General features: G+C 33.4%; 1 protein-coding gene across 1 annotated transcript; it reads right to left on the bottom strand.

Moving 5' to 3' along the window:
• Nucleotides 1–35,866: 35,866 nt before the first annotated feature.
• Nucleotides 35,867–58,223, bottom strand: LOC143256865 (uncharacterized). Its single transcript, XM_076514656.1, has 5 exons — nt 58,082–58,223; nt 48,017–48,695; nt 44,962–46,245; nt 39,484–39,611; nt 35,867–36,468 (listed from the first exon to the last, which is right to left on the bottom strand). The coding sequence occupies exons 1-5, from the start codon at nt 58,088–58,090 to the stop codon at nt 36,262–36,264; spliced, it is 2,307 nt and encodes a 768-aa protein (XP_076370771.1). The 5' UTR covers nt 58,091–58,223; the 3' UTR covers nt 35,867–36,261.
• Between the last annotated feature and the right edge of the window lie 13,866 nt (nt 58,224–72,089).

The raw sequence follows: 72,089 nt of genomic DNA on the forward strand, positions 1-72,089 counted from the left end.
AACCACATTGTTCAATAACTTTTAATTTTTCGTGAAACCGTTTATAACTCAAGGTTCTGTTATAAAAAATAAATAAAAGTAAAACTATTCAACATCCACCCGTTTTATTCATTTAAAAATTTATCCTCCCTACCAAACCCTGAATTTCAACGAAAAAAGATAACGTAGAAACCTAATCTATTCGTCAGTTCCTACTCCAGTTTTATATGGCCTTTAAAAAATAATTTAACGTAATGTATGAAACAACTGTTGCAAGAAATTAATTTACATAAGAAACGTATAGAAATGCGTACTTCAAAAATTTTATTTGGCTGATGAGCATCTTAAATAAAGCAGAATATGGAAGTAGTTTAATACGTTATTTTAAAAATACGGTGGACTCAGCAGATAGCCCGATGTGGCTTTGCTATAAAAAAACACATACACACATTTTAAAAATACTTTAGTTTAAAAAGAAGAAATTTGCGATTACATGAAACCATTATTTATATAAACGTCTCATATAAAAAAAAATCATAAAACCTATGTCAAATGTTATTGTTCAATCTTTTAAAGTAATATGTCTTTGGTGTGTAAAAAACCCCATTATGGACATCAAATACTTCACTCACTCCAGATTTCATAGCTTTTCTTCAGCCCCCCCCAGTGGCACAGTGGTATGTCTGTGGGCTTGTACTACGAGAAGCCAGGTTTTGATACCCGTGGTGGGCAGAGCACAGATAGCCCTGTATTTACGTAGTTTTATACTTAATAACAAAGCAACAGTGACAATCTTCTTCAGATAACATAAAACACAGTACCTTGTATTTTAAGTATTTTAATAGGTTAGTAAGCATTAAGTCCTAGACTATAAAGATTTAACCTAAATGTAAGATTAACGTCATTATATATATAATTCCGAACATGAATTGTTGTTGTTGTTTTAATGCTGCTTAAAAACGATACTTTGTACTTATTTAACTGATGTGAAGCAACTCTGTGGACTTGCGGACACAGCGTTTGCGTCCATGTCTATCTAAAAAAATCTTCCGCTTCGTACCTTGAAAGGGTGAGTGCGTTATAAGTGTAACGGTCAAATCCTGCCATCCTGCTAAACAGGAATAGCTCAGGAGTTGACTGTGGGTGCTGTTGAATAGCTGCATTCCACCAAGTTTATTAATTCGGTATTAGAAGCATCTAGCTCAGTAACTCGAGTAGGTTTGCGCGAAAATCCGAAAACAAACAAATCGCAGTGACACCTATGTAATATTTCTATTTCTATAGTTACACGTTATTATAAAGTCCACGAAGTTTGCTTTAAAGGTGTCAGCGCGCAGACGGTGTAAAACATATCACTGAAGCTTAGGAATATAACCGTAATACAGAGCAATACTCCTTATCTGAAATTTGTTGAGCAAAGAGTATGCTCGAAACGGTCTGAGATAAAAACAGTATGCTTCTCTGCCGGTCGCTGCAAACACATACGTTAACCAACACTACCCACAACAATACCACGGCTTTATTCAGTGTCGAAGCCTAAAACGTGTCTGGTCCTCGTTCATCCCATACATAAAACGTTTCTAGTCCTCGTTCATCCCATACATAAGACTTCTATTGAAAACTTTTCTTTCCCCTCTTTGATTACAACAAACTGTATACACTGACGTATTCTAAAGTTTGATTCTATTTTACACTAATATGAATTAACATACACAAGCATGCGCGCATATGTTTACATTTAATTCACCATAAGCAACACGATGGTTTTGCAGTCAGTAAAGCAATTATGCGACCCTTTGAAAACTTGTATATGTCAAGAATAACGTTTCGGATATATATAAAACAGTATCGAATTTCGAATCGTTGGCCTTCTTCATGTTTGTGTGCTTACATGCATATTTAACGTGCATGTGTTTAACATAATTTACTTATTTCTTTGTTTGTGTTAAGTTTGTTTTCACATTCGTATTATGTTTTAAGTAGTTAAAATGTGTTAGTGTACGTATGTATATAAATATATCTAAACCCATAAACGCAAATGCTTTGGACTGAATCCTCCTAAGCTTATGTAACTCAATTTACAGGAAACGTATTCTTTCTTCTCGGTCTCCTCGGAAAATACAAACTGTAAATTGAAACTATTTATGTATTTACTCAGTCCAACTTTGTTGAGTACATTTTAAAGTGATAGTTATGCAATGTACAGAATGTAGCTGGTACGTCAGCAAGACAGAGTTTTCTTTTTTTGTGATATGTCGAAACGTCAGTTGTTTTCTTGGCTAATACTATGATACAATAGCCTTTTTTGTTGTTGTTTTTTTTAATTTCGCACAAAGCAACTCGAGGGCCTTTAGACATTGTGGAGCGTTCTTTGACGTTACACATCTGGCGTTTTCATTGAAGCTAGAGGCAAAATTGAAATGAGTGTTTCTGACCGTCTTCTGAGCCACATATCATCTGACCTTCCTAGATCTAAATCCCGGTCAATATTCACTCATTTGGACTAGAATGTTTACATTGTCCTTTAAGGCTCAGATTTTCACTCCATTCTATAACATTTTTTCTCAGATCGAGGGAGAGTTTCGCGACGATAGCAAATTTCTTTACAGATATGTAACACACCAAAAACCAGCTGTATTTAATACAACATTATCCTATTTTGTTTTAATTTATTATTATCCATAACTAGTGGGAAAATATCCTTAAATTGATATCTATGCTGTTTGTGTTCGTGGCGCAATTATCTTCCACGGAGAACATTACAAAAGCATGTTACCCATTTTTAAAATGATAATATTTATCATTTATCATCGCGCGAACCCGCGACCCTCGGATTACGAGTCGCACGCCTTACGCGCTAGGCCATGCCAGGCCATCGTATTAAGAAAAAAATAAAATAAAAGTAAACACCACCAAATGAATGGTGTATGATAAGGTAAGGTTTGTTTTTTGAATTTCACACAAAGCTACTCGAGGGCTATCTGTGCTAGCCGTTCCTAATTTAGCAGTGTAAGACTAGAGGGAAGGCAGCTAGTCATCACAACTCACCGCCAACTCTTGAGCTAATCTCTTACCAACGAATAGTGGGATTGACCGTCCCATTATAATGCACCCACGGCTGAAAGGGCGAGCATGTTTGGCGCGACGGGGATGCGAACCCGCGACCCTCAGATTACGAGTCGCACACCTTAACACGCTTGGCCATGCCGGACCCAATAGTTTTTTTTCAATAAAAGGTGAAAACAAACAAACAATATTTCTCAATCAAACTGTCTCTAAAGGGTTAGTTAGCTTTATTTATGTTATATCCTAATAAAGAGGGTGCTGGGAAAGTATTATTTCAAGTGAGGCTAATCTGATTATAAGTAAATAAAGAGATAAGCCTTATCTGTGAAAACCTATCGGCCAGTTCATGTTGATTAGCTATAACATTCAAGTTCAAATTTATCAACAAGAAGCGGCGTAGCAGAGTTTTGTCACGGTTAATCTTGGCAACAAATAACCGCAACATGGTGAATTCAGGCCCGGACGTCAACAGATCAGCAATGGCAGGAAAAGTGTGGGGATTGACGCACGTGCTATGGGTCATCAACGCTGAGTTGGCGTACAAGCCATATATCAACGCCATGTCTGAAACCTTTTCATTATGAATTCATTGTGCACGAATCTGAATACGAACAGTGCACACTGATACTTCGAATTTTGTCGCACCGCCCACACAAAGGTAGTGTTTTTAGGGCTAGTCGTACTTTTATTTCAAAAACTAATCCTTATAGACCTGGGTGGTAGAAACTAAAAACAACGCCCATTCAGTGAAAAACACAAGTATCGGCTATTATTTAGCGAAGCTTTATGCGCGCATTGGAATTTATTTAAAGGGTTATAGTGTGTACCGATGTTAACAGTAGGTATCATCGTTGTACTAGATTAAGTCAAAGAAGCGTAAATTGCTAACAAAATCCAATAATTTTCAATCGTTTATAAACTTAACACAGTTTTCAGACTTAAACTGCAAAAACTGTTACTTTCATAAATACATTATGTACCACTACTATGTAGAGAAATGGTGATTTTATTCAAAATGCTAAATAGTTCACAACAAGCAAAGCAACTCATAATTTTGTCATTTAAAAGGTTCAAACGTGAAAATCTGCGTTTTAAGAATTCTGACACTTCCATAAACTTTTGTTACCTCGACACTTCTTTAAGACGTATTTTAAAGTAAATCTATAAATTCGTTTGTTGCCCAAACAAAGTAATTTTACCTTTCAACACCTGATTAGCATATGAAGAAAATAAATAAGTAATAATAGGTAATAATAGTTATATTTCATAGTTTTGTACTATATTATTTTATTACAATGACATGCTGTTAAAACGTTGTGTTTTTTGTTACAAAAATGAATAATTCATGCAAATCTATTGGTTAAACTATTTGAAACAGTGATTGTTTTCTATGTAACTGAGATTCAAAAGCTGTTTTGAATTATTATTATTATTTATTTATTATTTTAAGGGCAGAAATGTTAATGTTAACTTTAAGATGGCTTCTATAACATTTAGAATGTTAATGTTAACTTTAAGATGGCTTCTATAACATTTAGAATTTCAATGTTAACTTTAAACCAGCTTCTTTACCATTTAGAATCTTAATGTTAACTTTAAACCAGCTTCTTTGACATTTAGAATCTTAATGTTAACTTTAAACCAGCTTCTTTAACATTTAGAATCTTAATGTTATTGAAACCATCTTGATTGATTGATAGTTTACTGAAGTATAACTACTTACACTAAGCCTCACCCAAATAGTAGATTTAGTAACACTTCAAGGCTGTGGATAGTAAAAGAGGACAGTGGTAAGCTAATGACGTCCATCAATTAACCTCAATTTAGATTTATTTGAAACTTAATTTCTTTACATGTTACGAAAATCTGAACTCAATGCTCTTGCTTTTAAAATGTTAGTTTCTAAAACTCAAACCAACTTCGCCCATTTTTTAAAAATAATTTTAAATGCGGTACGTTATGTATTTCAGAACGCTAATTTTTATTATACAATTCAAACAAAAATATTATTATTTCCCCCCTCTCCATCTTCCAAAACAATATAAGTACTGTTGTCTTTCTATACTCAGCGCCCTCTACTGAATGTTGTATGAAACCTAATGAAATGTTCACTCAAATGAGTCTTTTTTTTTTGCTTCAATGAACTTGAAAACTTCGTATCATAACACACAGAATTGTATTTAATTATTAAAAAAAAGAATACATATGAAGGAAATATTGTGAATTAATATGTCTCAATTGAACTTTTTCCACAAACTACTATGGCAACTTTAAGAATTATACGCCCTTAAATCTTTAAAATTGGCGTACCCCTCTATTAAACGTTATCTATACGATAAATTTTATAATGGTTTGTACATACCTTGATACAATGGTGTATGTATAAATTAACAGTATGTTTGTACTGGTTGTCAATACTCTGTATCGGTACAAATTTTTCTTTCCCGTTTCTCCTTCCATGATAAATGTAGCTTAATTATATGCTATAAAAATAATTATTTAGCTGTATTGTCTTGTTTTATCAGTGTGCAATATGACTGAATGTTTTTAAAATCTGGCAATTTAATTATACCACAAATGCCGACGTCAATGGAGGTAACGACACCGAAAGAAATATATCACTTTGTTAATTTTAATGCTGTTCACTGCAAACAAGATCCATAGAACAGAAGTTCCAAGGTAAGCCATTTCCTGTGATTTTTATCGTTAGGTTGTTGTTTTGAATTAAGCACAAAGCTACACAATGGGCTATCTGTGCTCTGTCCACCACGGGCATCGAAACATGATTTTTAGCGTTGTAAGTTTGCAGACGTACCGCTGAGCCACTGGATGGGGGGGGGGGCTTTTATCGTTAAGAACTAACTGACCAATAAATGCCAGTGTTTGTAAAAACACAACAACAGAAGTTTGACTAATTTGTTTGCAGAGTGTGGTCGATGTTTCAAATTTTGATAAAAATAACTCTGACCCTCTAATTCTAATGAAAATTAATACAACATAAATATACTCTCTCTTTTGTACAACGTACAGATACATTGGTAATTATTATAGGTTAACTCTAAAGAAGGCTAGTAATAAAAGTTGAGAAAGGTTATAATATGAAGGTCAAAGGTCAAGAAAACTTTCTTAGCATAATGAAACAAGACAAGTTAGTACTGTGAATACGAAAGGTTAACTTGGACTACTTAAGAAATATTTTACTGTATATTACTTTGTTTTAATTTCGCTATACTTTGTGCAATTTACGAAGTAAATTTGATATATTTGGATCATAGATGTCGCTCAGAATTACGACTACATTATTGCACTTGTCTCAGTCTCTGCTTTGGTTGCTATTTGTTTGTTTTTAAATATTTTCATGATCGTATACAATGTAAAAGTAATTTACCTTTTATGGCTGAATAAGACAAACTTCATCCTGAATTTTAGCAGTTTAGGTTCGTAACTTTACAGCAGAACCGGGACCGCATAAATTGTGTTGTTTTTAGATTGCACACTCTTTTGGTTGTATTCACGCGTGCTTAAAAATAACAAGATTTTGTGTACTTAATTGATTATATTTATTGACTCTGTTTAGGTCAATAATAGAAAAATTATTATTATTATCCCTAAAAATAAAATAAAGCTAAATAATCGATTAGTACACCTAATAAAATATAAAATTAATAAATATATGATATGTCACAAATCATTGCACAAAAATGTGTTTAAATTTGTTAAAAACTAGTTTGTTTGTTTTTTTTTACTTTTCAATAGTGTTTTTGTTAGTTTTTCTAGAAATAATCGTGTGAAAGTCAAAATATTAAAATAGAACTATAATTTGAATGGAATTTTGTTATAATTAGAAGAGATAAACATGTAATAATGATTTTCATAACCATCTTACTTACATATGGAGAAACATTTATTATATGTGAGAGCCACCTCTGTGTTCAAAATGCAAATGTATGCCATTTTACTTTTGTTAACACTATTGACCTGAATTCGGTGTGATAGCAATCCTATTTCGTCTTCGTATTTCAGTGAAATATTGTAAGAATACTGAACTCTGATACTGACTTATGGTCACTGATTTTCCGGTCTTCCTTTCAATATAAAGTGTTTTCTGTCTTTATTCAAAGAAAGCTGAGAAAAGTGAGAATAACATTCTCATACTAGTACGACCGAAAGGTGAGTCTCTTTGATTTCCAATGTGTTTTATAGCAAAGATCGAACCTCCAATTTTACTATTATAATAGTTAAAGTTTGTCACTGAGCAAACAGAGAGATGGTCTTTAAGTCAACCGAAATAGTATCAATATCGGTATGTTAAAAATAAAAATGAAGACTAATCTATCATTAAACTCACCTTCTGCTGTAATACTGCACCAGGACAAATCGAAAAAACAAAACTGGCTGTCTTGCAGTAGTAGACTACGTGTTATAATATAGTGTTTTAGTTTTCTTTTCTTCACCTCAGCGAACCTATATTTACATAAGGCTCTGTGTGCATATTGCGTTATTGCTACATTACATAATTTAATTATACAATTCAAACTCAAGAGAACTTTATTAAACTACTTAAATAATTTAGTTTTAAAAATTAAAATTTTACTTTTGCAAGTAGCAATAGCTCACGGATATAATGAAAACTCACTAAACATTTAGCAATTACACTGCTGTAGTTCAGTGTGTTTTCTTATAGCAAAGCCACATCAGGCTATCTGCTGAACCCACCGAGGATACTCGAACCCCTGATTTTAGCGTTCTAAATCCAAAGACATACCGCTGTACCAGCGGAGGGTTGCTAGATTTCAAAGTAAAAACTACTGCAAAATGCTACTCCTGCCATCTATCGTTAGAAACGTAAATTATTATACAGGGAGATAAAATCACAATTGTGCCATTGTTGACATAAAGATATTACAAAAAGTAACATTTAACTAATATTAAGAAAGCATTTCTTATATTTAGAGTTCAGTGCGATGTTTAATGTAGTTTTGGAATTATATTTTATCACTGAATTATGATTTTTTTTTCAGTAAGACTATTAAGCCACTGAATTATAAAAACAACTTTAACATCTTATCAGGATAAGTCTTCCTTGCTTTTTAGATTCCTAAACCTCCTTGAAGATCGCATTTTCGTAAGTCAACATAACGAGTTTTCTGTATCACCTCTTCCAATGTTGGTTTTAATCTGAAATCAAAACTGAATAGACTTGTTTTGACCGAATATACACTTCAACACGAACAAATACTGTTCTATAGCGAGAAGCGGGTAAATTAACAAAATCAATTTTCTGACGTCCTTCTTGGAATGGTGAAAAACAAGGAATCTTACCCCGAGTCCAGTGTCTACATTTATAAAATGCACCAAAGATTGCTGTATCTTCTCTCTGCCCTATGTCTATCTAAAAACTTCCTTTTTATTATCTAAAACAAGCCACACTTGTAGGATGAAAAGAACCAGCTCACATAGCATGTGTGGCTTCTAAATGAATGAATTAAAGAACATGATGTCGATCCTTAGAGCACCATCTTCGTTCAGGCCCATTGTATCATCCAGCAAATTATAACGCATTTCTCTATGAATAATATAATATTTTAAAGAAACCATAGTTATTTACTTGTTACAAAATAGAGAAAGCAATTTCTGATAACAGAAATTTCATTTTACCTTCCAATGTTCATTCCTAATGACGATAGTTATAACAGGTAGCCGAAAGATAGGTTTGTTTGTTTTGAATTTCGTACAAAGCTACTCGAGGGTTATCTATGCTAGCCGTGTAAGACTAGAGGGAAGGCAGCTAGTCATCACCACCCACCGCCAACTCTTGGGCTACTCTTTTACCAACAAATAGTGGGATTAACCGTCACATTATAACGCCTATATCTGCTAGTCTTCTTCATTATTGGTGTTAATCTATCTTTTTAAGTAACCTATCTTTCGGCTGGCCCGGCATGGCCAAGCGTGTTAAGGCTTGTGACTCGTAATCTGAGGGTCGCGTGTTCGCATCCCCGTCGCGCCAAACATGCTCGCCCTTTCAGCCGTGAGGACGTTATAATGTGATGGTCAATCCCACTATTCGTTGGTAAAAAAGTAGCCCAAGAGTTGGCGGTGGGTGGTGATGACTAGCTGCCTTCCCTCTAGTCTTACACTGCTAAATTAGGAACGGCTAGCACAGATAGCCCTCGAGTAGCTTTATGCGAAATTTAAAAACAAACAAACAAACAGAGTGAGGTTATGCAAGTAATTGGTCGAAGGCACAGACGATTATACAGATTTTGAAAGTGAAACGAGTATAGGAATATGTTCCAGTTAAATGTCTTCATTAATAGCCAGGTTTTCAATGTCTCCAATCCTACCAACTACTCCAAAAACTGATTATCTTAAATTAGAGCAGGTAAACATGTTTTCAGTTTTGTTTATTCGGATGTCTATAATAAAACCACATCCAGCTCTTTGCTGTGTCCACCACGAGGGATCGAATTATGGGTTTTAACCTTGTAATCCGTAACTTACCGCTGTCTCAGCGAGGAACCATGATCTCCACATAGAACTGAACAAGGAATGACTAAAAATGTCCAATATGATCTGGTAAGTTACATTTCCATGATCACATGTATTGAGAGCAGAGGAGACAAAATATGAAGAAAAACCACAGGAAAACTTGTCCTTGGTTGAATTGTTGTAACAATATAGACTGCAGGACAAATAATACGTTTATAGAAAATGGTCTTATGGCAGAATTACTAAGATCTTTGATTCCTTTAAACTAGCACATGACATCCAAAAAAGTGTCTATGCAATGTTATAAATCACGTTTACTACATAATGCTGCATTTCTACGTTGATAGTTCAACAATAATGGGAAGTTTACTCATTATATAAAATTAAATTTGCTATTGTTTGTAATTTATATATGATGATGTTTAGTTACTTTTTCTTATCAACATAATCACCGTATCTCAATCCAATTGCACACTTTTGACATGAAGTTGGAACATTGCTCATAATTCTCCACGGACACTTGTTAACCAATAGCGGGTCATATTAATGTTTCTTTCTTTTTTATCTTAGCAGTAAAATAATTCAATATTCCATTTTTTTTGCATTCAGCATGTAATAAAATACATGGTAGATTTCTTTTCTATTACCTTGATTGGCTACAAGAGGGGAGGGTATATTTAAATAGCTTATTTTAGCCTTATAAGCGCGTTCCTCGCTGGGACAGTGGTAAGTCTACGGATTTACAACGCTAAAATCAAAGGTTTGATTCCCCTCTGTGGATACAGCAGGTAACCCGCCGTGGCTTTGCTATAAGAAAACACACACACCTTAGGAGTGCGTACATTCAATTTCCCCTCTATCGGTGACCCAGAGTAAGCTTATGTATTTATAACATTAAATGTAATGATTTCACACCCACTCGGTGGGCACAGTGCATATAGCCTATTGTGTGTGGCTTTGCACTTAAAACATAAAACAAGCAAAGTATGCAACTGTAAATAAAACCGATGTTGAGCTCTTTGTGAGCAGGAACTGATGTTTGAAATAAACCTGCATCATCTGTAAAATTATTCATGATGTCAATCGTCCACGGTATTTTAAGTTTAAAAATAACCGTACCTACTGTTTGATTACGTCAACAAATATTTAGGTTTAAAAAATACACGTGGTTAATGTTTTATTACATCTATGGGGGTGTAATGCCAAGATCAAGGCTACAAAGTAATTCTCTTTAAAAGTTTGTTTATTGTGGGTCTTTTTAAATTTCGCACAATGCTACTCGAGGGCTATCTGCTCTAGCCGTCCCTAATGTAGTAGTGTAAGACTAGAGGGAAGGTAGTTAATCATCACCACCCACTGCCAACTCTTGGGCTACTCTTTTACCAACGAATAGTGGGATTGACCGTCACATTATAACGCTCCCACATCTGAAGGACAAACATATTTGGTGTGACAAAGATTCGAACCCGCGAATCTCAAATTACGAGTCGAACGCCTTAACCCGCCTAGCCATGCCGGACCTCTCTTTGAAAGAAACATACTTATTTCTCTGTAGAGTAGTGTTTGGTTTTTCTGAACTGACAGAATAGGGAAGCAGCTCGTGAACAGTTCCCACCGCCAACTTGACTGACCTGTTAGTGAGGCTTGTGTATCGTCTTTTCAGTTTAAAGTCACGTTGATTTATTTATAAGTTTGTTGAGCGTGTTTAAAATCATATAAATTCTATCGAATAATTAGCATCTGTTTTAATATTTTATTATTTTTGATATATACATCATTTATTACCTTTTCATTAAACTTATTTATTAATTAGATACGTGTTATCAGGCTTGTTTCAGTTATGTTACCCTATTATAAATTACAAAATCCATTTAAACTACGCGATAACATATACATAAGTGCATTAGAGCTTGAATGTTGTAGCTATACATAAGAAAGTTTGATTACTGTATTTGTTCTTTTTGATTTTCAGGTAAAACTGGTGACATAAAAGGTCAACAGCATCTGTATATTCAGTAGTTAAAAGCTATTATGTTGATTACGTCCACCAATGGCTGAGAGGCAAGTCTCAGGGCTTATAACGTTCGTCTGGGCTTCGAACTTTGTTCATTAGTACGTTATGCATGTTTTACACTAAAGCAATGAAATCTTACTTATAGAGAGACATCTTTCATCTAAGCTGTTGACATGTTTCAAGTTTCTTTTGGTGTTACCAAAAATGATCTCATGAACGTTTCAATGATGTCTGTTATAGAAGTTACCATTGGACAGGTACATTCCTCCGGTGATTGTTATAGATGTTACCACTAGATAGATACGTTCCAGTGATGTTTGTTATGGATGTTACCACAGATATATTCCAGTGATGTTCTTTATAGTTGTTATCATTGAACAGGTATGTTCCAGTGATGTTTGTTATGGATGTTACCACAGGTATGTTCCAGTGATGTTTGTTATGGATGTTACCGCAGATATGTTCCAGTGGTGTTTGTTATGGATGTTACCACAGGTATGTTCCAGTGATGTTTGTTATGGATGTTACCACGGATATGTTCCAGTGATGTTCTTTATAGTTGTTATCATTGAACAGGTATGTTCCAGTGATGTTTGTTATGGATGTTACCACAGATATATTCCAGTGATATTCTTTATAGTTGTTATCATTAAACAAGTATGTTCCAGTGATGTTTGTTATGGATGTTACCGCAGATATGTTCCAGTGGTGTTTGTTATGGATGTTACCACAGGTATGTTCCAGTGATGTTTGTTATGGATGTTACCACGGATATGTTCCAGTGATGTTCTTTATAGTTGTTATCATTGAACAGGTATGTTCCAGTGATGTTTGTTATGGATGTTACCACAGATATATTCCAGTGATATTCTTTATAGTTGTTATCAATAAACAAGTATGTTCCAGTGATGTTTGTTATGGATGTTACCGCAGATATGTTCCAGTGGTGTTTGTTATGGATGTTACCACAGGTATGTGTCCAGTGATGTTTGTTATGGATGTTATCACGGATATGTTCCAGTGATGTTCTTTATAGTTGTTATCATTGAACAGGTATGTTCCAGTGATGTTTGTTATGGATGTTACCACAGGTATGTTCCAGTGATGTTTGTTATGGATGTTACTACGGATATGTTCCAGTGATGTTCTTTATAGTTGTTATCATTGAACAGGTATGTTCCAGTGATGTTTGTTATGGATGTTACCACAGATATATTCCAGTGATATTCTTTACAGTTGTTATCATTAAACAAGTATGTTCCAGTGATGTTTGTTATGGATGTTACCGCAGATATGTTCCAGTGGTGTTTGTTATGGATGTTACCACAGGTATGTTCCAGTGATGTTTGTTATGGATGTTATCACGGATATGTTCCAGTGATGCTCTTTATAGTTGTTATCATTGAACAGGTATGTTCCAGTGATGTTTGTTATGGATGTTACCACAGGTATGTTCCAGTGATGTTTGTTATGGATGTTACCGCAGATATGTTCCAGTGGTGTTTGTTATGGATGTTACCACAGGTATGTTCCAGTGATGTTTGTTATGGATGTTACCACGGATATGTTCCAGTGATGTTCTTTATAGTTGTTATCATTGAACAGGTATGTTCCAGTGATGTTTGTTATGGATGTTACCACAGATATATTCCAGTGATATTCTTTATAGTTGTTATAATTAAACAAGTATGTTCCAGTGATGTTTGTTATGGATGTTACCGCAGATATGTTCCAGTGGTGTTTGTTATGGATGTTACCACAGGTATGTTCCAGTGATGTTTGTTATGGATGTTATCACGGATATGTTCCAGTGATGTTCTTTATAGTTGTTATCATTGAACAGATATGTTCCAGTGATGTTTGTTATGGACGTTACCACAGATATGTTTCAGTGATGTTCTTTATGGTATTTATCATTGAACAGGTATGTTCCAATGATGTTTGTTATGGATGTTACCAGTGGACAATAAGTAAGTAAAGCTATAATCTTACGCATTACTCCTATCTTTTGTACTCTACAATATCAAGAAACTTTAAAATACCCTTAAAAATATACTTAAAGCGCGTCGTATGTTGTATAATAATATTTAATATTGATATTTTTATAAAAACGGCCTGGCCTCCTGGTGGCAGTTTTTGGTTGTTGTTTGTTTTGTTTTTTTGCGTGAAAATATATAAAACGTGGAAAGAAAAGTTGTACGCTAAGTGTCTTCCAAGCGATACCATTCGCACACAATAAAGAGACACATATCACTATTATATTCATGAACTGCTCCATAAATCTAATAGTCTTTCACAAACAACACCTGTAGAATGGTAAAACAAAACAGGATGTTAGTTCAATAAAGAACTGAACAGCAAAGAGGTTATGAGAAAGAAACAAATGTTTTTACAAAACTATTTTACCAAAAGTAAGAGAAGTAAAAGTTTACTGGAGTGAAGGTGTCACTGAATCTGTTCATTCTATATATTCTAACTTGAATACATGTTTTGAATTCGGTTTTAAACAAAAGTAAAACATTATTGCTGGTCTTGTCTGATAAAAGAATTATAAAACATCCCGGATTTTTGCGATGAAAGTTTAGAAACTTACAGGTGACCGACCTCAAGATATTATCACTTCATTTCCGGTTCTTTTTACTATTCCTAACATTTTGTGACTGGATTTAATATTTATGGAACAATTAAAAATAAACTCTGGGTATAGGACTGTATTATTATACAAATAACGTTTTGTTGTTGGTTCTTCATTTAGAATATTACTTAGTCTCTGTTATCATAGTTTTCATTTAGAATATTACTTAGTCTCTGTTATCATAGTTTTCATTTAGAATATTACTTAGTCTCTGTTATCATAGTTGCCCGAAAAACGAAAGAATCTTGAGTATTTCACTATCCTAGAGAGATCCTGAAAAGTTGGAGAACCCTTTGCTCCAAATTATTCAACCAACTTCGTGACTACCTCTTACCCGGTTCAAATTAGGCCCGGTATGGCCAGATGGATTAAGGCGTTCGACTCCTAATCTGAGAGTTGCAGGTTCGAATCCCCGTCGCACCAAACATGCTCGTCCTTTCAGCTATGGGGGCTTTATATAGTGACGGTCAATCCCACTATTCGTTGGTAAATGAATAGTCCAAGAGTTGGCGGTTGGTGGTTTTAACTAGCTGCCTTCCCTTTAATCTCACACTGCTAAATTAGAGACGGCTAGCGCAGATAGCCCTCGTGGAGATTTGTGCGAAATTCAAAAACAAACAAACGGTTCAAAAGTCGTTGATAAAAGAATAGTCCAAGAGTTGGCGGTTGGTGGTTTTAACTAGCTGCCTTCCCTTTAATCTCACACTACTAAATTAGAGACGGCTAGCGCAGATAGCCCTCGTGGAGATTTGCGCGAAATTCAAAAACAAACAAACGGTTCAAATTATTTAACGAGATTGACAAGAACTGATTCAGGCCAGTTAACCACCTCCGTAAGAAATATAACGTATTGCTGTTTAACATTTTTAATATAACCATCTTGTGGTAGACACTCATCTGCCAGCAAGTCTTTAACCAGATCTGAAAATTATAATTTTGTTACAGCTTGATCTGTTCCAGATAATTTAGCCGCTCAGAGACTTAGCGGTAGGTCTGGGGACCTAAAAACCTGTTTAGATAGCACAGTACAGATAGTCTATTGTGTAGCTTTGTACTTAATAACAAAAACACAAGCCAAATAATTTAACCACCTTTGTGAAACTTATCATTGGTAATCACTTAACCTAATCTGTGTTATTTTAAACAGCCTTACATGATTAAGTATTGAAGCCATCCTTAACCTAATTAGGAAACTTACCAGTTTGATCTAAGTTAGACTGGTAATTATTTAACTTATTCCATTTTATTTAATCAGCTTGATGTGACTGTATTTGATGGCTACTTAACTTATTCAAATTATTAACCAGTTCAATATGAGTATATTTTATGACTATTTAATTTACTCCAGTTTATTAAACCAGTTTGGTAAAAGTGCGTATTGGTGGCTACTTAACCTAGTCCAATTTATTGAACTATCTTGGTATGATTGTTTATTGGTAGCTATTGAAATTACTCCAGTTTATTTAATCAATTTCGTATAATTATATACTGGTGATTACTTAACGTACTCCAGTATATTTAATCTGCTTGATATTAACTATGGCTATAATTAATTTACTTTATTTTACACAACTCAGTAAGACTATGTCTGATCAACTAATAATACAAATTAGAGCGACTATGACCAGTCTGAAGGCTTTGAATTCAACTTAGTTTTATTAAATTTACCTTAATTTGTTAGATAGTTGTTGATATATAAAAGCAATAAAAACTTAACATGGCACAAAACTAGGTTAAATAAGAACTGACCTCACAACTTCATCACCTTTGTAATGAGGGCATTTTCATTGTTTCTAATTCTAAATTAAGTGGGTCGTTCCGTCCCTTAATCATAAGAAAATTAAAAGAGAAAATGGGGCTAAATTAACTGGGGTCATTATGCAACGTTATCAAATCAATCATATGATTCTTTTGTCCGAGAACGAAACAACGGGTCATCCAAACCAACTCTCTTGGCACCTCACCGGCACCCGTGGCTATAAACCACATGAACTAGTATGTAGAATTCTTTGTTTACGAGGCGTGGCGCTTATTCCAATTAATTAAACCCTCTCGTCTTCGGAATGGTTCAGTTTAAGAATAATAGGTATTTATTAAAAAGGAAAATTAAACTTTTTTGTATATACAATCGGCCTTCAGATGTCGCCCATGAAAGAATTTAAAAACTGCCTAGTGACTCATTAACAATCTTCCCTCAGTGAAACTATCGTCTCTCCAAAGTCCTCCCTCGCCATTCCTTTTAGGTTAATGAGCCCCTCTCGTAGGTACCGTGTAAAGCCTATGCAGATACATAGAATGTGATATTAAGAATAATAAATTACGTTGGTGAAAAGAATTCCATATCATAATCAACTTCAAATGTATCAATAAATACTGTATTAAAAGCATATTTCTAAGACGGAATTACTTACATTCAAAACATGAGTGCTAATATACTATTTTTTCCCTGTCTGTTTTAAAACTGCTACAATTATTACGTAAAAAAATACAAAATAAGTTTTTATGAAGAGAAATAATCTATAACGGGCATTTTTTCTTGTTCTTTTTTATTTTTTACATTGCATCAAAATTAAGTTTGAATAGAATACAAAGTCGTTACTTACTAATTATAAAAAAGACATGGTAAAGATAATAATTGTAATTCTGTACAAAAATGGAATTGAAACTAAAAGATAAACTTAAACAGTTAAAATGTGAAGATTTGTGGATATATGGACTTAAGTTTTTAATAATCTAAAAACTCAAAATAATAATAATATTGTACTCAATTTTTAATGCAATGTGTCTGTTCACTCCTAATATAACACGAGTGACGTTTGTATTTAAATGAAATTCAATTCACAGTCAAAATTTATTGTGTGGCTAAAAGAAGTGCTTCTACACACATTCAGCAGTAAGATTTTCTTAGTATGTTTTAGATGAAGAAAAAAATTCAACCTCCAGAATTTTAAGTCTGTGTTCAACAAAAACGAGGTATCAAGTGTAATTAGTGTATTAGTTTTGTAGGTCTATTCACAAAATTTTAAATTTCAATAAAATTAGCTTGTTCATAATAGTAAAATAAAACGTAAAAACAACTTTTAAAATTGTGCAATAATACGTTATTTGCCAACTGCCAACATAAAAAATGACTATATGTATCTGCATGTCTTCGCTAATACAGTCAGAGGTGATCCATACATCATGATCATCACGAGGTGTTCGGAAATAAAAATATTCCTTTCGTCCCTTCTGTGTTGTGGAAGGTGTGTGGAAAACAATTTGGAATTGATGGATCAGATATTAAATGGTGAGTGGTAGAGATTGATAGATTCACGCCAGAAAGTTAATATGTTGTGGTAGGAAAAGTGGAATGGTCACCAGGCAACAGGTTTGTTTGGTTGGTTGATTGGTTTGAATTTCGCCCAAAACTACACGAGAACTGTTTGCGTTAGCCATCCATAGTATAGCAGTGTAAGACTAGAGAGAAGGCAGCTAGTCATCACCACGTACCGCCAACTCTTGGGCGACTCTTTTACCAAAGAATAGTGGGATTGACCGTCACGTTATAACGCCCCCATGGCTGAAAGGGTGAGCATGTTTGGTGTGACGGAGATTCGAATCCACGACCCTCAGATTACAAGTCGAGTGCCTTAATCACCTGACCATGCCGAGCCCCCAGGCAATAGACGTTTTATAAGAAAAGGGTTTAACTCATTGAAAGCTTTAAACGTTGTTACTGATATTATATTGGCCCGGCATGGCCTAGCGCGTAAGGCGTGCGACTCGTAATCCGAGGGTCGCGGGTTCGCGCCCGCGTCGCGCTAAACATGCTCGCCCTCCCAGCCGTGGGGGTGTATAATGTGACGGTCAATCCCACTATTCGTTGGTAAAGAGTAGCCCAAGAGTTGGCGGTGGGTGGTGATGACTAGCTGCCTTCCCTAGTCTTACACTGCTAAATTAGGGACGGCTAGCACAGATAGCCCTCGAGTAGCTTTGTGCGAAATTTCCAAACAAACAAAAAAAAAAAAAAGATATTATATCTCCAGAAAATTAATATTTCACTCCATAACTGTACTTTAATATTTGTCATTCCATCATCCTTATTCATTAATAAGTTATATTATTTACAATATAAAATTCAATTAGATTATCTAATATTGAATTCAGCATGAATATTAGGCTTATATGGAATTCTACTTTCATGTCTACTTATCAAATAACGTGTTTGAATTATGTTACATAAGTTGGTAAAGGAGGGTGAGCCCCGGCATGGCGAACTGATTAGGGCGCTTGACTCGTAATCTAAGGGTCGCGGGTTCAAAACCCTGTCCCACTAAACATCCTTGCCCTTTCAGAGGTGGTGACGTTATAATGTGAAGGTCAATCTCATTATTCATTGATAAAAGAGTAGCCCAAGAGATGGCGGTTGGTGGTGATGACTAGCTGCCTTCCCTCTCGTCTTACACTGCTAAATTAGGGACAGCTAGAGCAGATAGCCCTTATGTAGCTTTGCGCGAAATTCAAAAACAAACATACAAACAAAGGAGGGTGTATGATGGTATCAAACAAATTATGTTTATAATGTAGAAAAATTATTTATAGATGTGGTGGTTCATATGTCACTGTAGAAGGGTAATCTACGTTAAAATTTCATAATCTGGTAAATAAAAACACGTAGGTCAACGTGTTACATTGTAATCTGATTAAAAGTTTATTTCTTTTTAGTTTCTGTCCTATCTTGCTTTTATGCTTTATCAAATTTTGATATATTAAATAACAGACTTAGCCATATTGTATGCAGTATAACCATTCCTTCACAGTATGTTGCAAAATAAGTTGTTCATATTTTCTCGTTGTAGAAATAGATACACCATTAAAAACTGTGCTGAGTTTGTTCGTTAAATTAAAGGTTTTTAATGGTGTATCTGTGTTCACTACGAAAAATTTTAAGCATTTTGTTTTGAATAATACTGAAATTGAAAATATTATTAATTTAACTAGAATGTATGTTGAAAATTATTTATATATTAATTTCATTCTTATTTTTAGACCAATTAATCAAATTCAAATGATGATAAATTGCTACACCAAACATGCTTTCTCTGTCAGCCGTAGGAGCGTTATAAATTACGGTCAATCCTACTATTCCTTGGTAAAAGAGTAACCCAAGAGTTTGCGGTGTATGCGGAGTAGCTGCCTTCCATCTAATCTTACACTGCTATGCTAAATTACGGACGGCTAGCGCAGATATTCCTCATAATGTTTTTATGTTTTATTTTTACCTATTTAGTATAAAACATATCCCAATTAAAGATTTTCTGGAAAAGAAGTCGTAAAAAATTGGTTTATTTTAAAAATATGAACACTTTACGAATACTACTCTCACTGTTTTTATTGTGCACAATATGACTGAGATAATGCGGAAAAATTTGAGAGATCAAATGCATTAAAATGTGATTGTACTTTCTTGTTTTAAAGCCTATTATCTTAGATGTTTTATCTCCAAAATATTCAGAGAAGATATATCAAAATAATTCTCATAGAACAAAGACGTATTCCAAGTTTTAAACTGTATTTCACTAATAGCTGAAAATATATTCATTTATTATTCTTTGATAGACCAAAGGCAGAAGACTTTCCAAACGTTGTCCTCTGCACTTGTGTCTCCACAACAGGCAGGTGCCATCCATTCTACAAAGTTTTATTCATTTCTTGTCATTAGAGAGCAGCACTATCTAGAACATATGAGGCGAGCGGGAAAGTTCTATAACAAAAACGAGAAGTGACAATTGAAATTACGCCCAATCTAAAGATAATGTCGAACTACCTCGTGTGACTTTCGTTGTGAGAAAAACGTTGAATAAATGCGAAAACAAAATAACATTTTTTCTACGTTTGAAACTAATTGATTCTAAATCATTATAACATTTAAGTATTTATATTGTCCTTTGTGTGTATGTTTTCTCTTATAGCAAAGCCACATCAGGCTATCTGCTGAGTCCACCGAGGGAAATCGAGCCCTGAGTTGTGAATCCATCGTGGAATTGTCTTTGTGTGTTTCAGTCATTAACTTGAGCTGCTGAATATATCAAATAATGCAATATATTAGATATTATATACTGTTATTAACTGCGCTGTAAGCTTCTTCAACACGATGTAACGTATTTCAAGTACATAATATTATTCCTAACTTGTATTCATACAAGAACCTTGCCGAATGTTCGTCAGTCACGAACTATACTACACGAGAGCACGATGCTGACTGTTGGAACGCACATTGTACGTGAGGTAAACGTAATGCAAAACTAGACATTAAAATACTTCAGACACTATCAAAATTAAATAACGAAAGAAAAATTAAATTGGATACAATTTTATAACTCTAAGTATCATTTAGCAGTTTCAAAGATAATTAGCTTACAGCATATGAAAGCATTAGATACGAAATTACTACAGTAAAATCGTAAACGTTTTGACAAAAATTTAAAATATAAAATGTATTTACTGTTACAAGTGCTACATAAAAGGCATTCAAAAGCAAAGTTTTAGATAAGAGAGTGACAATTATTGTCTATTAAATAGAGTTGTAACCTTAACACAAAAGCTACAGAGAAAGGCATCACTGCTGACACTGGAAATCGAAGATGGCGATCAAAAAGGGACAACGAAACGAGAAACATAAACAAACAAACAAAAGCAACAACACTAGAAAATTGCTGTAAAATTCTATGTGAATTTCATGGTATACAGACACCAGTTATTATTCTGTTTATTAAAATCATCCAGTTGTTAGATGAATAATTAACATAACACTTCTTGCTGTCACGTTTATATCTTTCCAGTGGTTTGTTTGTTTAATATTCACTTTACGTGCCTTTTATTGAAACTTTTTACGTGTGATTGACAAAAACTTACTATTCTTCAATACAGCAAATTAAAGACGCAAACCTAAGGTGTGTTTCCAAACCATTTATTTTTTATTTTTGCCCCATCACAGTTTCACTTTTTAATTGGGATAAGAAACTGAAAGCTTACTCCAGTATTCATAGCTCTATAGATTATGCTATACATCTAAATTAAATATATTCCTCTGTTAGGTAAAGAAAGAACATAAAGGCCCACTTTGGGACTGTTTGTACCTATTGGTATCTATCACGATGTAATAGAAACTATACAGCCTAAATAATCTATAAGAAAATCACTAACTAAGTATTCTTCGATATGTAAGTTTACCTATTATACATTTAAAGAAAACTTTAAACTGTCAAAAACTTAAACGTAGCTTAAAAACAGATGTATATACACTGCTGGCCAAAATCTTAAGGCTAATGAACATAAAGAAAATATATGCATTTTGCGTTGTTAAATTCAACCACTTATTTGAGTGCAGCTTCGAAAGATGAAAATAAGAAAAGGGAAAATAAAAATAAAAAACTTTGTTAGCATCATTTAATAGGGAAAATGTGAACACTATGAAATTAGCCTAAATACTAGCTGGTCAAAAGTTTAAGACCGTACTGAAACGAAGCGCTAATCTGTCAACATGTAAAGAAATTTAGTCATTTGTGTTAAGCATTAGCGTTGTCAACATCTCCCACTGACATCTCCTGTGTTACATTGGGTAAAAACATGGCAAAGGCTAAAAAGTTGACAGAATTTTAACGTGGCAGAATTGTCGAGCTGCAAAAACAAAGTCTCTCTCAACGTGCCATCGCTGGTGAGATTTGATGTAGTAAAACTGCTGTTAGAAATTTCTTAAAAGAACCTGAAGAATACGGAACGAGAAATTCAAGTGGTCGGCCCAAGAAAATTTCGCCGGCGTTAAGCAGGAGGATTCGACGGGTTGTCCAGTAAGACACCAGCCGATCGTCGAACCAGACGCAGAATGCAGCTCAAGAATGCATCTGCGAGAGAAAGGCTTTAAAAACTGTAAACGTCTTCAAAGGTTACGCCTCCTTCCACATCACGAAACAGCTCGATTAAACTTTGCTGAGAAGCACCAAACATGGGACGTAGAAAAGTGGACGAAGGCTTTGTTCTCTGATGAGAAAAAATTTAGCCTGGATGGTCCAGATGACTTCCAACGTTACTGACACGATAAGGATATCCCACCGGAGACAATTTCTACACGACACAGTGGATGATGTTCCATCATGATCTGGGATACTCTCTTCTTCGCTAATGCTTGAACACAAATGACTAAATTGCGTTACGTGTTTACCGATTAACGTTTCGTTTCAGTATGGTTTTAAACTTTTGACCAGCTAGTATTTAGGCTAATTTCATAATGTTCCCATTTTCATATTAAATACTAAAAGTTGTTTATTTTTTATTTTCCCTATTCTTATTGTCATCTTTCGAAGCTCTACTCAAATAAGCGGTTCAGTCTAACAACGCAAAATGCACATTTTTATTTTTTATATTCATTGGCCTTAAGATTCTGGCCAGCAGTGTATGTATATATGACTGTTGTTCCTTTTCCGCCAATGAAAGTGTGGTCGAAAATATTCAGTTATTAGAATCTTTACTTATTTGTATGATAGAAAACATTAATAAAGTTTAATACGCGGGTTAGGGTTCATGGTTAAAATGGAAACAAATAGAGGTTAGAAAATGTAATTGCAGCCAAATTTATTCTGCCGGAACTATTTTTGAACTTCTCATGTACAAGAATCAAGTTTATAAAATAAACTGCATAAGTTAACGATTGAGACATACAGAAGACAAAATATATAAATATTTAAATTTCTTAACGATTTAGAATCAATGTTTGTTTTTAATTGCGTGCAAAGCTACACGAGGGCTATTTGCGCTAGCTGTCTCTAATTTAGCAGTAAAAGACCAGAGGGAAGGGAGCTAGTCATCACCACCTTTTAGGTTACTCTTTTACCAGCCAATAGTAGGATTAATCGTCATGTTATGAAGCCCACACAGCTGAAAGGACCAGAATCTTTGGTGTGACGGGAATTCGAGCCCGTGACTCTTAGATTACGAAACTAGCGCTCTAACATAGGAAATAAAAGAAAATTACGTCAGGAAAGAAAGTAAAATTACTCGAATCAAACCTTTCTTACTACAACCTGCGACAGTATATAAAGTTATGTACTGTAACTTTACACTTGGTGTGTTATGAATTATTAAGTTACGTTTATTTTATTTGTACAATAGTTAGTATGGTGTTCGTTTTACATCCGGAGTGAAAGATAGCGTTGAATTTTCAGCTGTATGTTAATGGCTGACACATCCATAACGTTGTTTGTGTACCTATTCTGTTCCCATGAAATCACACATTTTCAAACTCTTTGTCTCGAAAAACAAACAAAAACACGTGGTGCAGCTAAACACTACATTTAACAAACTACAAACCGAATAAAACTGTTCTTTTATTTTAATAAATCATCAGAGAAATGTATCAGCAGATAAATTTGATACAAATAGAAACCACCAACAAGTCACGTTTATGATGAACATACGAGAGTCAGTGTTAGCAAACGTTTTAGCTACTAATTTGCTTTGATATGTCCTTTAAAAAACTTGACACATTATAAGATATAAGATAAGATATATGATAAGATAAGATATGAATATTTCAAAATTTGTTCTTCTTATTTTATGATTCAAGTAAATATGACCATAAAATCATGAATAATATTTGTTAAACAAGGTAAAATTTTCATACAAATACACAATCATGTAATATATAAAGATTCTTAATTGTTGCCTATATAGTTTATCAGTTTTGTAATATTGGTCGCCTAAACTACTTACCTCTCTCTTTTCCAAATTGTATTTTCATATACTGAAAACTGAAAGAGTTTGACCTCTCCCTTTCAGTAATGTTAAAGATGAATAGTTTTATGTCACGCATAAACAAGAGTTAACAGTTGTCAATTAGTAATATTCAAACTGTCGTAACTTGTGTTTAGTTACTTTTCTTGATTTCAAGTCAATAACAAACAAACAAAACACTATTTTATCACACATCAACTTTATTTTTTAATTTTCATTTGATTACAGTTCATCAAAAGTATCAAGAGACTTTAATCTATGCAAAATCTTTCAAAAAATACACCAGTAAGTCTTTAAAATTTGGCTCTACATCCATCCCAGCTGTCAGCTTTCAAATTCATTTTACAATGGTTGCACAACTCAATAACCACATGGTATTCTTGGGTGTAATAATTTTCGTTCCAGGTAGTAAGAAAAAGGAGAACCACAATAGTGTAATGTCTTTAAAATATGGCTTTACTGGGTTAAAAATATTGATAAAATGTTAATCAAAGTAAAAATAATCATTTTTGTATCAAACAAAACAAGTCAAATGATGAGTACACAAGATGTTTTACGTCGCTTCGAGGTTGTAAAAAAAATGGTTCTGTAAGTTTTGAAGAAGGCTTAGAAATTCTGTCTAGACTGAGATAGCACGATATTACGAACACAAAAACAATAACGTATCCCATTACAGCTTATTTGTTTGTTTTACTGAATTTATCGCAAAGCTAATCAAGAGCTAACTATAGTGGACTAGAGAGAAGGAAGCTAGTCAAGACCATCTCGGACTACTCTTTATCAATAAACTGTGGGATTGGCCATAAAATTACAATGCCCCCACGGTTGAAAGAACGAACATATCTGCCAATGGATTTTGATCCCACAAACCGTAAAATAAGTGTCAAATGCCTAAATCTTAAAAGTCCTTTTCAGTCGTTATTCAAGTTGTCTCAAGTGAACGTATAGAAAGTTCAGCCTCTAAGTATTTCCAAATGTGACGATGTTACCAGAAATAGCACATACAAAATTCGGAAATGAATATTTATCAACACTGTCCGTAAAATTCATCTATAAGTACCTATATGGAACACACATCTTGACTAGCACACGTAAAAATATCAAAATTTGGCAAAGATTTCCTGTACGATAAACAGTTTATCTTTCTTTGTTAATAGAGAAACAAAATATGCTACTTTACGAAGTACCACGAAGGTATTGAAAATTATCGATTTATCTATTTAAAATTCGAAACGCATAGAATTAGTGCATTCATTGAAAAGAAAATACTGGCAATAAAGAGCTAAGCCTTCTATTGTGAGCATTTCTATCTAAAATACATTTCCTTAGTGAGAAAATTCAAATATACAGCTTGTTTCCAGAGACGTTCAAATGGAATCTGTATAACAGATTCTTGAATATAGAGCCACGAGTACGAGAAAATACCTAATCTTGGGAAGCCGTAAAACTGTAATCGTATTCTGGTTGAGGGTCTCCGGTGCTTTCGGGTGCTGTAATCGTATTTTGGTAAAAGATCTCCGGTGCTTTCGAGTGTAACAGACTTTGATCCAATTAAATAGTAAGAAACTTTGTGAAAACTAAAAATACCATGCTATTCGCGAAATTACCTAACCACTTTTTTCTAAAGAAAATCGATTAAGAAACAGAACTGTTTTAGAATGTGTGACTAGAGAAAAACACATACTAAAAAGGTAAGGTTTGGTGTTCATGCTGGACCAGTTATCTTTCTGCGGACGTCCAGACCTAATAACATTCTGGAATTTATTGTTTCGGTGTTATTGAATTGTATCTCGGCTCTAGAATCAAGAAATGCGAAGACAAAAACTTTGAATGATGTAAGCATTACTAAAGGGAACTATATTATTTTTCAGTATCAAAAGGAATTAATATGCTAGATTTTATAATTCGCTCACAACTTCAAGAATTGGATGAACGAGAGGAAAATACTGTTGTTCCACAAAATTACCGGTCAAAGTAACATTTTATTGTCATAACTCACAAGAATAAATCGCTAGAACATGAAATAATATTAGAAATTTCAAGAAACATAAAACGAATCCTGAGCATTTCATATTTTCACTGGTCTGGCCTCTCCTTTACTCAAAATACAATTGCTAGTGATAGGATTTTGTGTTACACTCCAGCCGAATTAGAACGTAGTTAACAAGGAATAATATTTAATACTGCCCTGAGTTAAGAGCATATTAAAATTGTATTAGTCTTTTGTATAGTCCTGACTTGATAACATATTTAAGTATATTAATTATGAAGCTCAGAAGTAGTCCTTACTTAAATAATTAGTATTAAAAAATAAATAATAATGTGTTATTTTTACTCTACTTTTGGTTTGTAAATAACACTTATATAAAAAATTAAACATAAACTTATTAAACTTAACATAATTCACGCTATAACAATTGTTTTTCATGCAATTGGATAACATAAATAGCGTTTTAACCACTACACTTTTTTTCTGGTATCCCAGCGTGCCAGTAAATGAAGATGTTATTATGCATTTATGCATTTTTCTTTAGTTTCATTAATTTCTAGTTTCGTAGGTTTTATTAATCCCCATCCCATTGTTGCAAGATTTCAAACTTACTTTCAACATCCCAAGTGAATGTTAACAGAACATTCTTATCCATCACGTGTGTAATCTATAATAAAAGACATTATCTTACTCCATATGTCTGTTTGTTTAAAATTAAGCACAACGCTACACAATGGGCTATTTGTACTCTGCCCACCATGGGTATCGAAACCCGGTTTTTATGCGGTGAGAGTCCGTAGACATGCCGCTGTGCCACTGGAGGGCCTCCATATGTCATCCTAATGTCAGCTATGGAATATAATTTATCTACATAAATTATTCAAATCTCACTTACGAATAATTTTCTTACTCCCCACATCAAAATGTCAACCTCATAAAATTACATTTGGTCTTCATATGGTTGACAGCTGATAACTTTTGGCTTATTTTTTGAAGTACAGCAAATCGTTGGTTTTCTTTATTATTAAAAAATAAGCCTTTTTTCCATCTGTTGTTCACATTACTGGTTAAATTACGTTAGAGTAACTTATCACTTGGGATGTTACATGTTAACTAAATTAAGTCACTATCTCTTTACAGTTTGGTAACTAAATTAAGTTACTGTAACTTTACACTTTGATCGTTATATGTTAACTAAATCAAGCTACTTTGATTGTTACTGTGATAACTAGAAGTTACTCTAAATTTACACTTTGGTCATTACATTTTAGCTACAACAAGTGACTGTAACTTGATACAGTAATATATATGTAAATCCCAATTAATAATACTAATTAACATAAATTAAATTATGTAAATTCATTGTGCACCTGGCACCATTGTCTGCTGATTGCAAAAAAAAAAAGACAGTTGATTTCCTGTTGTACTGACGCATCACTATAGTATGTACTTTAATGTCACAATTAATTAATTACACTAATTATATGGTAACTGTTGATGTCGGTAACAGTGAATTATAATTTGTTTCAAGAACTGTTTGACATTTTTTTAACTTACCCATAAAACTTTGAATCAGTGGCTTAAATATTGCGTAATAACAAACCTCAAGAGTTGTGACAGGCCTAGTGACACAAGTGATAGCCCTGTTGGAACTTTAGAGCATGAATCAAAACACACAAAAAAAACGTAAATATTGCCATGAATATTTAGCATTTGTATTTACTTGCGCTTGTTTAAAAAATGATCAAAAACCTCAGTGTGTTATGTGTTATGACGTAATACCTAACGAAAGCATTAAACCACCCAAGCTTCGTAGGCATCTTGAAATAAAACATAATGAATATAATAACAAATCTGTAGAATATTTTCAAATTAAAGAATGTGTAATATGTAGAAAACATAAACTATTAGAAAAAAAAGAGCAACTGGTTGCAATAACAAAAAACAAACTAAATTTGCTTCATACGAAGTATCTCTTTTTGACAACAAAAAACTGGAAGTCCTCATATTACTGGAGAAGAACTTAGTTTACATATTGTAAAAGTAATGTCAGGTGAAATATATAGAAATAAAGCAGTGAGAGACCTAAATTTGATTTCACTATCAGACGACACTGTTGTTAAAGGTAGAATTAAGGAGAAGACAGAGAATGTTAAAGGTCAATTAATTACAAGAGTACGCCAAAGCCAGTACTGATCTCTGCAGTTGAGTGAAAGTGCAGATGTCGCTAACGATGTTAAGTTGCCTGCATTCGTTCGGTACGAAATAGGTGGTAAATTTTATGAAGATCTTTTATTTTGTCACTACTCGCTAACCAATGCTACACCTAAGGCTATTTGACTAGCTGCCTTCCCTGTAGTCTTACACTGCTATATTAGGGTCGGCTAGCATAGATAGCCTTCGTGTAGCTTTGCACGAAATTCAAAAACAAACAATCGTGCAATGTCAAGTAAGAACAGTGAACTCATTGCACGTATTAAGACTGTGACGCCCACACTAAAAGTGCACTCGTTGTATACACAGAGAAGCATTGGCTGCAAGAATCATGGACGGAAAAACTAAATACAATAATGGACGAAGTACTAAAAGTTGTCAATTTTATGAAAGCTCGTCCATTAAATTCCGGCATCTTTTATGTTCTTTGTGACAAGATGTGTAGTGAACATTCGGATGTGCATTGGTTAACTCGTGGCAAAGTTCTGAGTCGTGTACTTGAATTCAGGATGAAATACGCGTATTTTAACTGACTTGACTTTAGCGAAGTCTTCAATGAATTTTCTTGGTTGACTATTGTGACCTATTTATCTGGCATATCTACTCATTTGAAAATACTAAATTTAAGCTTCCAAGGGTCAGCCTTAATTATAATTAAAGTTGAAGAAAAATAAAAGATATAATAAACATGTTTTAGCTGTGGACACATAGTATTCAAAACGGTAATTATAAGTTATTACCAACACTCATTGATTTTCTTAAATAACCTGAAGGAAAGATAAGGTGTAAATCATTATTATTCAGCATTTCCATGGTTTGAAAATAGATTTTAGACTAAATTTTTCTACTTCCAATTCCAGTAGTAAGTGGACCAAAACCAAAATCAATTTAATGTGGACATTTTATGTTTTCAAAATTCGACTGCAGTTGAAGAAAGTAACTTTTCCGCTCTCTCACGTGACACTTCTTTTTTTTTTTTAACCAAAAACCAACTTGTTAGTCTCTGTTGGTTACATGTGAGATGTGATCATCACGAATTGTCATTTAAACCAGTGAAATATTTAACTTCACTTCCTACATCCTATTTATGTGAGCGAGATTTATCTCAACTTGCTTAAATAAAATCAAAGTATAGAAATAAGATGAATGTAGAGGTTGGTATTCGTTTGTAACTGTCAGACATTGACCCAGAAATTCGTAAGATTGTTACAGCAAAGCAGTATCATTCTTCACATTAAAGTAAATCGCGATACTTTTAAATATTTTTTAAAACATTTCCACATTCAAGTTTCTTTTCATTGTTCTTTTCTTAAAACTAAAATCGAGTTGTAAAGGTAATAAAATACATATATGATATACACAAACATGTGTAAACATGATATAAACTATTTTTAACGGAATGTGTTGCACCAATACAGTAAATAATTTGAAGGGGGCTAACCGGTTGGCAAAGTTTGAAAAACCCTGTTTTTGAGAATTCTCACCTATTGCAAGACGATGCACTTTCCTTATCGCGTCTAGCTATGTCTTATTGCAGGCCTTTTTTTGAACGGTTCTGGTGTTTCAAGCTGATTCATATTGCCATATTATCAAACGCCCCTAAATTCAAGGAATATACCTATATTAAAAGCTCTAAAACTTCGATGTTAACACATCTTTTTAACTTGATTGTATGCATATTTGCTTCTGAAAATCTATTACATACGTTCTCACAGCACCTACAAAACGCCAAACAATGTCAAAATATCGTCCTGATACATTCCGTTCCATCGTGAATTTATATATCGGTTGTCACGTGACTTTCTATCTTATTTATTCGAAATCATTTAAATATAACGCACTGAACCTTATGTACGTAACCAGTTTAGAATATTTGGATAAGTCAAGTTAATATTTATAATGTATATGTTTATTTTATATTATGCAGTATACATAAGACTTAACAAATATTGTAATGTATAGTATATCCTTCTGATATTTTTCATTCTACTTAAGGAGGCGTCATGAATGCTTTAGAAGCCACAATCAGTGGATTATGTTTAAAACTTGAATAAAACTGCCTTTGTAAGCTCATTCAAATATAGCTCTGTGCTAACCAACATTATGATTTTTTTTTAATATGATTATTTTTAATTAGTATTATACTTACCAATAACTGATGAAATGATCAAACACTGAGAGACAGAAATAAGTAGAAATTAGAGCTATTATTTACCCCAAAAATTAATTCACTGTTATTGGATAAAACTTCGTTCATAAATGTTTTTGAAATAACTTTTATTTTACGTTAGCTATTGTTTTGCACGTACAATGGACTTAGAGAAGTAACATTATCTATTATTTCTGGTTAAAGTATTTTTTTAGACATTTTAACCTATACAGCTAGCAGTCTACAAATCACTGTTGTTATTTTTGTAGACAGTGTAAGACAAAAAATAAAGTACAAAAAATTAAATAAAAATCGGATGATTTATTAGTGTCTTCTGTCTTGTTTATGGAGTTAAGAGTCATGAATCTTCAAACTTTTATCTGAAATGATTACACTAAAGTTGCTATTTGTTACTAGGTGTTTATTATAACTCGTATTTTATAAAATAACACATAAACTGTGATTTACTTGCATGAAATAACGACAATAATTCACGTACAGCTTACAAAGAAAAATCTTTTTCAGAAAGTGTCCCTAAGCTGTTTTAGTATTTTATACGAATTTTTCTTGTTATAAGTCGTTATCGTACTTTTTACTTTGGTATAATTTAACCACTAATCTTAACTACTTGTCGTAAAACTTAACGTTATTTCCTTTATTAATTTTAACAAAGAATAATGAAATTTTTAGGATAAAAAATAAATATGCAGACCTTTTCCAAATAAAGAAGCTTTTGTTTTCATTTTGTGACGTCATGACGAAATTGAATAAAATGTATCGAATATCATCTAGAATGGTTATTAGGTACGTCATATAGGATACCTCACGCCAGGAGTGGCTTAGTAGTTAACGTGCCGGGATGCGAATTGGAAGATCTAAGATTATTATATGCTGCTGTACTTTCAACTGCAGAAGAGTTATAACCGTGAGAGCAAAGCTCTCTATTTATGTGAAGATCCGTTTAGGTTTAAAACACCAAATCAAATAACACAGAATTTAGAAAACCACCCCATATAAATATATATGGACAAACAAACACAATCACAGCAGACTTAAATATATGGCAAGTTAACTATAATAAAACATCGCAAGTGTTGAAAATAACACATTTACTTCTAAAACAGACCTCTCAAAAGGACTATTGCTTTGAATATTATTATATATATTAACTAATTTTGAGTATGTGATCGACATGTGTGTAATTTTAAAATCAAATGAACAATATATAACGTTTCACTAAACACTGTTAAAAGATATCTTACCGAAGACGTCGTCGGCCTCCACTTAAAAACACTTCATATGTTTGTGTAGATGACGTAAACACGTCAAAACATGTTGTAGAGAGTGTTCTAAGTGAGGGGCCGTTGATGGCTTCAATAAACACATTTTGATCCTGTACAGTAAAATGTTGCATTCCAATTGTTTATTTAATTGTATCATTATTACTGTAAATTAGAAACTTCATATATATATATATGTATTTTTATACAGTCGTGAAAAGAAGAAAAAACATTTAAAATATCTTTATTGGGATACAATGTGTGTAAAAAATAGGCCTCGGAACAAACGTTTACAACGTAATTGAATTATAAAAGGTAACAGTTAAACTGCAGATTTTTTTTTTCCTTTCGAACTGGTTTTATAACATTATATACATATTCGAAGATAGATATATGTGCGTGTGTCTTCTTATAGCACACATCGGGCTTTTTCTGAGCCCACCGAGGAGAATCAAACCCCAGGTTTTAACATTGTAAATCTGTAGACTTACTGCTCTATCAGAGGGGGCTCGAAGATTGATAGAATATAAAAGTATTTTTAAACAATTTCTTGTGCGTCTATTTTTATTCACCTTTTCTACGAACATATATCAAAATAAATTTAAGTAGAGCTTTAAATGTCACTGTTAATACAGTTCCTAAGTTTAGAACATTTTAATAAAGCATTGTCTGAGACTAAGCGTTTATACAGGTAAGAACATATCTAAAGTTGTACAATAAACATTTTCTATTATCTGCTTTCATTTTAGTTTTTATTCGGCTATATTTGCTATCATTCATTTACACCGTGGTTTTATAACTCTATGAAATGTTGAAACAAATTATTGAATGTTATTACTAAAAAAATAAAGTAGAACAGCATTGCAGGTCAATGCAAATGGATTATTGAAGTTCAAGAAACGTCAAGACTTTCAGAAATAAGAGCAAAAGAAAGATGCCGTACAGAAATTCATCACTTTGTAATGTTACGGTCAATCCCAGTATTTGTTGGTAAAAGAGTAGCCCAAGAGTTGGCGGAGGGTGGTGATGATTAGATGCCTTCCCTCTAGTCTTACTCTGCTAAATTACGGATGGCTAGCGCAGATAGCCCTCGTGTAGCTTTGTGCGCAATTAAAAAAAAAATTTATGAAACTGGCTATAAGCTGGAACACATTCAGAAATAAGTGAAAGAAAAATTTTACCTCTCCGAAAAATCATTCGAGCTTCTGTTCCGTTTTCAAGATTTGTACGTAAAAAACAACAACATAAAAATGTTTTATTTTATTTTATAATTTGTAAATCAAGTCTTCTATAACACTTATAAGGTTTAAAATATACAAAGAAAACCGATAAACCTATCTTGAACATATTTTCCATTTCACGAACCGTTCTATGATATTTAATCGCTTTCTAGTTATATGTAATCGTTTAGTATTAAATTACACTTAGCTTTGGTAGCTGCTAAATACTCGTGGTTCATCACAAGCTTTTTCGATGGGTTGAAATATGTTTGAAACCACCCGCACTAAATGTGTCTATCCTGTAGCGACACCAGCAACGATTTGTTTGTTTTTTGTATTTCGTGCTAAGCTACACGAGGGCTATCTGCGTTAGCCGTCCCTAATTTAGCAGTGTAAGAATAGAGGGAAAGCAGCTAGTCATCACCACCCTCACCTTCAACTCTTGGGCCACTCTTTTACCGACGAATAGTGTGATTGACCGTCACATTTTATAACGCCCATAGGCTGAAATGGGGAGCATGTTTGGTGTGACGGGATTTTGAACCCGCGACTCTCAGATTACGAGTCGAACGCCTTAACCCACCTGGCCATACCGGGCCCACCGGCAACGAACCATATTATTTGATAAAACAACTACGTATATTACGCATACTCTCATCTGAAAATGACACTCTTTGATAAACAGTAGATTATACCTTCATCGTACTTAATCGCTACAAATCCTCATGTTAGGTTCTTGAATGGAATAAAATGAGCTCATGTTTGTCTGAAACAGAACATTTGCAAAGCATTTTAATACGCGTTATTTTGACAAAGTGTGCTTATTTATATCTTTGTAATTACTTTGATTTTATAATGTATCACGCCAGAAACATTAGCTGTGTTGGTGGTGTTATTTTCGTAGTGCAAAGTACACAAACGTTGACTGCAAGTGGCAAAAATATTAGTATTTGTTAATTCTGTTCAAGCTGACAAATAATGAAAGTAACTTAGATGTTAGTTGATTCTATTCAAATCCATATATCAAAGGATCATCTTCCTTTATTAATGGTTGATTATTCAAACCTATAAACAAAAGTAGTCCATTTATTTTTCTGATTCTACTATTTTAGCAATTCAATGAAAAATCACTCGTAGTGACTCATAAACAGTAATTGATCTATTATATTAATTATATTAATCACGATATAAATCATATTAGTCACAAATTATCGCTAATATTTACTGCCTAAGTATATATCTGTTGTACTATGGAATATTTAATATAGTTAAACAAAATTCTTCATCGCGAGAGGTTTGAGAATTGGATAGGTAAAATTGTGCGGTGAGAAAAGGTAGATGAGAGAGAACAAAAAAAATACAAATTTAACAAATACAATTAAGTGGTAACTATTTATCTTCTACAACCTCACCTTTCACCGAACATAAAAAAAACTGTTGATGAATGGAATGCAATTACAACTAACGTAAATTTGAAAGGAAGCCAAAGTTAAAGCAAAATGCTGCATTACTGAACATAGTTGATAAATACAACAAATGATCAAGAACATTGCAAACAGTCCCTTGCAAACTAATCATCTTCTTGAAAGCTGTTCTCATTTCGACTTCTTTTTATACCAGTCATACAGTGGATTTTAACTGTGTCTACTCGATATGTTAGCCATAAAATAACCTCCCATTTAATGGGACTTTGGATACATTACAACTACTCCATTAAAGAGTAGATAACACCCTCTTGCTATAAAAAGTATCAGCTAATGGTAATTTCACAAACTACCAGAACTAAAGTAGCAAAATTTAAAGCTACCACTTTGTTAAAGATATTTATATACTAAAAAAGAGAGTAACATATGCGATAATTGCATAAAACATGTCTTGTATTTTGGAATTTTATCCCATCAGTTTAAAAATGTCTGCTTTGTGGAATAGATACATAAATAGGTGGAACTAACCTATTTATGGGTCATTCTCTGTAGTTTTTATATATATATATTTTTTTTTTAACTTTTGATTTTCTACTTGATAAAATGAAATGCTCGCCCAGAAAGTTCGTTTATTTGAGTATTGCCTGGACTTGAATTAATCTATTGGCACTTGCTGGTACGGTCTAATTTTTCACTTCCTCTTATACCCAATGGTTCCCATCACACACACACACAATAATAAGAGTAAACACAAGCTCTAAACTTTAGAGAGGTAGATTTGTAATAAGAATTATGGTCAATCTCACTATTCGATTAGAGTAGCTCACGAGTTGGCGGTGAGCGATGTTAAGTAGTTGGTTTCTCTCTAGTCTATCACTTCAAAACTTGGAACGACTAGCGCAGATAGCCCTCGAGCAGCTTTGCGTGAAATTGAATAAAAAAATAAATATTTCTTTGTTTTTCTTTATTAGTGTTACCTTATGAACCCAGATGTTGTCAAGTGATACAATCATCACAGAAACTCATCATTCCATCAGTTTTTTAACAAGGTGCTGTTTTTGAATATCTACAAGAAGTAGTCTAATTTTATTTCTTGATGAGTCTGCAAATCAGTACATCCACACTTAAAAAAAATCCACTTGAAATCTCAATATCTCACAAAACATTAATAAAAATGGCTTTCCTTAATTAATTTTGAAATATAAGCCTTTACAATGAAACGTTTGTCATCCATGAATATCTCTCATTTCAGGTCTTTCGAATAGTATTTGTTTGTTTTGAAGTTAGGCACAAAGCTACACAATGAGCTATGTGTGCTCTGCCCATCACGGGTATCGAAATCCACTTTCTAGCGTTGTACGTCCGCAGACATACCGCTATGCCACTAGGAGCGTTTAGAAGAGAAAAGAAGGGTCTAAGCTCTGAATGATACTTTATTTTTATTTTCTACAATTCTCTGTATGTGTTTCAATGTATGTCAATCTAAATAAGCTCACATCCTAATAAATATGAAACGAATCACAGTAAGCAGTATTGAAAACAACACATATCGTGATAGTTATAATATTTTTCTATTGCATCAGCGTCCCACGCCTATATATATATAGATAGTACGCCCATAATTCAAGCATATTTTGATGATAAGGATTTATTTCACCCTGAACAATTAAACAAGGCAAAGATGTAAAACAAAAGTCTACACAATAACAGAAAATAACATACATCACAAACATATTGTTCTTTTCATTCAAGAAGAGACTTCATAACTTTATAGAATGACAAAATTAGTAGTCTTACTTTAAAAGCATCCCAAAGACTTAATCCATCAAATACTTTTATTAAATAAATTATGGTAGTGTACACTTTGGCATTACTGTGGGTTTGGATAGCAAAATGTTAGCAGTAAACAGAACAAATTATGTAGGGATGGAGATTTTACGGACGTTTCTGCGTCTAAGCCAACAATAATATAGTGGATAATATCTGGTTGTTTTCAATTTGTTTTTGTGCACGAAAATATTAGACAACTAGCGCTCTCTCAAAAATTCTTCAACGCAGTTATCTAAATAACACATCTGTGGAACGTTGTGTCTGAAGAATATTTTCGACTCCTGCAGAGGCTGAAGAATAAGGCGAGTAATTGTTTCACAAGGCCGATCACCTTGGCATAAGGTGGTACCCTCTTCTAGAAATCCCTCATCACATTCTTCTGAAGTTAAGCCAAAAGTTTTACCCTGTCAAAAAAAGTTAAAAAAAACGGACGTTACACTTCAGTTTATAATGTTTTAAGGAGTTTATCAATAAAACATAAAAAATCTAAATACAATCTAAACAAATCACTATGAAAAGTTTATATTTTCTCAAAACAGTTTTTACAAAGATCTTTTATATATTTTTACAGAAGTTACTTCTAAAGGAAAATATTACCCAAGGTTATAATCGAAAAATGTCCGATAAACTAGTTCTAACATGTGTAGAACTTTAAATTTCATAATATTCACTAATTAATGCTGCATTGAGTATTAGTAGTTTCATAGCTACCAACGTTTTGGAAATTCTTTCCAGTGTTAACGTTAATTAGAATTTATCAATACTCTATTTTAGTCCAAACTTAGAGGCTGATGGCTTGAAAATTCATTATTTGGTCATATATATATTTTTATCAAACCCTTTCAGGTTAAAGCAAGGAAAATGTCTTTTTAAATTTCAGAAATAATACTGATTATAATAAATTATTTACCATGATCAGCTAAGAACATAGTAATGAATTAAATTTTATTAAATCTTTATAATAATATTCTACGCACAATATTTAATAATTTACAAATTATGTTTCAAAGGTGACTCTACAAGAAGTACTATCCAAAAAAAAATAAATATTGCATCTTAGTAAGTCACTGGTCTAATGATTTTTTTTTCCAATGTTAGGGCATCAGAATGAAGCGTGTTTTTGTAAAGTGTATACATTTCATGAAACGTAATAAAAACTTTACGACAAATAATCGTTTTTTAACAGAAAATGTTGTCTTCAGATGACACAGAACTAAATAACCTTACAATAAAAATAACTTACTCAGAAAAGAGGTTATTTTCAAATGTTACAAAGTGCAAAAAAACCCTTGCGACACATAGTTGTTTTATTAACATAAAAGATGTCTTCAAGTGTCACAGAACATATGAAAAACTCTCACGCACACAGTTGGTTTACTAAGAAAAACGTTAATTAACCATAACAGAGAAACTTTCTATAAAGTAAAAAAGATTAAGATAAAAATGTTTGATAAATCAAACACATAAAATCCTACTATTTTTGGTAGCTGGATCACTTTTCTTTACCTCTAAAACGAAGAGAAGTTTATCTGTCAAAGGCGTTAGAATTTTATCTGTGTTTATTCTTATGTGTATTTCTCTTCAAAAATGTAGCAAAATTACAACAATTAATCTATATAAATAATATACTCTTACATTTTTTCCTTCTTAATACAGGGGAAATAGGTTTTATTGAAATGCGTTAAATACATCTATATAAATAACACACTTGGTTTATCTGTCTGGAACTTTTCTCGCAGGTATTTCCATCAAACTTTACAAATCTTATATTGTAAGAAAGGCCTTTATCTGGGGAATTTGTTTGTTTGCTTTTTGAATTTCGCGCAAAGCTACACGAGAACTAACTAGCCGTCCTTAATTTAGCAGTGTAAGACTAGAGGAAAGGCATCGAGTCATCATCACCCACCGCCAACTCTTGGGCTACTCTTTTACCAACGAATAATGGGATTGGCCGAGACATTAATAACGCACGTTTGATGTGACAGGGATTCAAATCCGCGACCCTCAGATTACAAGACGAGCGCCCTAACCACCTAGCCATGCCGGGCCTATTCGAGGAGTTTCTGTTGCATATTGGTTTTTCCATTCAAAATCACTTTACCTGACTTTTGCTTAGTAAAACGTTTCAACGCAATGATGGGTCAATATCGTTGTCATTACGTGGCTGCTGACTTTAAGTTCAACTTTGGTTTTTATTCACAAAGTGTTTCACACAAACAATATTAAACTTTAGTAATTTCTTTAAAACAAAAGGAACAATACAATTTCTCTTCGCTCTTTCGACTTAATAGTTGTAAAATACGCATGTGAAAGTTTGTTCAATACCATATGCTTATCACTCTGTGAACACAAATTCAGATGTTTCTGCATGTACAAGTAAGTTTGCCTTCATTACAACTTTACATTTACTTTACATTGCAATAATTTAGCTTCGATTCATTCCTTAAACCCGCAAAATAAACACTTTTATCCAGAACTAAGCTTAATTCGTTTCTTTAAACGATAGCTGAGCATTGTAAAGTCCTTCTTTAACCAAACTTAATGTAATCTTACTAAGTATATTTGTGTCAATACTGCTAGTATTCACAGCAGGAGTGTTACCTGGACAGGGGGTATCAGACGACCACCCAGTGTTGTGAAAACTATAAAATGTTCAACATCTTATGATCATTATCACTTATTATTAAACGCTTTATTATCGTTTAAAGCAACTAAATTACTTGTGTTAAAGAAAAGGTCTACATATTTTGTAAAAAGGCCCCTTCACTTTGTAGTGTTGGCTACGCCTCTGATCCACAATCAGTAATTATGATACGTAACAAATCTAAATATCATCGTTCATTATATACATATCATCAAAGCCTGTGTAATTCAAATACCACAATAGCTTTGTGGCCATAACCACTGAATAGTATAAAAAATAACAAAAAATATAAACTTTTTTATTATATTGTGGCTTTGAGCCTTTTATATCAAGCATGTATAGAATTTAAACTTCATCTTCATTTAAAGTATGAAACTCTAACGTTTTATATTTTTAGAACGCGCATGACTGATTGCTCATAATGCCCAGTAAATCAATTAACACTAAAAGTTCAAACCTGATATAATGATGTTCTAACATAAAGCAGGTTCTCACAAAACATATGAAATGTCAAACTCCTGCACGAGTTATTGAACAATTACCCAGGTAAAAGAATAACTAAATAGTTTTGTGACAGTTCCGATTTTTTGTCGTTATATTTGTGTGGTAACAGTTATTGTACAATAGTATAACTTTCATCACGGACCCTCCTAACTTATTTTACTACTCAACAATGATATAATAATGAACACGAGAGATGTGCCGACTAGTGTTCAATAATATTATTGCTACAGCAGCTGTTATAAAGTAAGATACCTGTTAAAATGTTACTTACGCATGTGTAGCAGACGTTATGCCAGTTACAAGCCTGACTTAACATCTGACGAAACGATTCATCAGGTAAATAGTCACTTATTGTTGAACAGTTACTGGTCAACAGTTTCAAAGGTGGACAACTGTCTTCTGAAAACAGATTATGAAATAAAATAATGTAATCGTATACACGTATTACATAACAGTCAGACAACTGAACGTACCACTGCATAAAATTTTTCAAATATTAGCTTTTGAAACATAATTCCTTCATTTTATTTTTGACTTTTATTCTATATATAAAATTATCTCTTCCGGTAGGCCAGCTGCATGTTTCCGGATTTACAAAACTAAAATTCTAGATTTGATTATCGCGATGGGCAGAATATAAACAGCCTATGTTGTTACTTTCTTCTGAGACAGGAGTTAGATTTAATACCAGTGACACAGCAGAAGGTCTGAGAACTTATAACACTGATAATCGGCTTTCGTTACTAGCTATGGGCAGAACACAAATAACCCATTGTTTTGCTTTGCGCCTAGCAACAAACAAACAAATAAGAAATTGTCAAACACTAAATATAATCATGTAAGAAATATGACTCATTTAAAATCTATATACTTTGGTTAAACTTACAATACTGAGAAGACATAAACTTACAAAACTGGTAGGTCTTAAAAATTGATAATGATAGACGCGAGAAATTATGTTAGCACGTGTGTTACAAAATTCATCTTTTTAAATTCCAACAAAAAAGGAACTAAATAAGAACTACCAGTCATGTGAAAAGAACTCAGGTCTATACAAGTAGTGCATAATACCAGTTATGTGAAAACAACCCAGGTCTACACAAGTAGTGGATACTGCCAGTCATGTGAAAGGAACTCAGATTTATATACGAAGTGGATACCGACAGTCATGTGAAAGGAACCCAGGTCTATACAAGTACTGTATTATGACAAAAACGTTAGTAACTTAAAATAAGAAAACCTATGCATTTATCTTCATATTCAAGTATTATAAAGAATTAAGCAGCTGTCAAAACGTTTGCAAAAAAATCTTAGAACAAGAAATAGTAGTATCGGCTTGATTTGACTGTTTGGTGTTATAACGGTCAAGGCTGCTTATTATTTTAGAGTTCATATCAAAAGCAGGTTGTATCTGGGACGCTTTGGATTCTTCATGGTGGTCTCCACTTTTTGGTTCTAAAGTCCGAAAAGATGGTGAATTAAGATGTTCTTATGATTTATACATATGTTTGATAATAGGTCCTACTTCCTACTTCAAGACTTTTTATTAACGTCACTATTGCAGAAACGATGTGTTGAACACTTTTACTTAGTTTCAACTTAGAATCCCAGGAATAAGTTGTTTTATAAAACTTTAGTTTTAGGGCATGTCTTGTTTCTTTCTGTTGCAGAATGTACCTTTTTTAGTACGTTTGAAAAATGTTTTGAGCTTTTTTTATAGTTATCGCACTTAATTTATTTCATATGCATCCCAGTTCCAGTAAATGCGACTTGTTATGCAGTAAACCATTACAGCACAACGTTCCCTAATAAATTAACAGAAGAATTAAGATATTGGTAATCTGAAAATTAATTAATTGGATTTGATTTATTTATAAAATTAATTGATTTCCTTGCGTATGGCCACTCATGGCCTGTAGTTAGTGTGTAGGACTGTATATTTCAAAATCTACGGTTTGTGTCCCTTTACTACAATATATATATATATATCGTTCCGCTTCGCGCTCTGAGGTTATGAGTGCATCATAAGAGAGATTCAAAATTATATCGTCCGAATGTGTGAAAGAGTTGTGAACAAACTTCGAAAATAACTTGTAAAGTAAGTATTTAGTAATACCGTTGCACTAAAGCTATTTACTGGGGCGCAACTGACCTTCTTTAACTTTAAATGGTTTCTGAGTTAACAAAAGTTGAGAATCACTGCTCTAGTCTATCAGCTCAAAACTAGGAACTATTAGCAAAGGTAGCCCTTGACGCAAGTTTTGTGCGAATATCTGAAACAAAGAAACCGTTGTGCATGAGTACGTTCCACCGCTTTAACCTCTCTGATATACCCTGAATATATACGTATCTAACAATCTGTTTACCATGGAAGCGTTACTGATTTCACTTAAAATTAAAATTTGTGCACTTTTATCCTGTTATCTAAGTTGTATTATTTAAAAACAAATTATAATTAATTTTCTTGTAAGCCATTAGAACAACAGTTCTCAAACATTTTCTCCGAGGATCACTTCAGCGAGAAAAAAGACCCCCGAGGACAATCTACCGATCTTACCCCACTTGCTTTATTCTATCGTATGACCTCAGCTCTGGGTTACGCGTCAACGACTTGTACTTTGGACCAGCCCTTGGACCACTCTTTCAGAACCACTTCACTAGATTCATCTATTACACACAAAAAAAAGTTTAAAAAAAGAGAGAAGTTGTGGCGCGAATTCTTCGGTTCAAATCTTAATAGATGACTGAAAGAATAACTTTCTGTTCTTATTTTCCAGCCGACTCAAAGACTGAAATCGCCGCTAGGTACATATTGGTTTTACAGCTCTCTAATGTATGGCTGGTAATATTTTATATGAAGTCTGACTATACATATAATACTGTTTTAAGCTGAAAACACCTAGTAATTTAACACACAAACACACACACATATCACAGTAAGTAAGGTAAAAGCTGCATGTAAGCTTTTGTGAGTTTCTAAAGAGTGTAATTTAAACAGGCACGACAACTTCTTGTTTCTGTTGTTTTTCTCGTATATTAAAATATTTGTCGATACTTATAAAACTTACTACCACTATACTGCCTATTTATTACTGACACTCAGTCCATCCACCTACCTGCTTATTGAAACATTCACCAGAATTCGATTCACTTACCTATCCTCCACATCAATTAATTGTACCTCATTCATCTAGTTATGCCGCTCAGTAACTTAGTTATCTCCTTTCTTATACTATCAGGTTATAGAAGGCTAATTTATCCATCATACATTCAGTGATGTGCTCACTTATTTCTGTTCAAGCAGTTTCTCATAATTTACTTACGTATCGATTCACCTATCACCTTCTTACTGACTCTGATTCCATTTTTATCTTATGTTTTTGCTCGTACGTGCCGTTGTCTGTTTTGTTTTGGTTTTTTTACAAACACATATATTCCAACAACCCCTTCTTACACTCTCTACACACTTATCTTTTCATTTGCACACTTCTTTAGCCTTTTGTCAATCCATCCATCACTTTCTTACTACGTCTAAATCCATATATTACCAGAATCAACTTCAGGGTCAGTTGGGGTCGGGCAGTAGAATAGCATTTGTTCCCTGTAACAAACACAAGTGCACACAATGCATAACGTAGTCGCTCCTTCTAACCCACCATTAATAAGGCATGTGAATTAAACATGTTCTTAGTCATTGCAGGTAATCATTTGTGTACTTTCAAAAGCACCACTTTCTTACCTGTACATGACACAATATATTTCCAATTTCAAGGTATATGCTTGGTTGTACATATGTTGCTATATATACGCATCTGTAATAAAGAAGTTGAGTAATTTATATCAATACAGTTTTGGAACCTTGACATTTCACTGTAGTCTAAGTCTTGTACTGTATTGCTTCATCTGACTATTAATCATCTTAACAATAACACAACAGCGTAGTTTCAACTGTAAAAAAAATATTCGTTTTTTAGGCTGTCATGCCCAAAGTACACCACTCTTCTTGGTGAGCTTTCCATAATCCACTTAGAATAAGAATACAATGGCCTCACAATACTCATTTCAACAGCCAATCACACAGGATTCCATAGCCGGTATGTCTAACGACTTAACCTGTATGTTCCCGTACATTCAATGAATTATATAAAGTATTCAAAGAGAAGTGCTTTGGACATGAATGACTTAAACTACTCTGCAGGACTATTGTGAAGATGCATTTGCATCAGATAGAGTATAACCAGACATGGCAACATGCTCTGTAACGACGTGATGAGACTCTAAAATCGTTTTCGTACAATTACTCAACCTCTGCATGTTCTCTATGCTGAGTTAAAGACAACCAAAACACTATATATATACCACACAGATCCCACTGCAAGAATCTTTGTTTTGATTTTCGGTCTGCCTTTGTCTGAGGTTAATGAAAGGAATTAGAACTCTCCAAACTTAGTCTAACTCAGTATTAAGGGATGAATCTAATTATAGAGTGAACTTCATATTTATATTAAGTAGCAATTAGTTGACAGATATTTTGAATGAAAAGAACCTTTGTGAAAAAGTAGAGACAATGTTAAGATACCCTTAAAAAGATGTACATTAGTTGATTGAAACATAATTTCTAGATCTTCACCATTAAGTTGTACATCCAAATAAAGAAAAAATATATATGTTCTTGTTAACTTGAACTCATGCCCAATTTCTATAAGCACAAGTTATAATAGCGTTAACTGCCACTAATCTCCAACTGGCTATACATAGTTTTTATTTGTTTCTTTGAAATTAAGCACAAAGCTAGACAATGGATTATCTGTACTCTGCCCACCACGGGTATCGAAACCTGTTTTCTAACGGTGTAAGTCTGCAGACATACTGTTATGCCAATAGGGGGGGCAGACAATGTATTCTCAAGACGGATAGTGTGGGTATTAAAACTTTATTTTAATTCAAGTTTTAATACCCATACCAGCCGTCTTGAGAATACATTTTTACTTCAAGTGGGTTTCTCGTCATCATGGGGACAGGCAATGTATTATAAATTTCCCCTACCTCTCACGAATTTTTTAATTTTTCTATCTTGTAAAAGATCTTAGAAAATTTGTAAAAGTGAGATATTTTTTCTCATAACAGAATCATGTTACGTTTCTTACATTTTTGTATATAATTCTTCTTGCAAAAGCTCCAAGGGACCGAATAAAGAATGTAGAATCTTTTTTTAAAAAATACACTAAGCCTAATTCTAATGAATTAGGTAAATCTTATTATAATCACTCTTCGCTAGCAGAATTTTAAGTGTATCTAACTATTACTTTATGAGGGTTCTTACATACAGTATTTTAGTAAATCTTCCCCGTATCAATTTCTAGCGTTCTGCATAATATCTCTTCTTAACGAAATAATAATGTCCGTGATCAAAAGCGTAATCATTTCAAGTATCGTATCTAAAATTGAAATCAAACACTGTCATAATTAAGTTTACTGAGCAACAAGTAATTTCTTACAGCACAAAGTAACCTGGTAATTTAAGTTTTGGCTTAAGGTTAGCTATTCAGAGAAAAAGAGAATAAATAACAAAATACACATTTTATTTTTTTTATTTAAACGAGTATTCCTTTAAACATTATTTCTTGGCACATTTAAACTTTTGTGCTCAAATATAAAACGGTTTACTTTTTGAAAATAATCCTTTAAGAAACACCTTATGTTTGATTTTTTTTACCAACCTCATTTTCATCAAGTTTATGATTCTAACCTGTTTTCTTTTCCATAAAAGAAGACCAATCAGGTGCTGTTCTCTCTGTGGACTCATCCTCATCTTCAGAAGAAGTTTTTGCACTTTCTTTATCTTCTTGTTCAATTTCATCTAAAGCCATATGTAAATGAGCCAACGCTTTTCCAAGGTTATCCAATTCCATTGCAGCCTCTAGCCTATGAGATACTTTTTCGGCATCTAAGTGAAAGCCCTCAGTGGCGCCATTTTTCATAATTTTCATTGCTTCACTTAACATACTGTTTTCGATTTCCTTTATTTTGTGGGCTGCTTGTTCAAACTGTAATTTATGAGCAGATAGACTGCCTTCATTTTCATTTTCATCTTTTATAATTATGCCTTCTTGTCTTGATGTTTTGCCATCTGCTTTGTTCTCATTCTTGTCTAAATTTGTCTTCACTTGTTTCTTGTATGTTTTGCTTATACCATTTTCTTCATTCCCAATACGCTGAAGGAAATCTTCGATGTCTTTGGATAACGTTGAAGTCCAATTATTACTTCTCTTTTTTCTTAAAGTGTTTAGTGCTTTGGCCATGTTCTTAATATACTCCTTTCTCAACCATTTTTCAAAATTTTCTTTCCTATCTGGATCTTTAGCTTTTTTCTGTTCTGTAACCGATACTTCTGTTGTCATTTCAGAAAAATCATTTTTTATGCCTTCTTTATTACGAACTGGTAGCCCATTTGTTTCGTTTTTCCCACTTTTTACTCCAGAAGACTTTTCACCTTGGAATTCAATGCGTCTTTTTCTAAAAGCTCTTTTATCCCCGTCATCTTTGAATATATTTTTGAGTTCACTCATTGTTGCTGATCGACCATCGGTGACTAATTTATAGTCCCTTTTATTCAAAGTTATATGTTTTGTTTTTTCAAAGAATTGTGGCAACTCTTCGAGACCAAGACTGGAAATAGTCTCTTCGTTTATGTTAGCATCTTGACCTTTGTCAACAGAATTTTCAAAACGATTTGCCAATGGTTCGTTCCCCATGTTGCGCCGTTGACTTTCAGAAGTCAAATACTTCAAAACATCTTCACTGTCGTCCTTTTCCTTATCCGTTGATAACATGATTTTACTTATAGGATTATTCATACTTTTCATTTTGGTCATGCGTAGTGCTTGCAAAAACTCACGAATATCATTTGGTTCTATTACAGTTTGCTTTAAACTTGGAAATTTTCTGTTTTCTTGAAACTTTTGTTGTGACTTCTCTGATGTTGAAAAGGGGGAAAAGTCAGCAAATTCAGTGTCTTCACCTTTGAAAAGCTCTAAAGAAATATAGTTATTTTACACAATAGAATAATATCTTATAAAAAAAACTGCTAAAAACAAATGTTTTGTTAGTTTATAAAGCAATTGTTTTCAGCACCTATGGGAAACTGCCAAAAAAATTAAGAATGTTTGGATAGTTTCAGTTTTAACACTAGATCAATATTTGATTCTCTTTTTTGTTTCAAATATCAAATTAAAATAACGAAACAGCCTCAGTAAACATCGATGAGTTATTTGATGCGAGAATTATAATACGGTTTAATTTTTCTTTTTATAAAAGTTTTTGATCCATACATGTTGTAGAATGTTTTTAGAAATTTGGCAAGCTATAGAAGAAATATTGAAACATACAAAGAAGCTAAGCAAAAACTTTGTGTTATAACACAGGTAGAGTGTAGATACGTATGACATATACACATTATTTTATTCGTTGACTAAACTTGCTCGTCCCGTCCCTAGAAAGTTATTAGAGTAAGTGGCCACCTTTCTAAGAAACCCTATGGGTATGAAACGTAGTGATCTAATCTATAAGAAACAGGAGCAAAATCAGAAAGAAAGGTTGTGGTTCAACGTGGATTTGAAAAAAGAAAATCATATAGTTTTAATTTTATTGATAAAGAGAGAACAACGTTTCGACCTTCCTAGGTCAGCTTCAGGTTAAGAAAGAGAGAGTTTGAATGAGTTCATCAACGGTTACTAAGTTTAAACCAAAATAAAATAACACCTTTATACCCATAGTAATTAATAACCTAACATTTACCTGCAATGCCCCCTACAATCCAGTACCCGTTTATACTCTCGTCCCTAAAACATGTGTCCGTCAGTGGTCACATTAAAACTTCTCTCTTTCTTAACCTGAAGATGATCTAGGAAGGTCGAAACGTTGTTCTTTTCTTCTCAATAAAAATGTTAACACCCATACCAGCCGGTCTGAGATACATTTTTACTTAAAGTGAGTTTCTCATTATCAAGAAGCCAACCCTTATATTATATATGAAGTAAAGGAGTAAAAAAAATTAGTACATAAAATATTAAATTTCATTACACACATTTGTAGAATATACTAATTTCTAGTCAGGAGAAAAATGTAAATGTAAATGATGTAGGGATGACAGTGCCAAAACTATTGCAAACAAGAATATAGTCATTAAACAGCTATACATGGGTTGTCTCTACATGACTTTCAACATTCAAATATAACGTTACACTGTAAAATGCATATCTGACTTCAGTGTTACTGCAGTTGAAAGTTATATATTTCTGACCGTTGATATTCATTTTGTTTGTCATGATATCGTGGTCCTGTCAAGGCAGACGTCAATGGTGCTTAACTGAAAGCTTAGAACTTAGATAACGGTAAGTCTCATACCAAATAAGTTGAATGTTGAATTTATCGCACATGTTTGAATGTCTTTCTCTTAATAAAATCTGAATCATTTTACCGAATTTTATATACCTGTATACATCTGTTTGTTTGTTGAATTTTGCGCAAAGCTACACGAGGAGAATTTATATTAGCCGTTCCTAATTTTAAAATGATAGGCTAGAGAGAACCTGTATAAATATAATTCTTGCTATTACAATTTCATACAAATACATATATGATAACTTTAACCGTTTTATAACTTGTAAAACATTCGTAATTTTCATACAATGTTAAACACATCAAATTTAGAGAAATATAAAATTTTAAAATATTATTTTTATACGTGTCTTTTTGAATTAAGTATAATGTTCAAGTACTCCACAATATGCATAGATACCAACCATTCGTCTTCCATGCAGGAGTCCTATGTCTTTCGCTAAACACTCGACCAGGCTCGTCTTCGTCTGCCCATTCTCTATTGCCCATATAGGTGTTACTGAAAGCTGGTACAAAGTTAAATCTCTCTTTTGTCCAAAAAGAGGGCTCTATGGGTGGTGGTCGAAGTCCCAATGAGTAAACTGCACGTTTGTAATTGCTTTCTTGGTCATAATGATTTCTATCTAAAAAAGACTTGGCAACTTCATCTGATAATGGAAAACGTTGAAGTCTTATTAATTGACTGTATGGGGCCGTTGAGTGGTCCTGATGTCGACTAACTGCTTCTTTCTGCGTCACCTGGCGTTCGATTTCCTGAAGTGTACGGAGCAGTTTATTTGAGATTCCAGCAGCGAAGAGTCCTTCAGAGGGAGCTACATCCTCAGAAGGGGCATATGCTTGGGTTTTTTTCAGGTCACGGAATGTTCTGTACTCTTTTGTTCTCTCTGTTTCAGGTACTGACTGGTGCACCAAGCTGAAAGGATAAGGAACTGCATATTGGTCATAATCCACAGCATCCAATAACTCTCCCCTCCTCTCAGGATAATTTTGATAAGCATGGATATCATCCAATGAAAGTCCTCGTACCAAATGTAAGCACATCAAAAGGAAAACGCCTTTCATTTTGTTGATATACTGGAGCAACTATAAAATAAATACACGAAATTAAAGCAAATTGTAAAGACTCTTAGATCCAATGACAAATATTTGTATTTTGTAGCTTTTTTTTTCACTACAACTACTGACATAAAGCTTATGTAATAAACACGAACTTCAGAGAGTTTATGGCAAAAACACATATAACTGAACCACAGTCAGCGACGTACTAAGACGCGGCAAGAACTTTCTTATTAACAATAATTCTCAATAAACTATACTTAATAATCAGCTTAAATAATTAAATAGTAAATATTAAAAATTAAAAGCTAGTTTGTTTCAAAATAAAATTTTCAAAACAGCTCGTAAACATTCTAAGCCCTACGTAAGATAATAATAGCAATATTCAGTTAAAGAAACAATGAACTTTATTTCAGAATACATATTAAACTAAACGTCTAGTTTCTGTAAAAACTTTAAATAAACTTTAATAACCATCATAGAATATTTTAAAGAAAAACTTGTATTCCTTTATGAGTAGGCCCGGCATGGCCAGGCGGTTAAGGCACTCGACTCATAGTCCGAGGGTCAGGGTTTCGAATCTCCATTACACCAACATGCTCGCCCTTTCAGCCGTGGAGGCGTTATAATGTGACGGTCAATCCCACTATTCCTTATTACAAGAGTAACCTTAGAGTTAGCTGTGGGTGGTGATGACTAGATGCCTCCCCTCTAGTCTTGCACTGATGAATTAGGGATGGTTAGCCCAGGTAGCCATCGTGTAGCTTTATGCGAAATTCAAAAAACAAATAAACCTCTTAATAAGTATCCATTAGTCGTTAGTCGTTACATGAACGTACTTTGTATCCCACATTAAAAGGGTTAAAATCACTTAGTACCTTTAAATTTTAAAATGGAAGTTTATTTCTTTGACGTGACTGGAGTATTTCATTGTGTTCTATATAAACTAAGCAAAGTTACACGAGAGTTATTACTGCTAGACGTCCCTAATTTTGCAGTGTAAAACTTAGAGAAGACAATTCGTCATCTCCGCCCACCGCCAAATCTTGTGTTACTCTTTACCAACTAGTAGTGGGATTGACCGTAATATATAACGCCCAGGGTTGAAAGAGCGAACATGTTTGATGTGACGGTAACTGAACCCGAGACCCTGAGATTACGAGTCGAGCACCCCTAACCACCTGACCATGCCGGACTTCTAAATAAAAAGTGTACAGTTTGTTGTTATCTTAGACAAAAATTATTATATTTCTTCACCTTGAGATCGGTATATTTTCTTTGAATATACATTAACATTTTGACATGACTGTTAAGTTATAAGCAGACCGTGGAACAGTGCATTTAATTTCTTTCACAAACGTACGTTTGAGAGGCTCAGGTGACATAACGACTTTTTGCGCATCTCGGTGAAAATGAAAATAACATTTTCAAACTCTTTTTTGCGACAAAACTTTATGATAAAATATTCATCATGCGATAGTTTCGGAACTCGTTTAGGTCAGGAGGTGACTTTCAACGAATTTGAAATTGTCAGGTATCGTTAAGGTTAATATCACTATGTTAACAAGTTAAAAGTTATTAACGTTATATAGTATAAGTTTTTGTAAGATTTTATTGTTTTCTTAGTTCCAGAGATATTCCTCTTCTAGAAGGTGATCACTGTCACTATCACGTGCTTCGTTTAATCAAACCTAAGGTTGCTAACCTTCATCCTTGATTACTACACTACCACAAACATGTTTGCTTTTAGAAAACTGTGGTTCACTAACTTAATCTAATGTGTTTACAGAGTTCATTGACATTAATGTGATGAGTCAGTTAGAGGAATTAAATACAGAACAACGTGTATTACTTTTATTTATCACACGAATGTTTTCTCATCACCTTCAAAGGCGCTTAAATCCATTAAACTAATCTTATAATTATTTAGATCTCTGATAAGCATCATAAAAATACCCAAGTTACTTACTTTTCTTATAAAGACATATTTACAAGTAAGTATGATAAATCATGTCCCCCCAATTTTTAATAAGTCCTTCAAAGTTCACGCACTTCTGATTGCCCCCCCCGCTAGTACAACGGTATGTCTACGGATTTACGACGCTAAAATCAAAGGTTCGATTATCCTCGATGGGCTCACCAGGTACCCCGATGATGCTTTGATATAAGAAAACACACACACACAAACTTCTGATTGGACTATGCAAATTTAATAAGAAAATATTTTAAAAAGTTCGAATCTCAGTGATTATGCTATTTATGCAAAAGGAATCAACTAGCAACCAGTGTATTTTTTTTTTCTCTATTTAATCGATGTTTCGCTTTATGTTTATTTCAAAAGACGAACGATCCTCATGAACTCAAAAAAAGTTTAATAGGGAAATTTTTGTAAAGTCATAACGTGAAACGTTAAGAAAATAACTTCACTTGTTGCTGATTGCTTCTATTTTTACTAAGCATGTGTAAACATTTCAGCGTGAATTACACTCCTTGAAGGACTTCAAACTCGTTTTATAACAAAATTTTTCAGGGTATTATTTTGATTGAACTACGTGTACTAACTGGTACTTCTTTGTAGTATTTCTTTCTTTAGCTAATGTTGAATTTGTACTGGAATAGCTTACTTCCGCTGGTCGATACAGTTTGCCAGCTGCTAACTACTACGTTTTCCGGAATTAAGATTCTTTCAAAACTTGTAACCTGTACAAACGCCATATAAAACGTTTTTACATCAACATGCTTTGATATCAACACAAGAAAAAAAGTCCGTTATAATTGAAAGTCTTTAAAGAACTGGAAAAAAATTATACTTCTAAAAATATATAAATCGAGTTTGACTTAAAGAATATTAAAACTGCTTTAAACTCGTTTGTTTGGTTGTTTTCTTTTACCAAGTTCAAAGGAAGCGTTTTAGTAATTCTGTGCTTTCCAATTTTGTTTTATTAAATAAAGCACTTTAATGACAAATTTAAAACAAACTTAAAGTTATAGGCGGAAAGTATCATCGATTTTTTAATTGTATATTTATAGATTGCTGTACTTAAAATAATATTACTATTGGCGATCTTAAAACATATTTCAGAATCTTGATGTTTTAGAGGCATTCTTGCCTTCCTAGACGTTTATCATATTCTTGTAATGTAAAACTTCATGAGTTCCTTAAAAAACGTTTGGTATATATATATATATACAAAAACCTGAGACATTTTTACAGAGTTCGAACTATACATTTTTCAAAGAGCTGTTTTCGTTAACTTGCACATAACCAAAATATTGGAAAAGACTTATGAAGTTAAAAGATTTTTTCTTTCTTTTTTAAGCAAAAACTCAGACCTGGGGAAATTCGAATTTGCTTATTTATGCAAATGTTTTATCGAACCCAGCTACCACACCTTTCATGTTTTATTTTACTGGCTACTAAATACGAAATTAGGCAAATTAATATTTTATAGCCAGAAGACTTATCGTAAACTAAAGGATTAAAAAGTAAAAACATCGTATGCGCTTTTCTTCAAAGTTGGTTTAAACGGTATAAAGGAATTTGGCATGGCAAGTGATTAGGGTACTGGAATCGAAACCAGTAGATCACAGGTTATAATCCCATCACCGCACTCACTTTCAACCGTGTTGTGAAGGTCGATTCACTCTTTGATTGAAATAACGTAAGAACTAGCTGTAAGTGATGTTGAATAGCTGACCTTTATTTAGTCTATCACTTCTAAATTAGAAACGACTGGTGCAGATAGCCTTCGAGTAACTTTGTGAGAAATTCTGCAAACAAATAATGTTAGAAATGTTATCTCGTCCACAACGTTATCCTTCAGTTTACCTACTATAATACATTGTAAAATATATGATAAATGTAGTATTTATTCCGTACGTGCTATTCCCTCTGTTTCAACGTATGTGGCGTTAATCGGTCGCCTATTTAAGACAACCCTTTTTTCCAATCAACACCTCACACACTGAAATCGAGCTAGTTTCAAATGCTACAACTATCAGTTATAAAACACACACTTGTCGCTACACCTCAAACACGGCCATGAGTAGCACTGTCATTCATGAAGCATCATTATCCAAATAAATAAGTAATAAAAATATTCCGTAAATGTAAAATAATGTATGAATGGCAGTATGACTGCAATACGACTTTCAATATTAAAATTTAGTTTTAAACCTTACAAATCTACGAGAATAAATGGTTACGAGATCGGTAAGTTCGACAGACTTCGTATCGAGGATCTATGATAATCAAAACATGTTTTAACTAAACTTGATTTGCTTTTTAAATAAGTTATATGCTTCAAGTTACCCAGTTCTGGTGACTGCCTTGACAGGACCACAATATTATGATAAACAAAATACATACTAACAGTCAAGAATATATAATTTCCAACTGTAGTAATACTGAAGTCAGGTATGCATTTTGTAACAAACAAAATTCAAACAAGCATATATGGATAATACAGCTATACATCAGTTTATGTTTAGAAAATGTTTATATTACTTGTTTTGTAAAGGTTTTATTTCTGACTAAAAGTTATTGTATTCGTTAAATGTGTGTAATAATATTTAATATTATATGTATTGATTTTTTTAATTATTCACTTCACACAAAATACAGAATTTGGCTCTCTACAGAAACCGATTGTACAGTTTACAAAGCATTGAGTATTCTACATTTTACAGTCATCTAATATTCATCTATAATTGGCTGGTAATTTCTGTTTCAAGTAGTAAAACGTTTTAAAAGAACTCAGATTTTTGTAAAAAAGCTAACTGCAAGAAATAATGATAACAAAATTTACACTATAATTATGATTTATTTTATTTATACTAGTTATTACGACTAAGTGATGCCATTGTTCAATGCCCAGAAACACATAAAGTGGATTTAGGTTTAATTTAACCTGACATTTGTTTTGTTTGTTTTTTTTTAATTTCGCTCAAAGCTACTCGAGAACTATCTGCATTAGTCGTCCCTAATTTCGCAGTGTAATACTAGAGGAAAGGTAGTTAGTCATTACCACCCACCGCCAACTCTTGCGCTACTCTTTTACCAACGAATAGTAGGATTGAATGTCACATTATAACGCCCCCACGGCTGAAAAGGCGAGCATGTTTGGCGCGACGGGGATGCGAACCCGCGTCTTAGCTGATAGAGCACAGATAGCCTTTTGGGTAACTTTTGCTTCACAACAAACAAATAATGTTTTATTCGCCGAATATTAGTTTTATCAAGGTAAAGTTTGTAATGAACCTTTTCTCAATTAGTTATTTTGTTATAAAACAAAACGTACTACGTAACTGGATATTAGAAAGAAACATATACAAAATTTTCCAAAATTCTAAAGAGAACTCCAAATACACTTTTTTTATAATGAAGGTGGATACATTGGCAAGTTATCTCAAGAAATAAAGCACAGAAGTAAGTGTGCGTTTAAGCAAACAGTAGAGATATAAAAAGGTTATAAAACGTATAAAATATTTTAACAAAACGTCAGCAAAAGGAAATAAATAGCAGACATACTTCGGTACTCAGGCTTAGATTAGTTCCCATATTTCTTCCCATTTCTCCACAGGATTTACACTACTTAGAATATTTTCTGACAAATTCTCCACATGATCTAATGTTTTAGTGTTTCTTACAAGTGTCTGTGCAGACTGCAGGATTTGTTTGAAGTATTTCTGATAAAACACACAACTGTTATCGTTCCTTCCAACATTAGTTCGATAAGTTTCACAGTGTGCTTGTGTCTAGACATTGACTGGTTGAAGTGAAGTCTTAGATTGATTTAAATATTTTTAAACATAACTATTAACCACAGAATACATCTTAACAGGCGTAACCTCTCAATTTAGATTTCAATTTAGTTGCCCCAAGACAAGAAACATAAAATATCATACTTAAAACAAGACGAAGTTTTTGGTATAAAACCTTATGTTATGCTTGCAACTTATGAGTTACTGTGTTTGTGATAATTTTAGAGTAATATTCGTTTATAATTTGGAAAGAAATTTTTCATTTAATATTGAAACAGATACACTGAGGGACACTGTATCTGTACCTGCCTGTTGTTTCTATAGTACAGGGTGTCCAGAAATGAATATACCAAAAATAAAGTTGAATGCCATATTCATTTTTGGACACCTTGTAGTTAAACAGTTTTATGATAAATGCAACAGTAATAATCTAAAGTACATTATGTAAACAGTGAGATCGTTAAAAATACATCTCAATCGCTCTTGTCATGTAATTAATTCAGTAAGATTAAGAATTTATAACGCTAGAATTCAATGCTCTGCTCCCGCGACGAACTCGGCTCGTTGTGTAGCTTTGCGCTAGAATAAACAAACTGTTTATTATACATCGATAAGTAAGTGTTAGTACAAATCTCGCTATAGTCTCTAAAGTAGATGTACTGAATTGTTATATGCAGTCAGTTTTTCTTCTTGGATACGAAAGTTGAACAATTAGTAAACCTGTGTCAAGCTGATTAGAAGCAGTAGAAATGTGTCACATTAAAAGGATGCTGGCAATATCTTGAAAAACAAAAATTTACAAATGAGGGAGTGTTACAAAGATCAAGCGTTCAGAGATTCCTCTACGCTAAAAGAGCTAGAGTATAAAGTTCACTTATTAAGGTAATAAATAATAAACAGCTTCAGTTTTTAGGACGCATTACGAACAGACAAATTAAACAGAATCTCGTAATAACAAGCAAGAAGAACAGAAAAGCAGAGAATGACGAAGGCTCAATAATGCACGAATAACAGCAGTAACTGTATATAAAACAGAAATACCAACATAGACCGTCTACAGACTACCAGAGATTGAAGTGGATGGAAGGTCATGATCGTCAATGTCTGTAACGTCCAATACATATTGCAAACAAGCAAATATTATATAATATTAGTTTTGCGAGTTCGTAGTTAGCATCTATAGAAGACTCTCACGAATTTTAAATGCATTATTCTACAACTAGCAATTAATGGGTTTTCGTTGGCTACTTACAAAAGTAGCAGCCCCAGCATGGCCAGGTGGTTAAGGCACTCGACTCGTAATCTGAGGGTCGCAGGTTCGAATCCCCGTCACACCATACATGCTCACCCTTTCAGCCGTGGGAGCGTTATAATGTTACGGTCGATCCAACTATTCGTTGGTAAAAGAGTAGCCCAAGAGTTGGCGGTGAGTGATGATGACTAGCTGCTTTCTCAGTGCTAAATTAGGGACGCCTAGCGCAGATAGCTTATGTATAGCTTTGCGCGAAATTCTAAACAAACCAAACCAAATAAAAATAGCATGTAAATTTGTGTATTTTTTGTGATTCAGATATATATATATATATATAGCTTAATAAATATAATTAAAGATTAAAAGTAGAATAAGAATGATGCAATATAGGTTATAATACAAAATACACTTCTTTTTTATTAAAAAGAACTTTAATACGATAAGCACCTTTTAGAAAATACGTTTAACATAACCCTAAGGGCTTTCCCTCGCGATTCCAAATACATACTAGCTGAAATTTATTTTTTCTGTGAACATGTCATTTGTTTATTTTCACGCAAAGCAACTAAAAAGCTCCCTGCGTCAGCCGTCCTTAAATTTGAATTGATAGACGAGATGGAACGTAACAACCGCCAACAAGTAAACTTCTATAAAAGAAGAAATACAGGGTGTTCGGAAAGTCACTGTGCACTTATATATTTATTAACAGACATGTTTCAATATAGAATACAGGAGGTAAATATGAATGACATTTATAAACAATGTTGAAAGTGACCCCCGTTGGCATCAATACAGGCTTGAATCCTTCTTATTTTGTTTCTAAACACCGCTATCAGTTGCTGGCTTGAAATAGACTGAATGAATGCTAATTACAAAACTGCACAGTGACTTTCCGAACATCCTGTAGATTTGACCATCACTCTTAGAACGCATCCACGGTCCTAAAGTACAAGGCGCGAATTTTTATTTATTTCTTGCGATAACGGGATGTAAATCGGGAATTTCCGGATCCATAGTCCCGCATGCTAGCTATAGTTGTTTAATTACGTGGTCATAATGTGCATTTTCCTCGTGTGCAAATTTTCTTCATTTATCAGAAAAGACGAATCGAGAAATTGAGTTAAAAAGACATCAACGAACTTAGAAATATTCTGTTGTTTTCTATGTGCATCATTAATTATTCTCGCCACCAGAATTTTTTTTAAAGTTACATAGGTTGTATTAAAACACTGGATTCGTGTTACACTTGAAAGGAGGACAAAGTCCCGAGCCTCACAAAACCTCAAACGCCCTTATCAAACTTAACATTAGAAATTATGTGTCTTTATTTAATATCAACAGAGAAATGTCTGATATGAGAGATTTTACAGGGCCTGGCATGGCCTAGCGCGTAAGGCGTGTGACTCGTAATTCGAGGGTCGCAGAAGTATAAACTGTAATTTATGGGTGTATAATGTGACGGTCAATCCCACTATTCGTTGGTAAAAGTGTAGCCCAATAGTTGGCGGTGGGTGGTAATGACTAGCTGCCTTCCCTCTAGTCTTACACTGCTAAATTAGGGACGGCTAGCACAGATAGCCCTCGAGTAGCTTTGTGCGAAATTCCAAAACAAACAAACAAACAATGAGAGATTTTACAACTAAAATTCGACTTAACGTAAATGATAATATAAAAAATGTAATTTTTACTTAGAATTTCACTACAACTGCACAGACTATATAACGTCATATGAAACGTGTTTTTTTGTGTATCCACATATAAAAAAAATAATACGACATAAAGAGAAAATGAAGTACAATTCATTACGTCCGCTCAGTTCAGGTAGATGGCATGTAATCCTAAATGCAGTAACTTCGATAAAAATAGCTACTATGACTATGAACGAATGCTTCCAAAAATGTTTAAGTTATTCAACAACAAATTATTCATAGGTTGAATATGAAGCTTCGTTGGTTTCCCTGTAGCAAACTTCGTACGTGTAATTCATAATCAAACGAGGTAAGCTTTTAATATGATTTTAATAAAGTTTTAGCAGCAAACTTTCATACACAATCTTTGCAAAGAATTTAAGAGACAAAACTTTTCCTCCAACTAACAAATGCTCAAATGTTTAAGATTCATTTCTATCGTTCTAGAGATCTTACTTATAGACGGACTTGACTAACTAACAATAACTGGCTAAAATATTATCATACTAACATATGATGATTTAATCGCTTCGTGAAATATAACTTGTCAATAAGCGAAGCTGAAGCTATATAGACATCGTTAGTCTATGGCTGCTTGCCAGCATTGACTGTTCTTATGTAATTCTGGTAATATATATTGGACAAGTATCCGACCTATGAACCTTGTTCGAGCATTAACAAAATTGTAAAAATATTTAGATAAAACTCACCATAAACATGTAAGTCTCAAACGTATAACATCAAAATCAAAATACTGAAAATTTGAAGCTTAAATTCACTTTCAGATAAAAACAGTCTCTTATGGAGTCTCGATGGTTCGTGGTTGTGACGTCACCAATCAATATATTCTGCAGTAAAACAGCAGCCCTACTGAGACTGCGTCGGTTCCCAACACGGATTTTCAATGTTCCAGGTACTCATTAGTTTATCATCCGCACTATGGCATTAAAGTATACATATATATTTAGCTTCTTCTTTCTTTTTCAATCAGAAACACTTAAAAAAGACCAGAAAAATAGTTTTATAATATTAAAATAAAATGTCGTACATGCTTCTTCAACATTCACTCTTTGGAGGGTAAAAAACAAAAGTCAGTTATACTAATACAATTCATTAACACGAATAACAAACATAGGTAAACAATTTGAGAGTGATAAAAGCTGAAATAACTATTGTGTCCGCCAAACGATTTTAACCGAAACTCTCCAACAGCTTCTTTAACAACTTATTTGCATTATCACATCGGTACTTATACTTGCTTTTGCTTCAGACATAAATAATATGTTTTTATGTATAACACGAATATTTCGTATTTCAGTAATTATTAATATTCATTAGATAGGATATTACAGTGTTTTGTTATGTTTCACAAATGTTCGAAGTCAATTACTAATGGAAATGGCAGAATGTAGGCTTAACATGAGTATTTGTTTCTCAAAATTATCATGATTATATCTGTCTGTGGGCATTAGATACCCACGTAGTAAACATAATTTTAACAACTGGCAGTAAAATCGTTACCAAGCAGCCTTATCTAAATTAAGTCCGATACCTTTGTTGTTTGGTGTTATTGTTGTCTTTACTATTGGCTATAATTCTCACCAAGATTAATTTAATGGTGATAAAAGAAAGTCGCCAGGTAAATCTTCGTACAAGTTTATTTTTCTATTCAGTAAAATTGACTGTGACATGCAGTAACATTAACTGTTTTGCCCACGAATCAGACTACATTTATAGCAAAATATATGTTACATACTCGTTAAAATGTGCTGTTTAATGTTAAAATTCAACCCCACACGTCGAATGATTCACGAATAAATACATGGGTAAAGGATCTATCGATGAAGATTTCTACTCGTTTTTATAGTAGTGGTCAATGTTCCTTTTTCGAGAACTTATGATTTGTATTAACTGTTAATTGAACACACCAACTTGACAATTCTACAATAACAGAACTCACAACCTTCTTCAGTTTAAATATAATTACCAACAACAACGAGAATGTCCAAGTACAGACCCAGCCCTATCACTAGTTCACTAATCTTTACATAGAACAGAACAGTTAAAAATTAGCACCCTCGACGCCGCAAGTCTAACACCCAGACTTTGACTAGGATGTGTTAATGATACGTATATAATAAGGCCACACAATACCGACGAGATTCTTGAATTCATGAATTACCTGCACAACATCATGCGGTACACTTCAGGAGGGGAAAAGAAGGTAACAAACTTCCAATCCTATATGTGATGGTTACCAGGAAGCAAAATTCATATACCACAGGCGCTCACAATAAACATAGATACGGATACTGAATAGTAGGGCCATGACAACATCTGTAAATATCTTTAAAGAACATTTCGGAATTACAGATAGTCCATCTTCATCAAGTCTATGATAATAATGAAGAAAATAATTTTAACAAATTATAAAGTATTAAATTTTATAAAAACTTTTCCTTTTATCGACAGTTCATAATCATTACATCCATAAGTTAAAATTGAAAAGCTTTCTAAGAAAACGGGATCCGATGACGTTTCGTAATGAGAACAGATATAAGAGTTAAGTGGAAATTGAAGTTTAAGCCTATTTTTTTATTAGAACCTCCTATTTGTTCTAATAAAATTTGTAAATGGAAAGTAATCTTGCCTATGTAGGTGACTTTACAGAGACCACACACGTAATTTTATATATACAACCTTTAAATCTGAGAATAAGGTCAAATCGTCTTCAATCTAAAAATGATACGAGGAGAAAGTTTAAAAAAAAAAGATTCCCACACTCCAGAGAAATATATTATTTTTTATTTTACTGGAGTGTAAAGGTCGTTTTTTTCTAAACTTTTATCAAAATGTTGAAATTCCTCCAATATACACTACAAATATTGACAGATAACAATACATTTTCATCAGTTGATACCAGACAACGATGTAAAGATAATATTGGGATTACACAGGGGTAAAAGGACTCGAGTAATTTATTAAATTGAGTCGTAACAATAAGACCTTGTTTTCCAAGGTAAGTAATAGCAAGTGTTTGAGAGTATTTCAAACATAATTGGATATTATTGGATGGAATTTTTTCTTAGCAAGAAAATTACATCTTAAGTTTTCAAGATAAGATGAAGAGAAACCATTTGTTTTCAAAGACGTTCTGAAGGAAAGTTATTTTGTTATGAATTGAGATGTAATCCGAACAGGTCAAAAATATTTGAAAAATTCTGGCAAAAAGCATTCAAAGTGTGTATACAAATTAGTTACGGTTTCCTTTCTGTAAACAGAGATGTTAGATTCGGTGCTTCATTTTTGAACCTGAATTTTAATGAGAGAAAGTTTGTTTTGATTTTCAGTTTAATAGGTGAATACTGTAATTTGTCACTGTGTTCATGGTTACAGAAAACTAAGATTTTATCATCTACATAGCTTTTATAGGCATCACCACACAAATAGAATTGCTAATGCTTATATATGATATTGAATAAGCATCTATACATAAAACCTTTAAAACATCAGAATAATAGTGAAATTGAACTGAAACTTTTGAATTCTAAATAGTTTTTATAAACTACATTTTTTATCTGAGTAAATTTTGCTTCATCATTATTAAAATACAACAACAAAACACTAAGTAATCAACACATTTTAGTTTTACGGTAACGTAAAATGAACAGTAAAAACACACGTACGTATGGCTTAAGTAAATTATAGTGGAATAACTCAATGTTCTGAATAACGTGAAATATAAAGTTCAGACCAGGTTTATAAGAAACCTGGAACTGTTTCGCAAATCTGTACAACGGTAAAACACCAATAGGACTTTTTTTAAAAACCAACTATCCAGAATACAAAATTACTTTCACTCTGTAATTTAGAGCTGGGTCACTAAATCTATAGCACATGCTGGGATAAAACACGACAAACACACTGTTGAAAAAGTAGAAATTAACAGCCTATGCTAAGTGTGTATGACAAGCTTCGTGATTATCTTATATGCTGTCATAGTTAATACTCTTTGAGATTGGTCTGTATATTTGGTTAAGATATCGGATAATAATCTAGGTAGATAAAAAGCATTTATTTATAATCAATTATTAAATATATATTAATTTATTAATATTAATATGCTTATTAAGAATGTATTATCTCATCACACAAGTTATGTAGTCTTCCACACAACTTCGTATACTGTCTTCCTTTTTAACATTAAATCAAACTTTGTTGTTTTTTAAAGATAATCAGTTCTATATAGTCGTTTTCCAACCATTGACTATAAACGACCGGTTGAAAAGTATTTAATCAATTATCATATTAGCGTAAAAAATAAATGAATTTACTTTTTTTATATCTAACCTAACGCATATTTCAGTTATTCGTTTGCTTCAGAATTTCATGCAAAACTACGTAAAGTCTATCTATGCATAGCTGTCCTTAATTTTTATCTGTCAGACTAAAAATGAAGTCAGCTAGTCAACAGCGCCAATCGCACACTTTTAGGATACTCTTATCGAATTTAACAGTCTAACTTATAGCTCATCCACGGCTCCAAGGTGTGAAGCATTTTTCTGTGACAAAGAGTTCAGTTAATTTTTTTTATTCACTCTTATTTGTATTTCTTATTTCTGTGCAGTTCATTAGAGTAAATAGATAAATAATATAAAAATGAAAAATGAAGTAATCCTATTACTTATGTTAGAGCTAAACCACTTATATGTATCGGTGGACTCAACAGAGAGCCCGATGTGGCTTTTCTATAAGAAAAACATACACACTTACGTGTAAGTTATATTTAAATCACAATAATATTTAATTAAATGGCCCGAAATAATTGAACGTAAGTAATATTTGCTTATACAATTACTTTAATAGTATCTGTTTCAGCAGGCATGACCAACTCTTGAATGGCTCAAGTCCTAATACGAGACATCTAGTGAGCGAAAGTGAACATAACATCTTGACCTGAGATGGATATGACCAAAGTGTGATCAACCTGGGCCCGGCATGGCCAAGCGTGTTAAGGCGGGCGACTCGTAATCTGAGGGTCACGGGTTCGTATCTCTGTCACACCAAACATGCTCGCCCTTTCAACCATGGGGACGTTATAATGTTACGGTCAATCCCACTATTCGTTGGTAAAAGAGTAACCCAAGAGTTGGCGGTGGGTGGTGATGACTAGCTGCCTTCCCTCTAGTCGTACACTGTTAAATTACGGACGGCTAACATAAATATCTCTCGAGTAGCTTTGTGCGAAATTCAAGCAGGAGGAGATGTTATCAAACAAATGTCACGCAAGCTCATAAACGATTAACATCAAGTAGCGTTACGCCTTGTAACTTAAATAAGCAATAATAATTTAGAATTGTTGCTGCAATTACAAAAGAAAATTTTAAACTAAATATTGCGTGAGAGAAGTTTAGTTTTTATCTCTTTAGAACAGGGGTTCCCAACCGGTGGGTCGCGAAGCCTTGGCAGGGGGTCGCAAAGCCTTGGCAGGGGGTCGCGAAGCCTTGGCAGGGGAGTCGCGTAGCCTTGTTAGAAGTAGCTTGGAATAACATTAATTTTATTTCATCAATTACATTTTCATGCTCTTACATTTTTTGTTTCGGTGCAAAGCAAAACGTGTGCTACGTTAGTTCAATGTCATTAGCTGATATTATGGGTGTATGTATGCGTGCCTGTGTGAATGTGTATGTGTCTGCAACTGTATGTATGTGAGTACTAGTGAGTAGCGAGTATGTGAGTGCACGCGCATGTACGTATGCTTGTGTATCTGTTTAGCTGTGATTAAGTGTGTGTGTGCTCACTGTCGACACGTGAGTCACATGTCCGTTGCTGATTGGTGGATGACGAATCGCGCGACTGGCCACGCTCCCTTCCCTCCCAATACTTACCCCATCATTACTCTACCTGCACCCCCACAAGTAGTCAGTGTAAGCTACAGTTGCCAAAGCGTTCATTATTCAACATTTTTATTTTATTTTAACAAGGAGATAAGTAAGCAGTAGAGGTGAGTTGTGTCCATGGCTAAACGGCGCAGATACTCAGACTGCTACCTCAACATTGGCTTCACCACTGTGCTCGCCAACAACGGCATCGAGAAACCACAGTGTGTTTTGTGCCATGCTGTCCTGAGTGCAGAGTCAATGAAACCATCAAAACTCAAGCGTTATCTCGAAATGAAACATCCAGAACACGCAAAGAAAGGTTTGGATTTCTTCAAACGGCATGAACGGTGTCTTAAAAGCCAAAGAATCGATAGAAGTGGGTCGTTTCAGCAGCAGAGTGCAGCCGTAGTGGAAGCTTCATATGAGATTGCATTCGAAATTGCTAAACAAAAAAAGCCTCACACGATTGGAGAAACACTTCTTAAACCCTCCATGATGAAAGCAGTAAATCTTATTCTTGGAGAAGCCAGTGCAAAGAAGATGCAGCAAGTATCCCTGTCAAATAATACTATACAGAGAAGCATTTCTAAAATGTCTATGGATGTGAAGGAACAGGTTTTGACTGAAATCAAGTGTTCCCTTTGTTTTCCTTTCAGCTCGACGAGTCAACAGATGTAAGTTCATGTTCTCAGTTGCTTGTCTTCGTGAGATACATTAATTCAGGTGACATTAAAGACGAATTCTTATTCTGCAGTGCACTTGAAACCACAACAAAAGCTGATGATGTCATGGAAAAAGTTTCAACTTTTTTTCAAGACGAAGATCTTCAATGGGAAAACGTGTGTGGGGTTTGTACGGATGGGGCACCGGCTATGCTGGGATCGAAATCAGGATTCCAGTCGAGAGTGAAGAAGCTAGCACCTCAAGCAAAGGGCATCCATTGCATGATTCACCGATATGCTCTCGCCAGTAAGACTCTCCCTGCCTCTCTGCAGGAAGTGCTTGAATCTGTAATCAAAATTGTAAATTATGTGAAGACTCAAGCACTCAACACTCGCCTATTCAAAGAACTATGCAAAGACATGAATGCTGACCACGAAGTCCTTCTCTTCTACACAGCAGTACGTTGGTTGTCGAAAGGAAACGTTATTTATCGTGTCTCTGAAATGAAAGATGAAATAAAGCTATTCCTGGAGACTCGAGAAAGGAAAGATCTTGTAGCTCACTTCGAAGATGAAGCATGGAATAAAAGGGTTGCGTACCTAGCCGACATTTTTGACCAGCTAAACAAGCTCAATTTGAAGCTTCAAGGAAGGGAAACACATGTTCTCCTTTTTCAAGATAGTCTTCGGGCCTTTGTTTCCAAACTGCAGAACTGGCGTCGGAAAACCAATCTTGGAAACATCGCTATGTTTGAAGAACTTTATGGAGTGACGGATGAGTCTCAGATCCAACTATATCAGTTCCTCAAGGATGAGATTACCGAACATCTTCAGTCTCTAGAAAAGGAAGTCGAGCGTTACTTCCCTGAGCTATCACAGGAACAGAAGGCCCTGGTAAGGAACCCATTTTGTACTAAACTTGATGTATCCAGCATCCCAGATGATATCCAAGATGAATTTCTGGATCTAAGGAACGACTCTTCAGCTCGTGATCTCTTCAAGGTGAAATCCGTGACTCAGTTCTGGTGCGCTATGTATCAGTCATACTCCAAAGTCAGCATGATAGCCTTACGTGTCCTTGTTCCATTTGCTTCTACCTACTTGTGTGAGGCAGGATTTTCCACTCTTGTCAATATAAAAACAAAGAATAGGAACAGATTGGATGTTGGAGATGACATGAGACTGGCTCTAACAAACGCTCGACCACGAATTTCAAAGCTTGCTGCTGAAATGCAACATCAGACATCTCACTAGCTGGGTTGGATAGCTGTTCAAACCTATGTTAATATTATTTTAAGAAATATATGTTCTTTTTGTGAATTCAGGTTGGACCAATGTGATTTAATTTACTAATAAATAATTACAGAATTTTTAAATATTTTTTTAGATGTTTCTTTCCCTCTCCTTTACAGAAAATAAAAGAAAAATTAAGCTGCTGATAGTAAGTCCTAAGTAGGGGGTCACATGGGTTTCAAACTTTTAGGTAAGGGATCGCGAGTGCCAAAAGGTTGGGAACCCCTGCTTTAGAATATTAAGAAATCTGTTAATAAGGTTAAATAACGCTCGGTTATTTTGCGAAAAGTCGCGATTAAGAATTGATAATAGAAAAAATCATTTAAAACACTTACCTTTAGTAACTCCTTACACTAGTAGAGTTATTGTTCCAATGTTATATGTGTATTAGTATTGATATGTTAATAAGTATTATGCATGCATTTTATAAGCAGCTATTAGAAATCGAAAGAAGTATGTTAATAACGCTAAATAATGCTAGTTCTTTCACAAAATATTACGATTAATATTTGATAATGGGAGAAAGACACCGGAACACTGAGCTATAATAACTTCTTACATTAGTACAGTTGTTATGCTAATGTTAATGTGGATTAGTAATATATTAATAACTGGTAAATTTTACATGCAGCGACCAAAATTAGAAACACATACAGGTATCTCACAAACAACTCACTTCACACAATTTATGTAACCAGGGGTTAAACTGCTACAGCGTTACGCTTCTTGAGAGTTCAAGTTATAAGAAGAAAAAATACTCTGTTGTAACAGCGTGTTACAAAGTTACACGAAAACTTCACGAAGTCCTTCTCTTCTACACAGCAGTACGTTGGTTGTTGAAACGAAACGTTATTAATCGTGTCTCTGAAATGAAAGATGAAATAAAGCTATTCCTGGAGACTCGAGAAAGTAGCTTTCTCTTGTAGCTCACTTCGAAGATGAAGCATGGAATAAAAGGGTTGCGTACCTAGCAGCGTGCTGCTACAAAGTGGATCACAATATGTAGTTCCTCCCCTTTCGAAATTCTCACTTCAATCATTGTATTTAAATAGTGAATAACAATATTTGTTTTTGTTTGTTTCTGAATTTTACGCAAAGCCACACAAGGGCTATCTACGCTAACCGCCCCTAATTTAGCAGTGTAAGACTAAAAGGAAGGCAGCTAGTCATCACTACCCAATACCAACTCATGGGCTACTCTATTCGTTGGATTGACCGTAACATTATAACGCCCCCAAGGCTGAATGAGCAAGCACGTTAGATGCGAAAAGGATTCGAACTCGCGGCCCTCAAATTACGAGTCGAGTGCCTTAATCACATGGTCATGCCGAGCCCGGTATTTGTGAAGAGATCTGAAGTTACTTCTTATACCCGTTGAGAAACATTTTGTAAAAACTTGTAACCTCGAATATCACACTAATGTTCGAGGAGTAACAGTGACATACATAATTTTGTTTAAAAACTTGTAACCTCGAATATCACACTAATGTTCGAGGAGTAACAGTGACATACATAATTTTGTTTAAAAACTTGTAACCTCGAATATCACACTAATGTTCGAGGAGTAACAGTGACATACATAATTTTGTTTAAAAACTTGTAACCTCGAATATCACACTAATGTTCGAGAAGTAACAGTGATATACATAATTTTGTTTAAAACTTGTAACCTCGAATATCACACTAATGTTCGAGGAGTAACAGTGACATACATAATTTTGTTTAATCATTTTACATAATCCACAGTAAATCGTAATTTTCCTGTTGTGTAAAATTTAAAGTTATGTTTCTAATTACGTTTTTAGACTTTACTTATAAAAGATGTAATAAGTCTATGCATGAAAAGAAAAAAATGAATTTAAAATCACATTGTGAAGGAAAACTGTCTCCGTAACAAAATATATTTTTGATTATTTTCTTAGCGGGAGCGCTTCCACGCAGAGATTCTCTCTAAACATTACGATTCTCAAAGTGGAAAAAAAAGTGCTGTGAAAAAAACATCTCTGCTGATGAAGCTTAATGATGACTTGCCAGAAAATGAAAAATACACCTACTTAAAAAATGAAAGTCCTTGGTATATCATATCCTTAAATGTCCATTTATTTCCGAAACGAAGCATTCACAAAAGTTAATAGCTCATGCACGTTGAACTGAAATACATGAATAGCATATAAACAACTATTAACAAGTTTTCATCATACCTATTTGGAAGATCTTCTAAAAAAAACGCACTTACAACCAGCGTTCGAAGATTCCAGAATCTATAAAGACTTTCTGGTAATTATGTCAGCTTGCTGTTTTTTAACTCCAAGACCTTTAACTGAATTAGTTTAACAACTTCTTTGGAAAGACTCTAGCCAAAAAAACAAACTGCATGTATACATATGTATGTGTACATGCATATATTAATACACGCATTTCATATATTTATTTTAGTCTGCTCTGTTTTTTTTATTTCAAGATATTTTGGAGGTTTCAATTTTGTTTGGTTTAGAATTAAACACAAAGAAAATGTGATTAAAATCAATATTAGTTTTATTGTGGGATATTAGCATCACTGTTACCAACTTGTATCATAGGTTTATTTTGACTAAACAATAAAATGCGTATTTTGTTATTCTCTAAATCACTTAGAAGCATTCAAGTAAAATATTTCGATTAATAAATTTAGGCACATCGTTACATTCAAAAATAACTATGAAAACTTTCTTTATGAACTGAAATTCCATTTTACACTATCAGACATCATGTTTCTGATAAGGATTCGAGTATGGTTAAGCACAAATCTACTACACAGTAGGTTATCTATACTCTACCCACCACGGACATCGAAAACCGGTTTCTAGTGTTGTAAGTCCACATACATTTTGCTGTGCCATGGGAATACTAAGCTTTTAAAGGTTTAGTTAATTAACTATAGCAAGTAGTTTATTTTAAAGCTTTCGTCAACAAAACTTGAAACATGATAAAACGTCTCACTTCTTTAGAAAGAAAGAAAAAACAGCCTGTAAAACTGATATGTAACTTTCTGAAAAAAATAGTGTTTGAACCAAACGTAGATCCATTCAACGTCAATAATACTTTCACGATGACAAAGGGTAAAATGATGTTGCGTTAAAGATATTCCAAGTCATTTTTCAAAGAGAAAAGCAAGTTTCATTTCAACAAACAGCGTATTATAATTTCAACCAAGCTAGAACAACGAGAAACTCACTGTTCTCAGCCTGACAGAGTAAAAAGTTCCCTGCCCTGAAATAAGTTTACATGTTTTCTGTTTCGAATCACATTTACTTATTACTTGAAATATTGACTAAGACTGAATAACATAAGACAAAAACGATATGTATATATTTTTGTACACTAATAGAGAGAACTTTTATTACAGGACTACTAAAAATGTTTTTCTTAACTTTTTCTCATTTCTTACATTTTTCTTGGAATAAGAAGGTCTAAGAAACTACAGCAGATGCACAACAATTTTAATGTGAAAATATAACTGGACTTCATTTTTATATAATTCTGCAAAATGTTATTCGCTATGTTGTATTGTTGTTTGTTTAAGTATGCTAGACCCTTGTGTATTTGTTTTACAAAATATACTACTTAGAGTTCTTTGAACAGAACAATATAAATATGATGAATGTTGACTAGAAAAAAATATAAAAGGAAAATAGGATGTATGTCAACATTATGGTTTGAAGAAGAATAAACTAATTAAAAAGTTGAAAACATTAGTTGAGTTTCTTGCCATTAATAAAACTTGTTTATAAAAGCTAGTGTTAAAATTAAGATTTGGGATCATATTTGAAAAGATCTCGTTGAGTGTGTTCTAAAAACATATATATATGTACATATATATCACCATACATTTTTAAGCCATAAACAAAACACGTTAACATGAAACAAAATACAATGTATTCTTTAAACAAGATCCTAGAGTACAAGTTACAACGTGGGATTATAAAATGTATCCTAGGTTTTAGAGGTGGCTGTGGAAGTATGATCCACATTGCGGTGGAGATACACCGTCTATTTTGCTGTTATTTAATAAAATATATAACAAATTAACAATATTTTTAAGGGAGGTCACTTTTTGTCCATACCCTGTATATCTAATATGAACACACAGTTGTGGCAATACTAAATATCTCAACGGCTTGTTTGATTGTTTTGTTTGTAGTTAAGCATAAAACTACACAAATAGCCCATTGGGTAATATATATGCTCGTTTGGGTTGAGAAAATATTTTAGGTCAGGTCATTGTTAGGTTCACGAAGGTTCACATAGCCCATTGGGTAGTTTTTGGCTTACAATCTTTTTTCCTCTGCGGATTTCTAACCTTTCGAAACTGAATTTGGATATCCGAGGTGAGAAAAAATATTATAAGCCAAAAAACACTGAAACTTGATACTCTACTGTATTACATTAGGTGTCACATACAACACTGTTGCACTGTGCAATCAAGTTATTTTTATTATTCGTCTGGTATTTATTATAAATAATTTTAAAAAACCACCTCCGATCATTTTTTGTAGAGTTGCTATCAAATTAAGAGATTCTTCCTTCTTTTTTTCCTTTGCCCTCAGTAGCACAGCGACATATCTGCGGAGACACACACCACTATAAAACTCTTTTCAATACCCATGGTGGGCAAAGCACAGATAGCCCACTGTGCAGCTTTTTGCTTGATTCCAAGAAAACACACAAATATTTTTCCTTTATGCTCATTGTTTATAATTTTCGAATTTTAATAACTTAAATACACCGAAGAGCAAGTTTCAATGAATATTTAAGTGAAAGAATAAAAGACTTTCTTAATGGGTATGATACAATAAAATATAATTTGTTGTGTTTCACATTTATTTACTCTCATAAAATACTAATTTTCAGTTGCGGAATTCTAAGGTTTCCTCATTATTCACAGAGAAATCAATGTACCAGCCAAGCATCTCCATCATCTTAATTACTTTTTTAGTTATCCCAATGTACCAATTCTCTAACCGATTTATTTGTTGCCATTTGACGAACTTAATTAATTCAAATCTTTGCAAAAGCAAATAGTTATAATTTAGTTTCTCATATTCCTTTTTCCCTTTGTTTTTATTAGAATTATTTTCATTCTCCAAATTATCCAATATTTTCTAACTCATATTTTTCTTCTTATTGTTTCTTGAAATTTTCAGAATTAGTTCAGTTCAAGTTTTTTAATTTTCACATTTGAATTTTTTTTTCCATGTTTGTGCTGAAAAACAGTATTTGACATAAAACCTCCATATATTGTTCATTAAGTAAGTGACAATTCGAATAAAATATAATACGTTTCTATAGACCTTTAGAGAGGAGAATTAGGCTTAGGGGCAAAAACTGACCAAAATTACTTTGAGTGAAATCTCAAAAATAATGTCCAGATACACACAATTAGTATGTGTGTATTTTATAACAAAGCTATATCAGGCTATCTGCTGTATCCACCTAAGAAGAATTGAATCCCTAATTCTAGCATTCTAAATCCGTAGAGTTACCGCTGACCCATCAGGAATACGTATAAACAATTTCAGGTCTCTAGGTTCCTGTTATTGAAGCTATGGTAGTCACAAACACACACACAGACAGGCTCTTTTATTATTGAAGATTTACGTCTGTTTTTCTTTTGTTTTTTAATAAGGTAAACATACATTGGTATTTGTCTCTAACTAAACGTATCAGATAGTAAAAACAAACGCAATTTATTGTCCATTCTCTTTCTTTCTACTAATAAAATAACAAACAAAAATACATGAAACGGTATACAGTGCATTTCCTGAGATCTACAAATCCGGAAAGGTAATGACTACTGGACATTTTTGAAACAACAAAATGCAATACAATATCCTCTAGATATGAAATTAACAAGTAACGTTGTTCTCATTGATCTGGACATTACATTTGTACATTACATTACCTTCACATAGATACATTAACTAAATGAAACGATATACCATGGTACATAATATGGTTAATGAGGTGTAAATATAGATCCGTACTCAGTTTAATTAAGCAGTTATGCTTGAGTAACACTTAAGTTACAGAAACAAAGTTGTTGTTGTTTTAATATTTGTCTCTAAAACCACTAACATTACACTGGTAAAGATTATTTCAACCATCATTTAAGTTTTATCTTTAGATTTCTCTTACTGCTTCATAATGTTTTTTACACATAACTTGATTATCAAAAAGGCAAAACTTCAGTTCAACTGCAGAAACTAAAAACGTTTTTGACGTTCACAGTTTATTAGAAACACCATTTTTTTCTAAAAAGTATTACACTACGAAAAAATGCTTCAGATACACCACCTTTATTCTAACATATCAGTTTTTCAATTAAGATAAAACAAAAAGAGTTTACATTCAATTTCGCTTAAAGTTAGACAATGGTTATCTACGATATCCGTCCCTAATTTAGCATCACATCATAATGTTCCCACAGCTAAGCATATTGGATGAGAGATTTCGATCCCACAATCTTCGGATTAAGAGTCGAGCACCCAACCATCGAGCGATGCTGAGCCGAAAACAAAGCTAAATTTATTTTTTAATATTAGTTGGTAATATGAAACTTTTTACTGCCATCTGTCGAAAACATTATGAAATATCAACATATCAACACGTAAATATTTATAATAATAAAATAGCGTATCCGTGTATGCGTATGTATGGTCACCAAAGCTCCAAGAGGAAAATTTCTAAAGATCTAATACGTTGCACACATACTAAGGGGATTCTAAAGGTGTGCAATTGGGTATTATTTTTTAGATCTGATTAAAAATTTGGTCTGATGCTGCTTTATAATTTTGCTTCTAAGCCCCATGGTCTAAAGGTCTATACAAAATTATTTTTTTCTT

The sequence above is a fragment of the Tachypleus tridentatus genome, chromosome 7, assembly GCF_004210375.1.
Source record: "Tachypleus tridentatus isolate NWPU-2018 chromosome 7, ASM421037v1, whole genome shotgun sequence".
Taxonomy (NCBI): domain Eukaryota; kingdom Metazoa; phylum Arthropoda; class Merostomata; order Xiphosura; family Limulidae; genus Tachypleus; species Tachypleus tridentatus.

Excerpts from the sequence above, each read along its gene's own strand:
- LOC143256865 (XM_076514656.1), bottom strand. Across the intron at positions 46,246-48,016 it reads TCCTGCATGGAAGACGAATG|AGCTTTTCAAAGGTGAAGAC; the intron begins GTTGGTATCTAT and ends ATATTTCTTTAG. Across the intron at positions 36,469-39,483 it reads ATAACGTCTGCTACACATGC|GGTAAAACTTTTGGCTTAAC; the intron begins GTAAGTAACATT and ends TTTTTTTGACAG.